The sequence below is a fragment of the Macaca thibetana genome, chromosome 9, assembly GCF_024542745.1.
Source record: "Macaca thibetana thibetana isolate TM-01 chromosome 9, ASM2454274v1, whole genome shotgun sequence".
NCBI lineage: Eukaryota > Metazoa > Chordata > Mammalia > Primates > Cercopithecidae > Macaca > Macaca thibetana.
This window is the reverse complement of record NC_065586.1, coordinates 58099935-58172023: the sequence shown is the minus strand read 5'-3', so window position 1 is coordinate 58172023 and position 72089 is coordinate 58099935. Positions and strand designations below refer to the sequence as shown.

General features: G+C 43.9%; 1 long non-coding RNA gene and 1 pseudogene across 2 annotated transcripts; one reads left to right on the top strand and one right to left on the bottom strand.

Annotated features, from left to right (window-relative positions):
• The first annotated feature begins 12851 nt into the window (after positions 1–12851).
• On the top strand, positions 12852–71261 carry LOC126962495 (uncharacterized). Its single transcript, XR_007728707.1, has 3 exons — positions 12852–14245; positions 68260–68803; positions 70188–71261. It is a non-coding gene; the product is annotated as an uncharacterized LOC126962495 (long non-coding RNA).
• LOC126962479 (60S ribosomal protein L35a-like) lies at positions 39167–39549 on the bottom strand (annotated as a pseudogene). The gene has a single exon (XR_007728695.1). The product of XR_007728695.1 is annotated as a 60S ribosomal protein L35a-like (transcript).
• Positions 71262–72089: the final 828 nt, after the last annotated feature.

Here is a 72089-nt window from a genome sequence, read left to right as displayed (position 1 = left end):
TGCTGCACCAGCCCTGGACGGCCCTGCCCCTGGGTTTCTTGTTATGTGGAAAAAGTAACCTACACCATGTAAGCTGCTGTAGCTAGGCATTCTGTGATGTGCAGCTGGAGGCTGCCTCTGAGTCCCACCCTGATGGAGCAGCCAAGGCTTCCATTTTGGGGGATTCCTGCTTCCATCCTTGAAGGAGGAATTGAATCGCATAAAGACGTAAGGGTCTCTCAAGATCTCAAGACCATGAATCCCAGCTTGGCCTCTTCCCTAACAGGATGACCTTGGGTCAATTAGTTGTGTTGGGTCTTGGTGTCCTCGTCTGCACAATGGATGCAGTAACAGTACTTGCCTCATAGGGTTGTGGGAAGGAAGTGAGCTAATCAATGGAAATCACTGGATATAAAGTAGGTGTTCAATAAAATCAGCTCCCTTCCCTCTCTGGGAGTTACACAGAACTGCCCCTCCAACCTGTCAGGTTGCCTATATGTTCAATGTGCATGTCACCCTTCTTGCCAGGAGAAGATTTGCATTATGGAACCTTGAGTTTTAAATTAAGTGTCAAATATAATTTGGCAATTCTAAGAATTAATTATGTGACTGCCCTCAGAAAAGCCAGGAAGCTCAACTCCAAGTGTGAAATTGGTGTCTGCCCCTAGGGAGGAAAGCTCTCCCACTCACCAGGGAATTGGATGGAAGAGGACAAGGATGGTGCTTTGCACATTAGTGCGTTTCCCACTCGGGACCTTCAGAAGCAGGGCTCCTTGAGTGATGAAGAGGGCAGGTGTGAGGGATAGAGAAGAAAATGTTACCAGGAGGTGTCCCCCTATCATGGGCGGCTCCGTCCTGCCTGGCCCCGCCCTCCAAGGCGTGAGCACGTTTGTCAGCAGCAGACACACGTGTGGCTGGTGTCAGTCCTCCTCCTAGGAGAGAAGAGAAGCATTTCCTGCAAGGGTGGTGGGGGAAGAGAGAGACATGCAGGCTAGAAGGGAGGCCACATTTGTTTCGATGACAAACCAAGGACAAAAGCTCAGCCTGGAGCATTCCAGGAGAGGCCCGCCTCTTCCTGAGGGTGGAGAGAACCGCTTCTCCTGTGTGTTTCGAGGGGGGAGACAGCGTGCAGGGAGGGAGCAGGTGGACGTGGGCATCAGGAACGCAACCCAAGCCAACCGCCCCCACTCCTACCCCAGCCTCCTGCCGCCCTCTCCAAGGAGTCTGGGTTTAATTTTCTGGTCAGTGTGAAAAGGAGGAGGAAGAGGATGAGGAGGAGAAGAAAGGAGGGAGTTAAAGTTCTAATGCAGTCGGCTGGGATCTGTCACTCAGCGTACACCTCGCTGACGACTCAGGGCAGCTTCAGCTGTAAGCAGCCCGTGATTTATGGACACCGAGTGAACTCCTGCGGCAGAAACCAGCCTTGAGATCAGAGCAGCAATAGGGCCCTTTTTTGGCAGGAGACAGGGCCTGCATTTTTCTCATTCATGCCAAACTGCTTTGCACGGCAATTAGCTCTGTCCTCATTTAGTCTCCAGTCCCAAAGGGTAATGAAAGTCATATATCATCTTCAGGACTGCTAATTATTGAGCTCGCTTACAGGTAGGCTTTGTAACTGTGAGAAGGGCCTTTCGACCCAATATTTATTACTCTCCCAATAAGTAAGCAAAGAAGGAGGGGGTGGGTAAGGGAGTAGAGAAGGGAAGGAGAAAAAGGGAGGGAAGGAAAGAAGCTGGGGGGCGGTGCGGGGGAGGAAAAACAACTTTCTTGAAAGACCGCCCAACCCCAGCCCTGGGATCTCTGACATACCTTCTGCAAATATGCTCATCAGAGGGGAAACATCTTTATTCCACGGAGCCATTTTTCATGCCATAACAAACCAGCCTCCGAGTGCAGACAGTGGGGAGGCGAGGCCCAGCAGAGGGAGCAGCGGGTGGGGATAGGGGAGTGGGGATGAGGGTTGCTCTGGAGGGTGGGGAAGGGGACTGGGTTGGGAGAAGGGGACTGCATGGGGGAGCGATGGGGAAGAGCGGACAGGAAGGGAGCAGAGCAGAAATAAAAGAAAAAAATTCTCTCAACCCCTACCCAGGTCCAGAACATTCCATCATCATTTCTGGACCTGATGCGGGGAACGGTGGGGTGGGTCAGGGCTTGGGCTGGGATTAGCTATGTCTGTTGCTTCCGGGTGTGGAGTGTGTAAGGCTAATACCAGAAACGGTTTCGTCTGGGCCCTTTGCCTTCAAGTTGATGGTCTCACCACCGAGTGGACGTAGTGGTTGGATTATAGTCTGCACCAGCGATTTCCATGAGTGTGGTTAACCAAGGGGAAGGTCAGTATTTGTTTATACTCAAATGGACTCTAAAAATACAATTACTATTAGCTGGGGTTTCTGATAGTTATTTAAAACAGAGAATGCAATTAAAGCAAGAGCTAAAGAAATACAAGTATTTAAGCACCATTAGATGCCATACTCCTAATACTCAACATGGAACCAATATTTGAGTGCCTACCTAACAGATAAGTCAGGCACTGTTCTAGGTATTGAGTTACTACACTGACCAAGATGGACGAGGTTCTTGCCCTCATGGAGATTCTAGTCCAATGATCCATTACTACTTATTGATCATGGTTTGTTTTCCACCTCCACTCAAATGATAATAACAGCCAAAAACCCTGACTTGAGTTATCAGCATAACTAACATCTGTGTTTATTATTTGTTATTATTAGTGCTTATTATGTGCCAGGCACTGTGCTGCAAGCTTTGTGTTCACATTTCTCATTGAATTCTCACAACCACTACAGAGTTGGTGCTGGTACCATCTCCGTTTTACAGACAGGTTAAGTTACATGTCCAAAGTCTCACAGGTAGTTAGAAATTGAACCCATACCATCTGGCTCTAGAGTCTATGCTCTAAACCCTGACACCAGATTTTCCTGAATTCATAATGAATCATTTAAATTTCTAGTTAATGACATTAACTAGAATGTTAATGTCATTGGTCTGCTTGGCAGCAGATGCCCTCCTGGACAGATTTTTTCTCTTCTGCTCTCAGCATCCCTCCCACTCTGGGCCTCCATGGATTGTGAACTCATTGACTTCAAACTAAATTGGAGAGAGACTGTTAGGTTGACTTGCAAGCCCTTGCAGTGAACACCTGCTAATCTGGAATCCTCCCTCAACTGTGGGAGAAACAGTGACATGGATGAGTCTTCCCGATTCCATTCAGGGACATCATGTTGGAAGCCAGACACTGACATGATAGGAATATTTACACTATGAAAAATGGCAAATGCTACAAGTCAGGTCTTTGTGTTTGTTTATTTTCCTGAAGAGCTGGTCATTAAGCATTGACCAGCACACCGCTGGAGAGGACCCAAGAGGTCCTTGGGAAGGGGAATACATTAGGCTGTAGCTGATGGCAACCTCCTGACAGTCTGTGTCCATTGAGGAGAGAGCAGGGAGCACCAGAGAAGGAGACAAGAGAATGGTGTTCTAGACCTGGCTTTGCGGCTGAGGGAGCGGGTCTTAAGCTGTTTGTCCTCATTTGCATCGGGTGGCCTCAGTCATAGGAATAGGTAAAAAACTATTTTCAGAAATAGCCTGTATGGCCGGGCACGTTGGCTCACACCTGTAATTCCACACTTTGGGAGGCCGAGGCAGGTGGATCACTTGAGGTCAGGAGTTCAAGACCAGCCCGGCCAACATGGTGGAACCCCGTCTCTACTAAAAATGCAAAAATTAGCTGGGCATGGTGGCGTGCGCCTGTAGTCCCAACTACTCGGGAGGCTGAGGCAGGAGAATTGCGTGAACCCGGGAGGTGGAGGTTGCAGTCAGCAGAGATTGTGCGCCACTGCACTCCAGCCTGGGAGACAGAGTGAGACTCCGTCTCGGGAAAAAAAAAAAAAAAAAAAAGAAAGAGCCTGGAGCTAAGAAATAAAGCTTACTTGAATTTAATTATGTTTTTACTCAAATATAAGGCAGTTCCACTACATGATTAAATACTGGGCTAGGGCTATGGGTCTGTGTGTGGAGCCCATGTTTCTCTATGAGCCCCACTGTCTTGGGTCATGTTCCTTTGGCTTCCTCCTGCTTTCTTCTCCACCCTTGGAGCAAGGTAGAACGGAGCCAGAAAACTGCCCCTTCTCTTCTCTGTGATCTTAGACAAGTTGCTTAGCTTCTCTGTGTCTCCGTTTTCTCTTCTGTGAGATGAGGATAATGGATTGTGCCTGCTTGTAGGGGTGCTGTGAAGCCTGACAGAGATGCACATCAGATGCTGGGAAGAGACTTGGTGTATGAGAAGTTCCCGATATATGGTCAGTGTTGCTGCCATTTCTTCCCTGTACTGTCTCTTCTCTTGGGGGAAAGGTGTCCCACACCAACCTCCTGGCTTCCAGGGCTGTACAGGGGGCCAGGGCTGAGACAGAGGGGCTGCATCGCCTTTCCAGAAGGAGCTGGCCTCTTCCACTGAAGCTGCACATCCTCATAGTTGTGTGTGAACTGTATCTTTCTAATTTACTTATGACACGCCTAGCAGCTATTGCAAACCTTTTTGTGTTCCTTAAGCTTCCACCACTGGGAGTGAGGTGTGATCCTGGTGTCTCATATACCCTGATGTGGAGGTTCCAGCTAAAGGGGCATGACCCTGGAATCTGCAGGTGGGTCAGCTGGGAAGGATGCCAGACAGGTATGCGGGACTCTGCAGCCTCCACTTGCTTTGAGCCAGTCTGTCTCTGCCCCCTTGGGGTCAGAAGTGCCCTCTGCATGGTCAGCTTCTGATCCTAGCAGGAGGGGGTCCTGGTCCTCTCCTTGTGCTTTTGGTGGTGACCATCTGTTGGGTGTCTGCCACAAGTCTGCCACCTCCCATGCTGCAGCTCCCTGGCCCCAGCTCAGGGAGATTGCAGTGCTCTTCTGTCACGTCTCTCCTCACCCCAGGCATCTCCCCTACAATCTCTGAACACAAGCACACTATATTCTTCTCTCCCATCTTCCAGTTGCCGCTGTCCCCTGGTCCTAGGGGACATATCCATCTACCAGCCTGGATGCATGCCTGCTCCCCATCCTTTCCTGACCCACTTTCTGGCTTTCTCTCCAGCCTACCCTGGAGCCCACCCTCTACTCTCTCCTTCTGGGATTTCTTTCCATTTCATTCCTCAGTCTCCCATTCCTGTTACCTACCCTCCCATACCCACTTACCAGGGTCTGGCCTTTGTGATACTTTCTGGACCCGTGACTTAAGGCTTCCTGAGAGTAGATTGAACAGAGTGAGCCTTGAGCAGGGCAGGAGTGAGTGAACCAGGGCCTCCGACAAGATCAGGGTCCAGCATTCTGCTGCTTCGTGTTGATTTCATTCCCTCCGCCCAGCTTTTCCTCACATCAGGGCATGGCTGCCAAAGCTATGACCTCATATCCATGCCCCTGGAGGATGAAGGATACTATCCCTGAGTCTAGTTACAAATTCCTGAGGAAGGACTCCAGTTGTCCAAGTTGGGGATATGTGCTTAACCCTGGACCATTCACTGTCCAGGATAGGGTACTGGGGTCGGTCTGCCGGGGCCCCCTGCCCACTCTTGTGCATGGTTAGATATGGTGTTGTCCAGAGGAAAGGAGATGCAAGGCTGAGCAAGGAAAACATCACTGCCCTGCAGGTGGAGATGGACGACCCTTGAGATGGATGACCTTGACATTCCAGCACTAGCCACACCTGTGAGCCAAGCCACATGGGGCACTGAGTTCAAACACAGATGATCCTGCTCTGTCGGGATTTGTCTCAAGACAGCCAGTTACATTGGCAGCAAGATCATAATCTTTTTATTTATGTAACGAACCAGAAGTATTAATTGCAGAAATCTGGGCAAAGTTCTGATGGGGTGGCCCCAGCCGAGGTTTGACTGAGGTGCACTGCCTAGTTCTGGGCAGATGAGACAAGAGTAGAGGGAGTGTGCCTGGGCCTGGGGCCTCAGAGCTGCGAGATGATGTCAGGAGCTGGGCAGCAGGTGAAGTCTGTGCAGTTGGGCTGCATGTTCAAGGCCTTTACCACGCTGTTCTCTATCACCATGGAGAACTCTTGAGCCATCAGTTCCCAAATAGTGGCAGCAACAAGTCATCTAGTAACAAATCAGACTGCTTCCCAAAGGCTCCAGTGGGGTCAGCTGGGAGCTGAACCTTGCCTTTTGTGTTGGGGCTCCCTGCCACTCACCAGTCACAGATACAGTGGACACTCAGATATGCCACCACCTGGACTCACTTGGCCTGCAGAGCCCCAGCTTGCTCCACAAATCCCAGCAGGTGGGCTGTGGAACAACTCAGGGTAAGGGGGCGACTCAGAACCTGTGATGATGCAGGGCACTTGCCCACAGGAAACTGGGCTCAGGACAAAGAAGGAAATTCACTGACACTTTGAATTCATGGGTGGGGGTCTCAATGGCAGTCATAGAACAAAAAGTATTTTTCCCTAAACTTTGCTGCGTGTGTAATTTCCCCTTTATCCAGGCATCCATGTTTTTTCTGTGATCTGCCTGCACCAGGTACAGTAGGGACCAGGCGCTTGGTTGAGGGGGGCTAATCTGGCTTTGTCTGCAGTGGCCCACTTCCATGGACCTCTCTGAACTGGCCCAGCTCTCTTGTGAGTTACTATGGGGAAGGCTGGAGGTGTAGACACACTGCCCCAGGGCTATGGAAAGAGGGTCTGGGTGTAGAGCCCTGGAGGGTGAATCTTTCCATGAGTACAACTCCTGCACTCGTAATACTTCTTGCTACTTAGGGGGCCAGAGCAGATTTCCGAGGTGAGAAGGAGTGGGAGCAAAGACTGTTTATGTTAGGGGCAAGGCCTAGTTGTGAATCGTAATAAAATCTGGTGGGACAGAGGGCCATGCTGGGGGAAAGGAAGGGCCAGGGCACAATAGAGGGTGATAAACTGAGTCATGGACTAGTCCCGGCCCTAGACTTGCCTCCTGCCCACAGGCCTCTCAGCATGTCCTGACCATCTTGCCCCTATTGTTCGGTTACTAATGCTACGTAATAAACCACTTGAAATGATTTTATTATGTCAGTTTCTGTGGTCAGGAATTTGGATACAGCACACTGAGAATGGTTTGTCTCTGAGACTTCATCAGGGCCAACTCGAAGACTGGGGGCTGGAATCTTTTGGAAACGTCTTCATTCATGTCTTCAATTGTTTTTATTGTGGTAAAGTACACATAACATTTACTATCCATGGTAACAATTTTTTTTTTTTTAGATGGCGTCTCACTCTGTCGCCCAGGCTGGAGTGCAGCGGTGTGATCTCAGCTCACTGCAACCTCCGCCTCCTGAGTTCAAGCAATTCTCCTGCCTCAGCCTCCTGAGTAGCTGCGACTGCAGCTAACTGTTGGATTTTTAGTAGAGACGGGGTTCCGCCATGTTGGCCAGGCTATGCTCAAACTCCCAACCTCAGGTGATCCGCCCGCCTTGGCCTCCCAAAGTGCTGGGAATACAGGTGTAAGCCACTGCACCCGGCCTGTAACCATTTTTAAGTGTACAGTTCAGTGTTATTAAACACATTCATAGTGCTATGCAGTCATCACCACCATCTATCTTGAGACCTCTTCATCTTGTAAAACAGAAACTCTGTACCCACTAAACAATAATTCCCCATTCTCTCTTCCCTCTGCCCCCAACAGCCACCATTCTACTTTTTGTCTCTATGAATTTGACTACTTCAGTAGTCCACTTCCACCTGGAAGTGGAACCATGCAGTATTTGTGGTTTTGTGACTGGCTTATTTCATTTAGCAGAGTATTCTCAAGGTTCACTCATGATGTATCATGTTGCAGAATCCCCTTCCTTTCAAAGGCTGAATAATATGCCATTGTGTGCATATACCCCATTTTGTTTATCCATTCATCTATCGATGGACAAGTGGGTTGTTTCCATATTTTAGCTATCAAGAATAATACTGTTATGAATAAGTCTTCTTTCTCTTTTGGTGAATGATGTTGGCTGTCAGCTGGGACCTTGGCTGGGCTGTGGATCAGATACCTCTGTTGGCCTCTCTGTGTGAACTCTCTGTATAAGCTAGTTGGGCTTCCTCACACCATGGCAGCTGGATTCTAGGAACCAGCATTGCTGGAGAGCTACCAGAAGCTGTATGGCCCCTCTATGGTAGCCATGGAAATCATTTAGTGTCACTTCTGCCACATTTTATTGGTGGAAACAGTCCCAAGCAGGCTCAGGTGGAACAGGATGGGAATTAACCTCCTTCTCTTCATGGAGAGAGGCAAGGTTATGTTGTAAGAGGAGCATGTGGAATGAGGTATTGCTGCAACCATTTTTGAAAACACAACCAACTACATCTTTGGAAAATCCATCTACCACATCTGTAAACTCAGGAAGATGAGAGGCGTTGCCTCACATGCATTTCACAGAGTGAGAAACTGAGGCTGCCAAAGTCATTGAACTGAAAAAGGGCCCTGAAAGCCCAATATCCATTCAATTTAGAGATTCCTTCTGTAGCATTTCTGGGAGCTAGGCATCCAGCCTCTGCTTGAATATCTGTAGTGATGGGGAGATCATTACCTTACAAAGGGACCATTTCAATTGTTGCATGGTTGAGATTGTCAAAAAGTTCTTAGATTGTGATAAAAACTGCTTCTTTGTAAGGCCCTTTCATTGTCTCTGATTTTGCCTCTGATGAATGAGGACCAGATAAGCTAGAAGGAAACCCCCACTCTTTAGTGCTAACCATGTGCCAGCCTGTGCCTGGGGGTTTCACAGTCATTTCATGGAGAACAAGCATGTGAGACCTCTCAGTGTTGATGGAGATGTCACTTTGCCATCCTGAAGTCTTTCTCCTTTTCCTCAAAGACTGAATTTCCTAACTGCTCATCACCTTTGCCTGTGTTACAGTTTCTCAGAATTCCTAAAACATCATTTGGACATGATGCTCTAGTGTAACCTAGCTCATCTTTTTAATTTTATTTTTTTAAAGAAGCCATATCATGGCTGGGTGTGGTGGCTCAAGCCTGTAATTCCAGCAGTTTGGGAGGCTAAGGCAGGAGCATCTCTTGAGGCCAGGAGTTCGAGACCAGCCTGGCCAACATGGTGAAAACCCATCTCTACTAAAAATAGAAAAATTAGCCAGGCATGGTGATTTATGCCTGTAGTCCCAGCTACTTGGGAGACTGAGTGGGGAGGATTGCTTGAGCCCGGGGATTCGAGGCTGCAGTGAGCTGTGACTGCACCACCACATTCCAGCGTGGGCAACAGAGGGAGACCCTGTCTCAAAAAATCCCCACAAAACCTTATCATACAAGGCTGGCTCATCTTAAACTTGCAGTCAGCTGAAACCCTCCAGTCATTTTTCACTGTAACTGCTGCTGCCCTGGTGTCTCCCATTGGTCCAGGAATCTTGTCATCACACCAGGACTAGGATAAGGATGAACATCCAGAGGTCAATTTTTGGCCCCAGAGGACTTCTGAGATTAAAATGTGTCTCAAGATTGGGACCTGTGGTCATGTCCAAGGTAGAGGAGGGGTCAGTGGCAGCTCTGGCTTTCTGCTGGATGGCAGTGGGGGCAGGACACACAGCTTCATTCAGAGGCGTGAGGACCACCAGACACTTGCAGTACCCAGTACCTGTTCCTGTCTTGCTTGTGGATGGGCACAAATCATAGGGACAGGGAAGTACCATTACTGACAGGCTCAGAAGCTCAAGTGGTTTGGCCCTCACCTGGAAACAGTTAGATCCATGCAGACTATTCAGACTGACTACCTGGCATGAGGGGTGAGGTCACAGAGGGGACCATGGGGGAGGAGAGGATCAGAAAAGGCCACCACAGCCCTCCTTGTTCTCTGCCTCAGTGGGTTCTTATTCATGTACATAAACATAAAAAGAGAGTAGAATCATGTATTTATTTTAGGTGAATCCTCCTAAATTGACATGTTCCCTGAACACAAGTCTGAGGGCTCTCTTTCATTGCAAGAGACAGAAAACAAACTAAACTTAGAGTAAGCAAGAAAGAGAATGCACTGACTCACTTGTTGGGAAGGCCAAGCATGGAATGGGCTTCAGGCTTAACTAGATCTATGGACTGGAAAAAGGCATTGGGATTTGTCGTCATTTACTCCTATGATACATTGGCTTCTTCCAGATAGCAGCAGCCATGCTGCTAGAAGCTCTGGGGTCCTAGCCTTACTATACGCAATCCAAAAGGATTGAAGAGCATATCTCCTTTGGAATCAATATACAAAATCCCAGAGAAGGACTCTGATTGGTCTGACATGCTTCACATGCCTATTCCTGGGCCAATCATTATTAGAAGGAAGATGGGATAGAATGATTGGCCAGGCTTGGGTCATATGTTTTTCCCAGTGGCCAGTGATTCCACAGGCACCTAAGGGCAAGAAACAGGATACCCAGACCTCGGGGGACAGGCAAGTCAGAAACAGAAGCTAAGCTGTCTTTTGGGGTCTCCCTGGGATCTCATGTCTGCTTCTTTTTGCCTACCTCCTCGTTCTTCTGTTTCCCTGTGAACATTGGCTTTGGTATTTTTTTCTTCCTCAGCATGTATGTACATGGCTCAAAATGGCTGCCCCAGCCCCGAGCCCTATGTGACTTTCGAGAGCTCCACACCACCTGTGACTGAGTTCAGATTTTCAAGGAGAGAGGATCCGATGGGTTTCAGGGATAGGTGTTAAATACTGTACCCATCAGTTGTGGCAAGGGTTAGGGATTTGTAGTATAAACACAGCTTCCGAGGTGGTCTTCCCCTTCAGCTGGCCTGTAGGGGCAGTTCGTTGGAGAAGGGGGGCTGTGTGTGGGGCAGGCATTTCAGAACAAGATATCTTGCTGGTCCCAGGTGACCCAGAGAACAGCAAAGCATGGCACCATCTTGCTCTCAAGTAGTTTCAAGTCTAGCTGAGCAGGTGAGAGGCTCATCTGGTCCAGAAGAGGTCATAGGACATCAGAGGAGGGCAAGGTCATTGTGGGCCAGAACACATGGAACAAGTTGCCTGGAGGCAGTGGGAGTGCAGCTGGCCTTTCCAGGTAGGCAGGAAGGAAGGGACATGACCCTGTGCCATGTGGAGGAGACATTGCCTCAGCAGATGCTCTTTTCTTCACACCTGAACTGGCCCTGCTGAACAAATATGCAAATAGATTTGAAGTGTCCTGTCCATTGGGGAGCTTTTCCTCAGAGTATAAGCACTGGTCTTCCTGAGGCTTCTGTCTGACTTCTCATAACACCCTCTGTCCTTGGATTACCACAGAGTGCCCCTCTGTCCACTCACCATCTGTGTGTGCATGTGTGTGTGTGCGCGCGCGTGTGTGTGTAGGTTATGGGGAGTTTTTCATGATGTTTTGGAAAGTCAAGGAGTTTCTTCTCTCCTTAAAGCCAAGAAAGGAAAAAAAAAATCTCCAAGAATAAAAGGAAGGAAAAATAACCCTTTGCATTTGGAGAATGTAAAGAGATCTGTAAGCACCCTAAGGTGGAGACTTCTGTTGTCATGTTGTGGTCCACGGAAGTTCTGGACTTGCCCAAATTCTCACAGCTGGGACTAGAACCCTGGCTTTTACTGCCAGCCCAGCTTCCCTGAGCCCTCAGGGGCAGTGGGGAGTGGGCCTGGCAGGGGTGGTCTGTATGTAACAGGAGTGGGGGAATGCCCCACCTTCGCAAGGATGCAGTAGAGGCTCAATCCTAAAAAGCTCAGCCCAAACCAAGTCCAGAGAGGATTTGGAGGCTCGGGGAAGGTCACCAGCGTCTCCTTTGGGAAGGGGGTGAGAGTCCATCCCACATACCTTATCTGGGCAGATCTCATTTCCTGGTGGAGGAAAAGGAAGAGATCTTTGTGTTTCTCCTCTGTTTTTTCCCTTTCAGACAGACCAGACATCAGATCTCAGTCAGATAAATCCATCTGAAACGAAAGGGGCCGAGGCCGAGGCTGGCACAAAGAAAAGGATTCCTTGCCAAAGTCACACAGGAAGACACTCCGAAAGACCTCCCCCAAAGAAGAGGGCGGACGGGGTTCCTCTGGAGCTCCCTTTCCCTAAGGGCTTGGCGTTCAACTTTTGATCCTAGTTCCACATGAAGTTTCATATAAGTGATTGTATTATTATTATTTTTTGCATGGGTGAAAAGCCACAAATTATTAACGCTGAATTTCAAAGACTGCACTCTTCTCACTCAGGGGTGGCATCTCTTCACTGTTCAGGCACGGGCAGCCTCACAGAACGGACGTGGCCCAGACCTCACTTGACCTCTGAGAGGCCCTGAAGGCAGTTGCCCAAGGGCAGGGGCAGGGGACCGGGCAGAGGGGGAGGACACGGAGCGGAGCGGGGAAGGAAGAGAGAGGAGGGGCGGGGAAGGAGAGGAGGGGCGGCGGGGAGCCCGGAGAGAAATAAAGAGGGGAGACCCGGGAGAGGAAGAGGGGGAGGCCCGGGAGAGCGCGCGGAGGGGGTGTCAGCGAGGGGCCGCCTGTCAGGGTTCTATCTGCGCGATGATTGATGCGGGCCCGGGTTTTTCTGTCAGCCTGTCACGGCGCAGGAATGTTTAATGTTCTCATTATTGGTTACGCTGTTGTGTATATTTCTCTGTCAGCACCGCGGACCCAGCTGAACTGGCAGAGCACTTCAAAGGCCTACGGGTCATTCATCATCCCCATGACGCTCCGGCAAATGCTCAGCTTCAGCCCCGCGCCAGGGATTTGTTATGACTTGCGAGCCGCCTGACAGACAGGGCCGCGGAGGCCGGGAGGGGACGCGCGGGAGGCGGGCTCCGGGCCCTTCCTGTCACGCCGGGCCCCTGACTCCGACTCGAGGGGCAGGCGGCACAGCGCGGGGTGGGCCCACGGGGGCGACCCCCGGGAGGGGTGGCGGGAGGGGGCAGGGGCACGCCCCCTCGTGGGCTCCAGGGCGCCCCCACGCCTCTCCCTGCAGTCCCGCCCTCCACCTCCCGGCCGGCGGCGGCCTCTCCCAAAGTTGTGCTGCAGACCCAGAGGTTGATGGGGGAAAAGCGAAACTTGCAACCGTCCAGGGCCAGGGAGGGGCGGGAGCTGGGAGCGAGAGCAGGAGAGTATCGGAGCTTTGTTTCCTTTCCCAGGCCGTGACATGATTAATCGTTTTCTTCTGATCTAATTTTGGAACATGAAAAACAGCACATTTGTCTTGAAGAAAAATGATGTGCCGAACTGTGCAGATGGAAATTTCGAGCAATGAGAAAGATTAAAGTGAAACCCCACTCCTTAGACCTAATCATGAGTTGTAGATTATTCTGTCGGCCCAGCCAGATGGTAGCACTGATTCCACAGCCCCTTCTTATATTAATGAATACTCGACTGTTATATTTGACTTAGGTAAGTGAAATGTCTATCAGAGCTAATGGACTGCCAGCCAGCATAACACATGTTGTACCGCTAAGGGTCCTTCTGCATTTTTCATGTTTTATACTAATGTAGAACATTTTGTTTCCTACTGTTTTTCATCATTGTCACTGTTTGCTAAATATTTTCACATGGAAGGGGGGAGAGAGAGAGACAAAGTCAAGAGGAAAAAGAACCCCCCTCCAAACTTGTGTCCAAAGCTAATTTCCTCCCGTTGGGCTTGGCTATAACTCTACAAGTAAAACAGTCACCCCGAGCAATGCGTACAGGAACTCAATAGTAACGTGATTAAGTTCCTAGTCAACAAGACTACACTAGACTGTATGTTAACAAACCTAATTATAGCCCCGTGGTGATAAATTGGGCCAGGGCCCTGGTTGCACATCTCTGAGGTCATATCTAGAAGAGCAGTTTGACCCTCTTGTCTCAGGGAAGAGAATTGTCCTGGAGAGGGGTCCCTGGCTCAGCGTGGTAGAGGGGCTGTTTTCTCCTTGACCTGGTTGTCCAGCTCCTGGGAGGATGGGTGGATGCCAGGAAGCATTTCAGAGTGGAAGGTCATCGGCATGAGAACTGGGCATTAGGATTTGCTGGAGGAGGCCGGAAGGGCAGTGGCTTCTGAGCCATTGGCCCCTTTCACATTGTGAGTGGCATCAGGATGCCTGAGAGGAGAGCATGGTGTTTCTGCTTCATTGGATCCATGCAGGTCTTGGAGGGTGGTGGCTCACTCTTTCTGGGCCAGGTAGAGGGTGGCTCAGATACTCCCCTTCCTCCAGGCTTCTCATCTGTAACTGGTGAAGCCCGGAAGAGCTTGTTGTTCAAGAGGAAATCTTGTGTTACTTCTTTATGAAGGACTCCAGCCTGGTGGAGATGAATGAGTCCTGAAGATGGAATCAAAGCTGTTTGGGCACAAGTAAGATGGAAAGGGTTGAGGGACATTTTCAAGGAGTGATGTCTTGAGAGAAAAATGGAAAGAAATCCACACGCAGAAAAGAGATATCCAGATATGAAAACATGGGGCGGGGGAGGGAGAGAGAGAAGAGAATGTAGAGAAAGAGAGAGACATTGAGGAGAGGACGTGTCCATACTAACAGAGGAGATGGCCCATGAACTCAGAGGAGAAACTCTCCTTGCCTCAGCCAAAGTGAGCTTCCTAAAAAGCCAATTTGATCCCCGGTGAAAATTCTCTTCTGGCTGTGATTCCTACGGGAGTCTGTTGAAATGTCTTGGCTGGGAATAGGTGAGCCTCTCCATCTATCCCCAGCTTCTCTCTCCAGCCTTATCTCTTGCTTGTCCTCAACTGTGACCCTGCCCTTCTGCCACATGAGCCTTTTTAGGGTCCCCAAGAATGCCAGCCTCTTTCAGAACAGTGTGATTCTATCTGTGTTTATTTCTGTCTATCCTACTCTCCTGTATTCTTTCCCTGGCAAACTCCTACTCATTCTTCAAGACCCAGCTCTCAGGTCTCCTCCTCTGTGACATTTTCCTGACATTCCCAGGAGGCATTATTCATCCTCTGACCCCCACCCCTGACACTGGCCAGGCTGCATTGAAAAATGTCTGTATGTGCAGCACACCAACATGGCACAAGTATACATATGTAACAAACCTGCACGTTATGCACATGTACCCTACAACTTAAAGTATAATAATAATAAATAAATTAAAAAAAAAAAAAGAAAAATGTCTGTGTTTGCAAGTCTCTTGCTCTACACCTTCCTTTCTCTACAGCTATTCCTCTGCTCATTCGTTTACTCATTCAAGAAATATACATAAGAACCTGACAGATACTGTTCTAGACACTGGGGATTTAGCAATGTACAAAATCCCCTGCCCTTCTGGAGGTGTATTTGTGGATTTCATTAATTTCAGTAGCTGTATTTGTGGATGTATTAATGAGGCTTTTTAATAGTAAGAAACAGAAACTTGCTCAGGCTAGCTCTAGAAATGGGTATTACTGTAAAATGGTGGCAATAAGGAAGGCAGAAAATCTCATAGAGACCCAAGAGCAGCTGCACAGCTGAGCCTCTCAGCTTCTATAACTCGTTAATTGGCTCATTCATGGCCCCTCCCAGGCCCATGTCATTTAAGAAACTTTTTGTTGTGATATGAAATATATACACAAAAGTGCATGTATCCCAAAAGTACAGCTCAATGAATTTTCACGAACTATAGCCCATAAAGAGGTGAAGAAACATAACATTCATTACCCTAGTACCTCCTATCCTCCTTTATTTCATTTTTAAGATAAATTCTCATCCCAGCTTCTCCCCAGCTATTTACTATGTGATGTTTTGATTTCTGTTTTCACTGGATTCATTTTTTAAACAGCTTTATTTAGGTGAAACCTACATATCATAAAATCATCCATTATAAATGAACAATCCAATGATTTTTAGTAAGTTTATAAAGAGCAGCAATGAGCACAATCCAGTTTTAGAACATTTCCATCATCCCAAAGAATCCTCTTGAGTCAATTTTCAGTTAGTACTCAGTTCCAGCCCCAACCCCAGCCCCAGACAACCAGGTTTTACATTTAGGTCTGTGATCCGTTTTTTAAAAATAATTTTACTGAGATATAATTCACATACCATAAAGCCTACACCTAAGAAAGGTAAAAGTATGTGTTTCTAGTATATTTACAAAGTTCTACAAATATCACCCCTATTTAATTCCAGAACATTTTAATCACCAAAAAGAAACCCTATATCTATTCATAGTCGCTCCCCACTTTTCCCTCCCTTTAGTCCTGGAAATCACTAATCTTCTTTCTGTCCGTATGGATTTGCCTATTCTAGACATTCCACATGAATACAATCATATAATATGTGGCCTTTAATGCCTGGCTTCTTTCACTCAGTAGAATGTTTTCAGGATTCATCCATGTTGTAGTATGTATGAGAACTTCATTCCTTTTTATGGCCAAATAATATTCCATTGTATGGATTCACAATATTTTGTTCATCCATTCCTATACTGATAGACATTTGGATTGTTTCTACTTTTTGGCTCTTATGATGAATAATGCTATTACGAACATTTATGTACAAGTTTTTGTGTGGCCATGTTTTCAGTTCTCTTGGGCATATATCTAGGAGTGGGATTGCTAGGTCATGTGCTAAGTATATTTAACTTAAATTTTTTTTACATAAATTAAAAAAATGTTTTATTTTTTATTAAATAGAGAGAGATAGGGTTTCACCTTGTTGCCCAGGCTGGTCTTGAACTCCTGAACTCGAGCAATCCACCTGCCTTGGCTTCCCAGAGTGCTGGGACTGCAGGCATGAGCTACCATGCTTGGTGTAAATTTAACTTTTTTTTCTTTTTTTTTTTTTTTTTGAGACAAGGTTTCACTTCTGTTGCCCAGGCTGGAGTGCAATGGTGTGATCTCAGCTCACGGCAACCTCCACCTCCCAGGTTCAAGTGATTCTCCTGTCTCAGGCTCCCAAGTAGCTAGGATTACAGGTGTGTGCCACCATGCCCAACTAATTTTGTGTTTTTAGTAGATATGAGGTTTCACCATGTTGGTCAGGCTGGTCTTGAACTCCTGACCTCAGTTGATCCACCTGCCTCGGCCTCCCAAAGTGCTGGGATTACAGTTGTGAGTCACCATGCTCAGCCTTGTTTAACTTTTTGCATGTGATCTATTTAAAGTTAATTTCTGTGTATGGTATGAGGTAAGAATCTAAGTTTATTTTTTTGCATATGGATATCCAGTTGTCCAAGTGATTTTTCAAATGTCCATAATGATTTTTCAAGTCATTAATTTGCACTGGATTTTGTCAGGTGTTTTTTTCCTGCATTTACTGAGTAAGCTATTGAAATCTCTGAGTATTACTGTCAAATTATCTATTTCTCCTTTCATTTTCATGAGTTTTTGCTTTATGTATTTAGGGGTTTTGTTGTTCGGTGCATATATATTTATAATTGGTATTTCCTAATATATTTACAATTTTATCATTATAAAACATCTTTTGTCTCTAATAACATTTCTTTCTTTCTTTCTTTCTTTTTTTTTTTTTTTGAGACAGAGTCTTACCCTATCACCCAGGCTGGAGTACAATGGTGCAGTCTCAGTTCACTGCAACCTCTGCCTCCCAGGTTTAAGCAATTCTCCCACCTCAGCCTCCTGAGTAGCTGGGACTACAGGTGCATGCCACTACACTCTGCTAATTTTTGTATTTTTAGTAGAGATGGTGTTTCACTATGTTGGCCAGGCTGGTCTCGAACTCCTGACCTCGTGATCCACCCTCCCTGGGCCTCCCAAAGTGCTGGGATTACAGGTGGGAGCCACCATACCTGGCCTCTCTAATAACATTTCTTATATTAAAATCTATTTTGTCTGATAGTAATATAGCCACTCCAGCTCTCTTATGGTTACTGTTTGCTTGGGATATCTCTTCCTATTTTTGTGTCTCTTGTTGACAGCATTCGGCTGGATCTTGCTTTTTCATCCAGTCTGACAATCTCTGACTTTTGAATGGATATTTTAGTCTGTTCCTGTTTAATGTGATTAATAATATGACTGGGTTAACACCTGCCATTTTTCTTTTCTTTTTTGAGACAGTCTTGCCCCGTTGCCCAAGATGGAGTGCAGTGGTGTGATCTTGGCTCACTGCAACCTCTGCCTCCTGGGTTGAAGCAATTCTCATGCTTCAGCCTCCTGAGTAGCTGGGACTACAGGCATGTGCCACCATGCCCAGCTAATTTTTTGTATTTGAGTAGAGATGGGGTTTCACCATGTTACCCAGGTTGGTCTCAGACTCCTGAGCTCAGGCAATCCACCCACCTTGGCCTCCCAAAGTGCTGGGATTACAGACATGAGCCATCATGCCTGACCATTTCTATTTGTTTTGTATTTGCTTAATGTCTTTTTTGTTTCTCTTTTACTGCCTTATTTTATGTTAAATAATCGTATTTTTAGTTTAAAAATAACAATTTCAATTATCGTCATTTTATTTTCTCAGTGGTTGCTCCAAGGATTACAACTGCATTTAATTTATCACCATCTATTTCAGAAAAATGCTACTCTAATTCTGGTGAAATATAGAAACTTTACTCCAATACATCTCCTTTTCTTCCCTTCTCTTCTGTACTATTGTCATATATATTACATCTAAATATGTTATAAACCCAATAATACAGTGTTATAATTATTTTTTATTGCAACCTTGCATTTTTAAAAGAAGCTAAGAGAAGAAGTGAGAAAAAATATACACAAAGAATCTTTTATATTTACTAACATATATATAATTTCTGGCACTCTTTGTTTCTTTTTGTAGAGTTATCATGTAGGGGCATTTCTGTTTAGCCTAAAGGACTTTACTTAGTATTTCTTGTCTGTTTAGCCTAAAGGACTTTACTTAGTATTTCTTGTAAGGCAGGAATGCTAGCAACATATAATCTCAGTCTTTGTTTATCTGTGAACATCTTTATTTCCCTTCCACATTGAAGGATTATTTTAGCTGTATATGGAATTTTTAGTTGAACATTCTTCTTTTCATGTAGCACTTTAAATGTGTCATTCCATTGTCTCTGGCCTCCATTGTTTCTGATGAGCAGTTAGCTGTCCATTGTTTTGTTGTTCTTCTGTACATGGTGACTTGTTTTTCTCTTTCTGTTTTCAAGAGTTTTTCTTTATCTTGGGCTTTCAACAGTTTTACTCTGTGGATCTAGGTGTGGATCTCTTTTTATATATCCTACTTAGGGTTTATTGAGCTTCTTAGATGTGTAAAGCTATATTTGGGAAGATTTTGGTCATTTTATCTTCAAATACTTTTTCTGCCCCTTCTCTCTACTCTTGTTCTAGAATGCTAATTACAGATATGTGGGTACCCTTAATATTTCTTTACATCTCCTCTGCACATGTGCACAGGCTCTGTTGGCCAGGGATGTGTAGGTACCTTTGGTCCTCTTTGGTGTCTAGTATACATACACACAGCCTCTGGCTAACCCAGGATATGTGAAGAATCCCCTGTGGCTTAAGTTTTACCTCTTAAAACTTACTGATAAATCCCCACTAGTCCATCAGTCCTTTGCTTAGCTGAAACGGAACTGCAGCCTCAGATTGATGGAGCCACTGGTCCTTCCTGTTTGCTTGCCATTGAGATCACTTCATCTGACAGTGCTCTAAATCAAGTGTGTCCTTTCCATTATCAGTGGCAAAGCTGTTCGTTGTCATGGTGCCGGAAGGAGCTGGAGTTAAGGACATGGGGTGTGGGCAGCTATAGACTCATATTGTTTTTACCTAAAGTTTAGTAGTTTTCATTAAAAATATTTCTCAGTTTTTGTATCCCTTTGGTAGAATTCTAGAGTGCTGAAGTGGTTTTTGACAATTTTGTTCAGCTTCATTATTGCTTTTTGGCGAGAGGTTCTGTAGACCTCCAAACTCCATTATGTGAGAAGTCAGAAGTCCCTTGGTATATTTTCAGAGCTTCTAGTTCTGTTACTTACTAAACACCTCTGTCCTCCATATTTTCAGTTCAAATTTCCAATAGAAAGAATCTGACTGGTCCAAACAGGCTTGGACCATGCCCCTCCTCCAAGCCATTTCATAGGTGGCTGCTTGGCTCTGCCTTGAAAGAAGTGGGAAGGCTAGGGGAGAACTTCAGTTGAGAGAAACAATTGCATGATTCCAGGGACAGGTGTATGTCACAATTTGTTTATTGTGGTTTCCGCCCCAGTCTAACTGATCCCACATATAGTTAGAAAGTGGTTCTGGGCAACTTTAGTGATGTAAATAAGGATTGCATGAGGGTCTGCTTCAGGGAGGATTGGGATAGTGGACAGCAAGGCTGTTGGGTCCACATTGCACCATGTAAAGCCAGTATAAGGCCGGCAGAGTGGGCCTGTCCAGGCTGAACTGCTCTTGCCTCACTCTTGCCCTACTCTTGCCCTGCTCTTGCCCTGTCCTGGCCCTTCTCCTGATTCTTTCTTAGTTCACACTTGTCTCTGTCTGGAGTGAGTGGACACTCTAATGTTGAGTATAGTTTCTACACTTTTCTGCAAGCATTCATTCACTCATTTATCCATGCATGCATTTAAGCAGTATTTGATCACTCACTTGTGTCAGATGTTGTGCTAGATGGTGAGAATGTTATGGTAAACAAGGCACAACTGGCCCTTACCCTCCCAAGGTTACAGCCTACTGAAGGCCAAGGATCCTTTCAGTGGCTGGATGACAGTGGCTAAATCTTTTTTTTTTTTTTTTTTGAGACAGGGTCTTGCTCTGTCACCCAGGCTGGAGTGCAGCGGCGTAATCTCAGTTCCCTGCAGCCTCTGCCTTCCGGATTTAACCAATTCTCCTGCCTCAGCCTCCTGAGTAGCTGGGATTACAGGCATGCACCACCACACATGGCTAATTTTTGTATTTTTAGTAGAGATAGGATTTCACCATGTTGGCCAGGCTAGTCTCGAACTCCTGGTCTCAAGTGATCTGCCTGCCTTGGCCTCCCAAAGTGCTGGGATTACAGGTGTGAGCCACTATGCCTGGCTAAAGCAACCTGACTAAATCTTTACAGACAGGTTGGGTTGTTCTTTTTGGTCTTTGTTTATCAGGTGAACAGCATAAACAAGATTGCAGAGAATATATTTAAACTATTTAAAATACCTTACTTTGTCTAAAGCCTCTAGCATTTTGTCTGTTTTCAAATTAATCTTGCTAGTTACTAATGTGTGTCATTATTCATTAAAGCAGGCCCAGTGAGACTCTCATTTAGTAAACTTGGTTATTAGTGAAAATATCATGATCTCCAAATGTATAGTAGAAGCTCTGTTAATTGACCTCCTTTTAAATATTTCTTCATTCTCTCTGTAAAACATATGGAGTGATGCCTTTAGTACAATAAACACTCGTGACTGGTTTACTACTCTCAATATGTCCACCAGTTGTGCTGGATGCTACTACAAATCAGTTGTGTATTTTCCTAAACCTGCTTATGTCAGCTGTACTTGTCATTTTAATAATTTGTTTAGATCATGTAAATAATAAAATATAACTATATCCAGAAATAAATATTTTCTTTTTCTATGTTAACTAGATAGAATGTTTTAGAAAGCCTCAATAAAGACAAGTAACAAAAATACTATTTTGAATTTAGAGTGCTATGAAAACTAGAAAAGATTGGAGAAAAAAATCACCAATTTTCAGAAGGAATTTCCATATGTAAAGCATTCTGCATGAAGATTATTTTTAAATCCTCACTATGCCTTAAAGAATACAAAACTAGAACTCACAGATGACTCATTGAAAGTTTAGTTTTTCTGTAAGAAAAGCTACGTAGAAATCCAAACAGTGGAACTGTGAGGGTTAGGTCTAGATGAAAAGATGGCTAGATAAATGCATAATTGTATACTTTAACTGAAAATGTGTAAGATTACGCTACTTTAACTTACTTTAGATATTTAAAAATATTATCATAAATATTATCCAGTTGCTATCACTATCAAAATATTGTTATAAATTTTATCACTCTGAGTAGGCATCTTCCTCATTCCTTTCCCTAAAGGTAGCTAATGATGTCAGTTTCTTATTTATTTTTCATAGACTATTCATATAAAACCAAAAAGGCTCCTTCCCTATTCTGTAACAAATTAACAGACTTTTTTGATAAATCAACCAAATTCAAATCCAGGTTGTATGGAATAAGAAGGCCTCTACTGTATAAAGCACCATTTCACAAAAAAATGTCTTTATACATGTTGTCAAATAAGAAGTGTAACATACTGATAGAGATCACACAATCACATTATGTTTTCTACTTTTATTTTAAAGTATATAATTAATTTCTAAATATTTGGGGATTAACTATCTTTTGTTAATACAAGTTTTTTTATTTTGGTAAAATATAAGTAACATTAAATTGACCATCTTAACCATTTTAAGTAGTATACAGTTAAGTAGTGTTAAGTATTCATATTGTTATGCAGCCATTACTTCCATCCATCTTCAAAATTCTTTTAACCTTACAAATCTGAAACTCTATAACCTTTAAACAGTAACTTTCCAGTCTCCCCAGCTGTTGACAACCACCTTTGTACTCTCTGTCTCTATGAGTCTGACTACTCTAGGTACTTCATAGAGGTGGGATCATACAGTATTTATCATTTTGTGACTTTTCGTGTCTATTCATGGTTTATTTCTGTTAGCATAGCATATTCAGAGTTCATCCATGTTGTAGCATGTGTCAGAATTGTTTTCCTTTTTAAGGCTGAATAATATTCCACTGTATAGATATACCACATGTTGTTTATTTATTTATTCATCAGTGGACAGTTAGATTGCTTCCATGTTTTAGCTGTTGTGAATAATGCTGCTATTACTATGGGTGTACAGATATCTCTTCAAGATCCTCCTTTTAATTCTTTGGTGCATATATGCAGAAGAATTGCTAGGTCATGTGGTAATTCTGTTTTTAATTTTTTGAGAAACTGCCTTAATGTTTTCCATAATGGCCCTGCTGTTTTACTTTTCACCAACAGTGCACAAGGGTTTCAATTTCTCCACATCCTTGCCAACAATTTTTTATTTTCTGCGTTTTAAAAAATAACAGCCATCCTATTGGGTGTGAGGTAGTATCTCATTGTGATTTTGATTTGCATTTCCCTAATGATTAGTGATGCTGAGTGTCATTTCATATGCTTATTGACTATTTATATATCTTTTTTTTGGAAAAATGTCTATTCAAGTCCTCTGTTCATTTTTGAATTGGTCTGTCTGATATTTTTGTTGTTGAGTTTAGTAATTCTCTACATATTCTGGATATAAATCTGTAATATGATATATGACTCATAAATATTTTCTCCCATTCTGTAGGCTACCTTTTTACTTTGTTGATGATGCCGTCTGATGCACAAAAGTTTTTAATTTTCATGATGCTTAATTTGTGTATGGGCATACCTCATTTTATTGCACTTTGTTTTACTGTGTTTTGAATGTATTGTGCTTTTTACAAATTGAAAATTTTTGGCAACCCTGCATCAAGCAAGCCTATCAGAACCAAGTTTCCAACGGCATGTGTTCATGTGCTCACTTCGTGTCTCTTTGTCACAATTTGGTAATTCTTACAGTGTTTCAAACTTTTTCATTCTTATTGTATCTGTTATGGTGATCTGTGATCAATGATCTTAGGTGTCATTATTGTAATTGTTTTAGGCACCATGAACCACGCCCTTGTAAGATGGTGAACTTAATCGATGAATGTTGTGTGTATTCTGACTGCCCCACCAACTGGCCATTCCCCTGTCTCTTTCCCTCTCCTTGGACTTCCCTATTCCCTGTGACACAACAATATTGAAATTAGGCCAATTTCAATATTAGACCTGAAATTTCACTGACTTTAAAGGGTCCAAATGAAAGAAAGAGCTGCACACTTCTCACTTTAAATCAAAAGCTAGAAATGATTTAGCTTAGTGAGGAAGCCACATCAAAAGCCAAGATAGGCTGAAAGCTAGACCTCTTGCACCAGATAGTTAGCCACATTGTAAATACAAAAGAAAAGTTCCTGAAGGAAATTAAAAGTGCTACTCCAGTGAACATATGAATGATAAGAAAGTGAAACAGCCTTATTGCTGATATGAAGAAAGTTTACTAGTCTGGGTAGAAGATCAAAGAAGCCATGACATTCCCTGAAGCCAAAGCCTAATCCAGAGCAAGGCTCTAACTCCATTCTATGAAGGTTGAGAGAGGTAAGGAAGCTGCAGAAGAAAAGTTGGAAGCCAGGAGAGGCTGGCTCATGAGGTTTAAGGAAAGAAGCCATCATCTCCAAAACATAAAAGTGCAAGGTGAAGCAGCAAGTACTGATCAAGAAATTGCAGCCAGTTATTCAGAAGATCAAGCTAAGACAATTGATGAAAGTGGCTACACTAAACAACAGATTTTCAGTTTAGATGGAACAGCCTTCTAATGGAAGAAGATGCCATTTAGGACTTTCATAGATAGAGAAGAGAAGTCAATGTCTGGCTTCAAAGCTTCAAAGGAAAGGCAGGCTGACTCTCTTGTTAGGGACTAATGCAGCTGGTGACTTTAAGTTGAAGCCAGTGTTCATTTACCTTTCTGAAAATCCTAGGGCCCTTAAGAATTATGCTAGGCCAGGCATGGTGGGATCATGCCTATAATCCCAGCACTTTGGGAGGCTGAGGTGGGAGGATCACTTGAGGTCAGGAGTTCCAGACCAGTCTGGGCAACATAGCAAGACTCCATTTCTACAAAAAAAAAAAAAAAAAAAAAAAAAAAAGTCAGATATGGTGGCACATGCCTGTAGTCCCAGCTACTTGGGAGGCTGAGGCAGGAGGATCACTTGAGCCTAGGAGTTAAGGGACTGCAGTGAACTATGATAATGCCACTTCACTCCAGTGTGGGCAACATAGCAAGATCCTGTCTTTAAACAAAGGAATTATGCTATGCTGAAGAGAGGCAATGAAAAAGATGATTTATGTTAAATCTAATCTGCCTGTGTGCTTTAAATGGGAAAACAAATCCTGGGTGACAACACATCTTTTTTTTTTGGCCTTTTCTTTCATTATATGGAAAAGTTGCAAGACAACACATCTGTTTACAGCATAGTTTACTGAATATTTTAAGCCCACTATTGAGACCTACTGCTCAGAAAAAAAGATTTCTTTTAAAATATCACTGCCCATTGACAATGCATCTAGTTACTCAAGAACTCTGATGGACATGTACAAAGAGATTGATATTTCCATACCTGCTAACACAACAACCATTCTTTAGTCAATGAATTAAGGAGCAATTTCAACTTTCAAGTCTTAATAGTCAAGAAATGCATTTTGAGAGGCTATAGTTGCCAGAGATAGTGATTTTTCTGATGGATCTGGGCAAAGTAAGTGAAAATCTTCTGTCAAGGATTCATCATTCTAGATGCCATTAAGAGCATTTGTGATTCATAGGAGGAGGTAAAAATATCAGCATTAACAGGAGTTTGGAAGAAGTTGATTTCAACCCTCACCTGATCTCATAAATGACTTTGAGGATGTCAAGACATTAGTGGAGGAAGTAACTGCAGATGTGGTAGAAATAGCAAGAGAACTAGAATTAGAAGTGGAGCCCAAACCTATGACTGAATTGCTGTAATCTCATCATAAAACTTAAACAGATAAGATGAGTAGTTGCTTCTCTCTCTTTTTTTTTTTTTTTTTGAGATGGGGGTCTCACTCTGTCACCCAGGCTAGAGTGCAGTGGTGTGATCTTGGTTTACTACAACCTCTGCCTCCTGGGCTCAAGTGATCCTCCCACCTCAGCCTCTTGAGTAGCTGGGACCACAGGTGCATGCCACCACACCTGGCTAATTTTTTGCATTTTTGGTAGAGATACTGTTTCACCATGTTGCCCAGGCTGGTCTCAAACTCCTGAGTTCAAGTGATCAGCCTGCCTCAGCCTCTCAGTGTTGGGATTACAGGCATGAGCCACCGTGCCTGGCTGAGTAGTTGCTTCTTATGGATGAGCAAAGAAAGTAGTTTCTTGAGATGGAAACTACTCTCAGTGAAGATGCAGTGAACATTGTTGAAATAACAACAAAGCATTCAGAATATTTCATAAACTTAGTTGATAAAGCAGCAGCAGGTTTAGACAGAATTGACTCTAACTCTGTAAGAAGTTTTACTGTGGGTGAAATGCTATCAAACAGCATTACGTGCTACAGATAAATCTTTCATGAATGGGAGAGTCAATTGATGCAGCAAACTTCATTATTATCTTATTTTAAGAAATTGCCACAGCCACTGCATCCTTCAACAACCACTACCTTGATCAGTCACCAGCCATCAACATTGAGGCAAGACCTTCCACCAACAAAAAGATGATGATTCACTGAAGGCTCAGAAGATCATTAACATTTTTTAGCAATGAAGTATTTTTAAGTTAAGGTATATACAGTGTTTTTAAGACAATGCTATTGCACACTTAATAGACTACAGTATAATGTGAACATTTATATGTCCGGGAAACAAAAAATTCATGTGACTTGCTTTATTGTAATATTCACTTTATCATGGTGGTCTGGGACTGAGCTCGCACTATCTCTGAGATGTGACTATATTTTTATTTTGTTGCCTGTGTCTTTGGTGTCATATCTAATAAATCATTTCCAAATACAATGTCATGAAGCTTTTGTTCTATCTTTTCCTTGAAGAGTTTTATAGTTTTAACTTTTGTTTAGGTCTTTAATTCATTTTGAGTTAACTTTTGTATATAGTGTTAGGTAAGGTACTAGTTATCTTTTTGTTATTGATTTTTAGCTTAATTTCATCAGGGTCAAAGGACACATTCCATATGATTTTTATACTTTAAAATTTCTTGGGAGTTGTCTTATAGTCCATCTTGAAAAGAAAATGAATTCTGAAATTTATGAATACAGTGCTCTAAAATATGTCCATTAGATCAAGAGCATTTTGTACTTTAGATCTATATTCTAGAACTTCCACTTAGAGGAATATGAAGTGGGCTTACTTTTCTCTAAGTATAGTTAAAAACCATGGTCATTATATGTAAACAAATATTAGAAAACTCTGAAGGGTGGATAAAAGAAGAAAGACACTCAGTGGACTCAAGGGACATTTGGGACCTGAGAAGTGACCTGGTGAACTCTCTATGTTTGTCTCATATATCCCAGGCTGGGAGCTAAAGAAGCTGGCAACTCAGAAATGCCAAAGAAGGTAGACTGAAAACAAAACAAAATAAATCCTCAACAAAAGCCTGCTCTTTCCAGTCAAAGGACCAGGAAAAGGGTAGCCTAGCAAGATAGGAAACTTTTAGACAATAATCATTCTACTGTAGCTAAACACCACAGAAAACACAGGGCTCCACTCCCACTAGCAAAGGCTAAGTGAGGAGCTTATATTTAACCCTTGGAAGTCTGTAATAAAGTACTCCAAAACCCTACCAGAATGATATCAGAAAATGCAAAGTAAGGAGCAAGGACTTTCGTTCTTATCAGCTGGTAATGCAGTACCTTCCTGTAGTCTGGTGGAGACCATGTGAGAAGCTGGAAGTCCCACCCCTGCATGGAAATAATGAGGAACTCTCATCTTCAGGTATCAATGGAGTCTGAGTGGAGAAACTGGACTGCTACCTGCACTTAGCAATAATGACATGGTGTTCCTCCCTCCCCCAACCACAGCAGTGTCAGAAAAAGTCAGTTAAAACAGAAGGCTTAAAAAAGTCCCATCATCTCTTAACATAATATGAAATGTTCAGGTTTTAATAAAAAACCAAAAAGTCTTCTCAAAAACTAGGAAGATGTCAAACTGAATTTAAAAAGACAGTTGTTTTAGTCAGAGTTCTCTAGAGGGACAAAACTAATAGGATAGATGTATATATAAAGGGGAGTTTATTAAGGAGTGTTGACTCACACAATTAGAAGGTGAGATCCCACAATAGGCCATCTGCAAGCCAAGAAGCAAGGAAGCCACTCCAAGTCCCAAAGCTGAAGAACCTGGAGTCTGATGTTTGAGGGCAGGAAGCATCCAGCATGGGAGAAAGATGTAGGCCAGAAGACTAAACCAGCCTAGTCTTTCCACGTTCTTCTGCCTGCTTTTCTGGCCATGCTGGCAGCTGATTAGATTGCGCCCACCTAGATTCGGGGTGGGTCTGCCTTTGCCAGTCCACTGACTCAAATGTTAATCTCCTTTGGCAACACCCTCACAGGCACAACCAGGAACAATACTTCGCATCCTTCAATCCAATCAAGTTGACACTCAATATTAACCATTGCAACAATTAATAAGTAGCCACACCAAGAGGCAGAGATGCTAAAATTATCTGACAGATTTGAAAGCAGCCATGATAAAAATGCTTCCATAAGCAATTATAAACATTCCTGAAACAGGCTGGGCACAGTGTAATCCCAGCTGTTTGGGAGGCTGAGGCAGGTGGATCACTTGAGGCCAAGAGTTTGAGAACAGCCTGGCCCATATGCTGAAACCCCATCTCTACTAAAAATCAAAAAAAAAAAAAAAAAAAAAAAGCTGGACGTGGTGGTTGGTGCACACCTCCCAGCTACTTGGGAGGCTGAGGCCTCCTTTACAAACCTCTTTCCTTTATAAATTACCCAGTCCCAGGTTTGTCTTTATGAGCAGTGTGAGAACAGATTAATATAGTTGGTTTCTCATCAGAAACCATGGAGGTAGAGGCCTCAGCCTCCCAAGTAGCTCGGACTACTGGCGTGCACCACCACGCCCAGCTAATTTTTTTAGTAGAGATGGGGTTTTACCATATTGGCCAGGCTGTTCTCAACTCCCTGGGCTCAAGTGGTCCGCCTGCCCCAGCCTCCCAAACAGCTGGGATTACACCATGCCTGGCCTTTTTCAAGAATGTTTATAATTGCTTATGGAAGTATTTTTATCATGGCTGCTTTCAAATCTGTCAGATAATTTTAGCATCTCTGCCTCCCAGCTACCCAGGAGGTGGAGGTTGCAGTGAGCTGAGATCACGCCACTATACTCTAGCCTGGGTGACAGAGTGAGAACCTGTCTCAAACAAAACAAAACAAAACATTCTGAAACAAATGACAAACTAGAAAGCCTCAGTCAAAAAATAGGATATAAAAGGAAAAACAAAAATATTGTAACTAAAAATACAATAACTAAAATAAAAAGTCAAGTGGATGGGATCGGAGGAAAGTGGAATGGAAGAAAGAGAAAAGAATCAGGAAACTAGAATATGGAAATATGGAGATTACCCAATCTGAACAACACAAATAAAATAGACTAAAATATCAAAAATGAGCAGAGCTTCAGAGACATGTAGATATATAACAAAATACCTAACATTCAGGATACCAGAATCTGGGAAGGAAAGGAGAAAGAGAGTGGGGCTAAAACAGTTTGAAAAGAAATAATGGTGGAAACCTTTACGTCACTATTTGTCAAAAGACATCAACCTACAATTCAAGAAGCTGGGTGAGCTCCAAATAGGGTAAACCCAAATAAATCCATGCTAAGATATATGATAATTAAACTACTGAAAACTAAAGATAATGTAAAAAATCTTGAAAGCAGACAGATAAAAAAAACAAAACATCACCTTAACTATATGAGAAAACAATTAGAATAGTAGTTGGTGATATGGTTTGACTCTGTGTCCCAACTCAAATCTCACCTTGAATTGTAATAATACCCATGTGTCAAGGGTGTGGCCAGGTAGAGATAATTCAATCAGTTTCCCCATACTGTTCTTGTGATAGTGAATAAGTCTCACGAAATCTGCTGGTTTTATAAATGGGAGTTCCCCTGCACATATGCTCTTGCCTGCCACCATGTAAGATGTGACTTTACTCCTCCTTTGCCCTCTGCCATGATTTTGAGGCCTCCCTAACCATGTGGAACTGTGAATCCATTAAACCTCTTTCCTTTATGAATTACCCAGCCTCAGATATGTCTTTATTAGCAGCATGAGAACAGACTAATACAGTTGGTTTCTCTTTAGAAACCATGGAGGTAGAGTGATGTCAGCAAGATGGTAGAATAGGGGCTTTTTGCATTTGTCTCCTGTCCACAATGAGAATACCTTTGTGGGAGTTCAGTAATCCAATGGACAAGTTCCAGCACACCACTGAGCAACAAATCCAAGAATAGACTTGTTCAGGAGGGTAAGAAGAACAGTTGTATTAGACTCATGTCACCACTCCCGCAAGGTGGCACAGCTCAGTCCCAAGAGAGACCCCCATAGACCTGTGATCTTGTCAGTATGGAAAAGCCACCACTCCTGGCTAATTTTTGTATTTTTTATAGAGACAGGGTTTCGCCATGCTGGCCAGGCTGGTCTCGAACTCATGATCTCAAGTGATCCATCCACCTTGGCCTCCCACAGTGCTGGGATTACAGGTGTGAGCCACCACACCTGGTCCAACATCCCAACATCGTCACCTTTAAGGACACTACAAGAAATTCACTTCATCTTTAAGGACACTGAGTGAGCATTTGGTTCCCACAGCCATGTGGGATGCTGCTCACTTATTTTTTGCACAACCCAGGATACTGAGGTGATTAGCAAAGCTAAGTGGGTGGCAGAGGCTAGGAGTAGGAAAGAGGGTCTGGGGACTCTACTAAACACTGTGGACCTCGTCAAGAAGCTTCTCCATGAACCCACTTGGGATACCTTGCCTGTGGTCCCCACTGGGCTTGTGGGCACCCCAAATGCTCTGCAACTCTTCCACCAACCTGGATTCCTGGGCATGCCCCTGCAGACAGCAGGTGCAAATATCTCATGTAAACAGCCAACTCAAATCTGTGGGATTGGGAGAAGGGACATGAACTTGAACATTTCAGGGCACTGACCTAAGGAAAACAAAGGAGAGACCCTCAGAATCTTGGATGGCTTTGCAAAATATAGAGAAAGCATACAATCTTAAGAATCTCACCCCCCTTAACAAGGAATAAGAGATGTGGAGGAAACACATGAGTGAAGTCATTTATCTCCCAAAGCCAGCTGGTAAAGAGTGGAGGCTTCTTCAAATGTGAAGATGCCACAACAATGCAAGAATTCAGGGAACATGAAAAATCAAGGAAACAACACTGCCAAAGGAACACAATAATATTCCAGTAACCGACCTCAAAGAAATGGAGATCTGTGAATTGCTAGACAAATAATTTAAAATAATTGTTTTAAGAAAGCTCAGTGAGATGCATGAGCAAAGAAATGACCTAAAACTAAAGCATATTTAAAAGAGAAGCAGAGAGTAAAAGTTTGGAAAATTTGAAGCTTGGTCATCTGGCAGAAAAGAAAAGCCTATTTTCAGGGAGGAATTTAAGGAGGCTACAGAAATTTGTATAACTAATAACAAGTATTTTTCTTATTGTTCTTCTAGTATCTTAATATACATTCTCTTAGAACTGTTTTAATAGTTGCCTGGAGCACTCAATATACATCTTTGATTTATTAAAGTCCAATACGAAATAGTACTTTTACCACTTCTCATTCTAGGCAAGCACCTTGGAATACTTTTGGAATACTTTAGCTTTATTTACTGCTACCAATTTTTTTTTTTTTTTTTTTTTTTTTTTTGAGACAGAGTCTTGCTCTGTCACCAGGCTGGAGTGCAGTGGCTTAATCTTGGCTCACTGCAAACTCCACCTCCTGGGTTCAAGTGATTCCCCTGCTTCAGCCTCCTGAGTAGCTGGGACTACAGGTGCGTACCACCGCGACCGGCTAATTTTTTGTATTTTAGTAGAGATGGAGTTTCACCATGTTGACCAGGATGTTCTCTATCTCCTGACCTCGTGATCTGCCCTGCCTCGGCCTCCCAAAGTGCTGGGATTACAGGCATGAGCCACCATGCCCGGCCCACTGCCGATTTTTTATGCTATTGTTTTCATTTATATTAGTTCTACATATATTTTAAACCACACATGATATAATTTTTCTATGGAAACAATGTTTATTTTTTGGCCAGGCACTGTCACTCATGCTTATAATACCAGCACTTCGGGAGGCTGAGGTGGTAGGATCACTTGAGGCCAGGAGTTGGAGACCAGCCTGCACAACATGGTGAGACCCCATCTCTACAAAAAAAGAAATTAAAAATAAAAAAATTAGCTGAGCATGGTGGTGCATACCTGTAGTCTCATCTACTCTGGAGGCTGAGGCAGGAGGATTGCTTGAGCCCAGGCATCTGAGGCAGAAGTGAGCTGTGATCAAGCCACTGCACTCTAACCTGGGCAAAAGAGTGAGACCCTGTCTCAAAACTAACTAACCAACCAACCAATATCTATCTTTTTTGTTATAATTTGTATTTCATTTTGAGTTTTCCCCACATCCTGGTTGATTTTTTTAAATTTATGTACAATAAATTTTATTCTTTGTTGTGTACTCTTCTACAGGTTTGTGAAATTCACAGTTGTGCCTCCACCACTAGTCTTGATTTAGAACAATCTATTACTCCAAAATTCCCTTGTTCCGTGTTTTCCCCTTGCAGTCAACCTCTCTCCAATTCTAACCCCTGGATGTATCTGTTTTCCTGCGTAGCCTTCTGGCTCTGACTTCTCTCACATAGCAAAATGCATTTAAGATTCATCATACATGTTGTGTGAACCAATAGTTTGTTCCTTTTATTGCTGAACAGTGTTTAATTGTATGGTTGCACTATATAATGTTTATCCATTTGCCAGCTGAAAGACCTCTGGGTTACTCCCAGTTTTTGGTATTTATAAATAAAGCTCTTAAAAAATTATTGGCCGGGCGCGGTGGCTCAAAACTGTAATCCCAGCACTTTGGGAGGCCGAGACGGGCGGATCACGAGGTCAGGAGATCGAGACCATCCTGGCTAACACAGTGAAACCCCGTCTCTACTAAAAATACAAAAACTTAGCCGGGCGAGGTGGCAGGCGCCTGTAGTCCCAGCTACTCGGGAGGCTGAGGCAGGAGAATGGCGTGAACCCGGGAGGCGGAGCTTGCAGTGAGCTGAGACCCGGCCAATGCACTCTAGCCTGGGTGACAGAGCGAGACTCCGTCTCAAAAAAAAAAAAAAAAAAAAAAAATTATTTATTTTTATAAACATAGGTTTTCATTTATCTTGGCCAAGTACCTAGGAGTGGGATTGTTAGTTCGTATTGCATGTGTATGTTTGATTTTTAAGAAACTGCCAAATTGTTTTCCAAAGTGGCTGTACCATTTTGCATTTCCACCAGCAATATTTGAGGTTTCCAATTGCTCCACACTTTGGTGGAGTACTTGGACATTGTCTTGATATTGTCAGGTTTTTGTTTTGTTTTGTGTTTTTTTTTTTTTAGTATCTCATGGTGGTTTTAATTTTCATGTCCCTAATGACTAATTGTGTTCAGCATCTTTTCATGTGCTTATTAGCCCTCCATGTATTTTCTTTGGTGAAGTGTGTGTTCAGAACTTTTGCCATTTAAAAAATTGGGTTGCGGACAGGCACAGTGGCTCACGCCTGTAATCCCAGCACTTTGGAAGGTCAAGGTGGGCAGATCACCTGAGGTCAGGAGTTCAAGACCAGCCTGGCCAACATGGTGAAACCCTGTCTCTACTAAAAATACAAAAAGTTAGCTGGGCATGGTGGCATGCACCTGTAATCCCAGCTACTTGGGAGGCTGAGGCAGGAGAATTGCTTGAACCCGGGAGGCGGAGGTTGCAGTGAGCCAAGATTGCGCCATTGCACTCTAGCCTGGGCAAAAAAGAGCGAAACTCCTTCTCAAAAAGAAAAAATAAAATTGGGTTGCTTGTTTTCTTATTGTTGAATTTTGAGCATTATTTATACATTTTATATGCAAGTCTTTGTCAGAAACATGATTTGCAAATGTTTTCTTGCAATCTATGGTTTGCTTTTGCATTCTCTTGACAATGTCATTTGCAAAGCAAAAGTTTTTAATTGTAGTAAAGTTAAAATTGTCATTTTTTCTTTTATGGATAATGCTTTTTTGGATCATGTTTAGGGTCATTATTATTTTCTCCTGTATTTCTAATAGAAGTACTACAGTTTTACATCGTACAATTAGGTGTATGATCTTATTTTTTTGTTTGTTTGTTTGTTTTTTTTTGAGACTGGGTCTTGCTCTATCACCCAGGCAACCAGGCTGGAATGCAAAAGTGTGGTCATCGCTCACTTCAGCCTCAAGTTCCTGGGCTCAAAGGATCCTCCCATCTCAACCTCCCAAGGTAGCTGGACTACAGACACACACCACCACACCTGGCTAATTGTTAATTTTTTTAGAGACAGGGTTTGGCTTTGTTGCCCAGGCTGGTCTCAAACTCCTGGCTTCAAGTGATCCTCCTACCTCAGTCTTCTAAATTTTTGGGATTATAGGCATGGGCCACTGTATCCAGCCTATGATCCACCTAGAATTAATTATATATGTATATATATTTGTTTTATTGAGATATAATTCACATACCATAAAATTCACCCCTTTAAATTACATAATTCAGTGGTCTTTAGTACATTTGCAAAGTTATGCAACTATCACCACTATCTAATTCTAGGGCATTTTATTCCCATGTTTATTTGCTGGGATTCCTAGTTTCTCCTCCCCTCAGCCCTAAGTAACTATTAATTTACTTTTTGTCTCTGTACATTCTTTCACTTAGCATAATATTTTCAAGGTTCATCCATTATGTGGCATGTGTCAGTACTTCATGACTTTTTATGGCTGAATAATATTTCATTTTATGGATATACCCATTTTACTTATCCATTTATCGTTTGATGGACATTTGGGTTGTTTTCACTTTTTGGCTATTATGAATAATACTTCTATGAATATTCACGTACATGTTTTTGAGCACAAATATGCTTTTAATTATCTTGGGTATATATCTAGGAGTATTGAGTTAATTTTTGTATAAGGCGTGAGGTATGGATTGAGGTTCATTATTCTAGAAACTTTTGTTGAAATGACTATCTTTTCTTCATTGAATTGCCTTTGCACATTTGTCAAAAATCAGCTGACTCTATTTGTCTGGGTTTATTTCTAGACTCTGTTCTGTTTCATTGATCTACATGTCTATCTTTTTGCCAATACCATACTTTTTTTTTTTTCTTTTTTGAGACAAGGTCTTGCTTTGTTGCCCATGCCGGAGTGTAGTGGCACAATCAGCTCACTCATTGCAGCCTTGAACTCTCAAGCTCAAGTGATCCTCTTGCTTTAGGCTTTTAAGTAGCTGGGATTACAGGTGCAAGGCACAGAACCCAGCTCCACACTATCTTGATTACTGTAGCTTTAGAGTAAGTCTTGAAATTGGGTGGTTTGAGTTCTTTAACATTATTTCTACTTTTTGAAATTGTTTTGGCTATTCTAGATCTTTTGCCTTTCTCATATACATTTTAGAATCAATCTGTTGGTAGTGATAATAAAAAGTATATGGAGATTTTGATTGGGGTTGCAATGAATCTATAGATCAATTTGGGGGGAATTGTCAACTTAATAATTTGATTCTTTTAATCCATAAACATGGCATATCTTTCCATTTATTTAGTTCTTTGATTTCTTTTGTCAGTATTTTGTAGTTTTCAACACACAGATCCTGCACATATTTTGTTAGATTTGTAACTAAATCGTTCATTTTGGGGGTGCTGTTGTAAATGGTATTGCTTTTTTTTTTCTTTTTTTTTTTTTTTTTTTTTTTTTTTGAGATAGGGGCTCACTCTGTCACCTGGGCTACAGTGTAGTAGTGTGATCATAGCTCATTACAGTCTCCAACTCCTGGATTCAAGTGATCCTCCAGCCTTGGCCTCCCTAAGTGCTGGGATTAAAGGCATGAGCCACCATGCCTGACTGCAGTATTGCTTTTAATAGATTGGTGCAAAAGCGATTGTGGTTTTTGCCATTGAAAGTAATGGCAAAAACATCAATTACTTTTGCATCAACCTAATAAAAATTGGAATTCCAGCGTTCATTGCTAGTATGTAGAAATAGAATAGATTTTTTTGTATATTTGCCCTGTATCTTATGACCTTGCTAAAGTCACTTGTTAGTTCTAAGAGTTTTTTGGGTAAATTCTTTGGCATTTTCTATATAAACAACATATGCATTTTGGTTTTATAGACATCTTTACCATTTCTTTAGGTCTTCATTCTTTTCTGAATATCCATGATCTTAATCTGGTTATTTCCTTTCTGCCTGTAGATCTTTCTTTCTTTCTTTTTTTTCTTGATATAAGTGTGCTGGTTATAAATGCTTCAATTTTTGCTTGGCTGGAGATGTCTTTATTTTCCATTTATTTTTGAAAGATATTTTTGCAAAATATATAATGATGAGTTGGCAATTATTTTTAACTTAGGACTTTCAAGGTATCTTTCATTGTTCCGGTCTTCATTGTTTTTATAGAGAAGTAAGTTATTGCTGCTACTTTGAAGGCAATCTTTCTTTTTTTTGTCTGACTTTTAAAATGTTTATTGTTTTATTATTATTTTTCTTGACACATAATTAATTGTACATACTTATGGGGTACAGTGTGATTTTTTTTTTTTCAGACGAAGTCTCACTCTGTGCCATCTCGGCTCACTGCAACCTCTGCCCCCTGGGTTCAAGCGATTCTTGTGCCTCAGCCTCCTAAGTAGCTGGGATTACAGGCTTATGCCACCACGCCTGGCTAATTTTTATTTATTTTAATTTTTTTAGTGGAGACAGGATTTCACCATGTTGGCCAGGCTGGTCTCCAACTCCTGACCTCAGGTGATCTGCCTACCGTGGCCTCCCAAAGTGCTGGGATTACAGGCATGAGCCACCACACTCAGCCCAGCATGTTATTTTTGATACATGTATACAGTGTGTGATGATCAAATCATGGTAATTAGCATTCCATCACTTCGAACATTTATTATTTCTTTGTGTTAGGTACATTCAAAATCTGCTTTTCTAGCTATTTGAAAATAGACAACAAATTGTTGTTAATTATAGTTATGCTGTAGTGTTTTAGAATGCTAGAACTTATTCCTCCTGTCTAGCTCTACTTTGATATCTATTAACCAACCTTTGGCTATTCCCACCCACGCTGCCCCTGGCCCCTACCCTTCCCTACCTTTAGGAATCGCTATTCTACTATTCTGCTCTCTACCTCTGTGAAATCAACCCTTTTAGATTTTACATATGAGTGAAAACATTTAGTATTTGTCTTTCTGTGTCTGGCTTATTTCACTTAACATAATGTCCTCCAGGCACATCCATGTTGCCACGAATGACAGGGTTTTGTTCTTTTTATGGCTCAATAGTATTCCATTATGTAGATGTAACATATTTTCTTTATCAATTCATCTGTTGGTGGATGCTTATATAGATTCTATATCTTGGCCATTGTGAATGGTGCTGCAGTAAACATGGGAGTGCAGATAATCTCTTTGACATACTGATTTCGTTTTCTTTGGATATACCCAGTAGTGGAATTGCTGGATTATATGGTAGTTCTATTTATAGTTTTTTGAGGAAGCTACATACTGTTTTCCATAATGGCTGTCCTAATTTACATTTCCACTAACCGTGTGTAATAATTCCTTTTCTCCACATCTTCACCAGCATTTTTTAAAAAACCTTTTTGATAATGGCCATTCTAACTGGGGTGATATGATATTTTATTGTGATTTTAATTTGTATTTCTCTGGTAATCAGTGATGCTGAGCATTTAAAAAATGTACCTGTTGACCATTTGTATGCTGTCTTTTGAGAGATGTCTATTCAGCTCATTTGCCCATTTTAAAATCAAATAATAATAATAATTATTATTTTGCTGTTCAGTTGTTTGAGTTCCTTATGTATTCTAGATATCTTGTCAGATAATGGTTTGAAAATGTTTTCTACAATTCTTCAAGTTGTCTCTTCACTCTGTTAATTGTTTCCTTTGCTGTACAGGGGCTTTTTAGTTTGATGTAATATCATTTGTCTATTTTTGCTTGTTGCTTGTGCTTTTGAGGTTTTCTCTGTAAAATCTTTGCCCAGACCAATGTCTGGAAGCATTTCCTTTATGTTTGCTTCTAGTAGTTTCATCATTTTAGGTCCTACATGTAAGTCTTTATTTTAATTTTTTATATGGTGAGAGATAAGTGTCTAGTTTCATTTATTCTGCATGTGGATATCTAGTTTTCCTAGCACCATTTATTGAAGAAACTCTCCCTTCCCCAGTGAGTGTTCTTGGCACCTTTGATGAAAATCAGTCGGCTGTAAACACACAGATGTATTTCTGGGTTCTTGTTCTGTTCCATTGACCTATATGTTTGTTTTCTGTTTTTATGCCAGTACCATGCTGTTTTAGTTGCTATGGCTTTGTAGGATATTTTGAATTCTGGTATTATGATGCCTCCAGCTATGTTCTTTTTGTTCATGATTGTTTTGGCTATTTGGGGTCTTCTGCAGTTCCATACAAATTTTAGGATTTTTTTTTCTATTTCCGTGGAGAATGTTATTGATATTTTAAGAGGGATTGCATTAAATCTGTAGATTGCTTTTGGTAGTATGGTCATTATCACAATATTAATTCTCCCAATCCATGAATATGAAATGTCTTTTCATTTTTTTTTTTTTTTTTTTTTTTGAGACGAAGTCTTGCTCTTGTCCCCTAGGCTGGAGTGCGATGGTGCGATCTTGGCTTACTGCAACCTCTGCCTTCTGGGTTCAAGCGATTCTCCTGCCTCAGCCTCCTGAGTACCTGGGATTACAGGCACATGTCACCACACCCAGCTAATTTTTGTATTTTTAGTAGAGACAGGGTTTCACCATGTTGGCCAAGCTGGTCTAGAACTCCTGACCTCAGGTGATCCACACGCCTCGGCCTCCCAAAGGGCTGGGATTATAGGCATGAGCCACCGCACTCGGCCTGTCTTTCCATTTTTTAGTATCCTCTTAAATTTTTTTCATCAGTGTTTTATAGTAAAAGATCATACAGATCTTTTACCTTCTTGGTTAAATTTATTCCTAGGTGTTTGATTTTTTGTGTAGCTATTATGAATGGGACTGCTTTCTTAATTTCTTTCTTAGCTAGTTTATTATTGGTGTATAGAAACACTACTGATTTTTGTATGTTGATTTTGTATCCTGCAACTTTGCTGAATTCATTTATCTGTTCTAAGAGTTTTTTTGGTGGCACATTCAGGGTTTTCTTTTCTGTCTTTTTTCTCTTTTTTATTGAGACTATCATAAAACAACATCTTTCCTTTTCTTTTTTTTTTTTTGTTACAGAGACAGAGTTTAGCTCTGTTGCCCAGGCTGGAGTGCAGTGGCGTGATCATAGCTGTCTAACAGCCTTGATCTCCTGTGCTCAAGTGATCATCCTGCGTCAGCTTCCCAAGTAGCTGGGACTACAGGCATGCACCACCACACCCAGCTAATTTAAACCATTTTTTTTTTTTTTTTTTTTTTTTTTTTTTACAAGAGCACAAATCCACGTTTATTTATTGATTTTTCGTTAGTTTAAATCCTTGAGGGGTACAGCATCACTCGGATTCTGTGTCCAATGGCCTTAGCAGGAAGATTGCTTCGGAATTTGGCACGAACCATGCCACTGTTTCCATGGGCCTGAGTTACCTTTCCCCAGATGACTCTGGTTTTATTTGGTTTGCCGCCTGGAGTCACTGTGTTGTTCTTTGCTTTGTATACATAAGCGCATCTCTTGCCCAAATAGAATTCTGTTTCATCTCGGGCATAAACACCTTCAATTTTAAGAAGAGCTGTGTGCTCCCTTTGGTTCCGGAGACCCCGCTTATAGCCGGCAAAAATGGCCTTGGACTACAGCCTTCCAGACATAGTTCCTTTTAGAAGTCCCGTTCCCAGCAGGCCTCCACAGGAGCCAAGATGCATTTTTTTTTTTTTTTTTTTAAATAGAGATGGAGTCTTTTTTTGTTGCCCAGGCTGGTCTCAAACTCCTTGCCTCATATAATCCTCCTGCTTCTGCCTCCCAAAGTGCTGGGATTACAGGTATGACCCACCATGCCTGGCCAAGCTTTTCTATATATAAGATGATGTCCGCAAACGGGGACAGTTTGACTTCCTCCATTCCGATTTGGATATCCTTTTTTTTTTTTTTAATCTTGCTTAATTGCCCTGTTTAGGACTTCCAGTACTATACTGAATAGAAGTGGTGCGGTGGGCATTCTTGTCTTGTTCCAGCTCTTACAGGATCTTTTCCCGTTGAGTATGATGTTGGCTGTGCGTTTGTCATTTATGGTTTTTATTCGTTAAGATGTGTTCCTTCTATACCTAACTTATTGAGAGCTTTAATTATGAATGAATATTGAGTTTTATCAACTGCTTTTTCTGCATCTATTGAGATGATCATACGGTTTTTGTCCTTCATTCTGTTGATGTGATGTACCATATTTATTGACCTGCTTATATCAAATCATCCTTGCATCCCTAGAATGAATCCAGGGGTTCCATGGTCACTTGATCATGGTGAACGATCTTTTTTTTGGGCTGCTGGATTTGGCTTGCTAATGTTTTATTGAGCATTTTGCATCTATATTCATCAGGGAGATTGGCTGAGAGCTTTGGTTGTTGTGTCTTTGTCTCGTTTTGGTATCAGGGTAACCTTGGCCTCATAGAATGAGTTTGGAAGAATTCTTTCTTCTTCAATTTTCTGGAAAAGTTTGAGAAGAATTTGTATTAGTTCTTTACATGTTTAGTAGAATTCTGCTGTTAAGCCATTGGGTCCTGGGGCTTTCTTTGATGGGAGAATTTTATTACAGATTGAATCTTGTTACTTGTAATTGGTCTGTTCAGGCTTTTATTTCTTCTTGAGTCAATCTTGATAGGTTGTGTGTGTCCAGGAATGTATCCACTTCCACTGGGTTTTCTAATTTGTTGGCATATAGTTGTTTATAATAGTCTCTAATGATCCTTTGTGTTTCTGTGGTATCAGTTGTAATACCTTTTTCAGTTTTGATTTTATTTATTTGAATCTTTTCCTTTTTTTTCTTGGTTTGTTTAGCTAATGGTTTGTCCATTCAATTTATGTTTTTAAAAAACAAATTTTCATTTTGTTAATATATTGTATTTTTTGGCCTTAATTTCATTTATTTCTTCTCTGACCTTTATTATTTCTTTGCTTCCACTAATTTTAGGGTTGGTTTATGCTTGCTTTTCTAGTTCCTTGAGATGCATTGTTAGGTTTTTTATTTGAACTTTTTCTACTTTTTTGATGTTGGAATTTATTGCTATAAAATTCCCTCTTAACACTGCTTTTGCCGTATCCTGTAGGTTTTGATATGTTGTGTTCTTAAAACTTTCTTCTTAATTTCTTCATTGACCTATGTTGTTTAATTTTCAGGTATTTGTACAGTTTCAAATGTTCCTCTTGTTATTGATTTTTAGTTTTGTTTCATTGTGGTCAGAAAAGATACTTGATATGATTTCGATTGTTTTACATTTGTTGAGACTTGCTTTGTGGCCAAACATGCGGTCTGTCCTGGAGAATGTTCCATGTGCTGATGAAAAGAATATGCATTCTGCAGCTGTTGGGTGAAATGTTCTGTAAATGTCTGCTAGGTCCATTTGGCCTAAAGTGCAGTGAAAATCCAGTGTTTCTTTGTGGGTTTTCTGTCTAGATGATTTGTCCAATGCTAAGAGTGGAATGTTGAAGTCCCCAACAATTTTATATTGGAGCCTATCTCTCCCTTTAATTTAATTTATTTTATTTTTTCAGAGACAGGATCTTACTTTGTCACCAGGTGAGAATGCAGTACCATGATCATGGCTCACTGCAGCCTTGAATTCCTGGGCTCAAGTGATTCTCTTGTCTCTCTTGTAGCTGGGACTACAGATGTGTGCCACCATGCATAACTCAAAAAAATTTGTTTTTAGAGATGGGTTCTCATTTGCTTCTTGGCCTTTTGGCTATGATCAAATGTAGAGATGAAGTCTTGCTATATTGCCTAGGATGGTCTTGAACACCTGGCCTTAAGTGATCCTCCTGCCTCAGACTCCCAAGTAGCTGAGATTATAGGCACAAGCCTTGGTGCCTGGCTACTGTATCTCCCTTTATATCTAGTAATATTTGCTTGATATAGCAGGTGCTCCAGTGTTGGGTGCATGTATATTAACAATTGTTATACCCTATTGTTGAATTGATCCCTTTATCCTTATATAATGACACTTTTGTCTCTTTTTACTGTTTTCGACTTAAAGTTTCTTTTATCTAAGTATAACTACTTCTGCTTGCTTCTGGTTTCTGTTTTTTGTTTTTTGTTTTTTTTTTGGAATATCTTTTTCTAGTCCTTCACCTTCAGTCTATGTTTCTGTTTTTAAAGGTTTTTCTTTGTCTTTGAGCAGTTTTACTCTGATGTGCCAAAAGTGTGGGTGTAGTATTCTTGTATTTATTCTACTTGGATGTCTTAGCATTTTTTGAATATGTGGCTCGATGTTTTTTGTTTGGGGAAAATTCATAGTCAATAATCTCTTTAAATATTATTTTTGCTCTATTTTCTCTCTCCTCACCTTCTGAGACTTCAATTACACATATGTGATGCCTTTTCACCATGTTCCAAATCTTTAATTTTGTCTTCCTTTTTTCTCCTTTTGTTTCAGCTTGTATGTTTGCTACTGATTTTTTTAGCTAATTCTCTCTTCAGCTGTGTCTACTCTGCTGTTAAGCCTATCTATCCATTTCTTAATGTCAGTTATTGTGTTTTTCAGTTTAAGTTTTTCTATTTGATTATTTTTAAAAACATATGTAAGTTCTCTTTGAAATTCTCCACTTGGAATTAATTTTCTTTAACATATTAATGACATTTTAAAAAACTCTATCTGAGAACTCCCATATATAAGTCACCTATAAGTCCATTTTTATTATTTAGTCTTTCTCCGGTTTTTGGTCACTTGGTCTTATCTCCTGGTAAGTCTTATAATTTCTTATTAAATGCTGGACATTATGCATAAGAAATTATAGTGCAGATTTGAGGCTCTAGGTAACACTTTCTTCCTCCAGAGAGGATTTTCTTTTGTCTCATGTCAGGGTCAAATCATCTTAATCTCATCTTGGATCAGGCTGGTTTAAATTTGTGCTTCAGCTTTTGCAATGGCTGATTTATTTATATATTCTAGAAATAAGGTTAGGCCTTATTTTAAAACTATATCCCATCAGGAGTCCCAGTGGAAAGCTGGAGATGCTTTCTAGGTTCCTATGCTTATGCCAGCCTAGAAGTCTTTTTTTTTTCTTTAACCCTGAGTCCCAGGAGACTGCTGAAATCTCTGCTCAGCTTCTGGATCCTTCAACTATTTGTGTGCAAATCTGCAAATTACTTCTGGAGAAAAATGCAGTCAGATGTCTGCTTCACATGAATGATCTCATTTTCTTCATGATCTTTGTCTTCATTTCCCTGTTAACTTTTCTTCATTTTCAAATCAGATTTCCTAGTTGTTTTTGGCAAGAAGGCTGGTCTGATATGAGTCAATCCACCATATCCAGAAACAAAATTAAGAGTATGGACTTTGAAATCAAACTTCAAGGATTCAAATCTCAATATTCCATCATTTACTTGCATTGTGATCATGAGCAAGGTATTAACTTTTCTGAGCCTTAGTTTTCCTATCTCTAAAATGTGGATAATACAGTAGCTACCTTATAGGGTTGTTGTGATAATTTAGAATGTATGTGTGTGTGTAAACTTAGAAAAGTGCCCAGAACACTGAGATGCAAAAAATGCTATATTGGTGTTTGCTATCATTATTTTTACTTGACTAAATTTTCTTTCCAATTATTTTCCATTGTATAATTTCAGTGACACATCCTTAATGGCCTCCACTGGCTACGGGATAAGGTCCAAACTCTATATCTGCTGTTCTCAGCCCTGGTAGAATAGCAGGGTAATCTGTGGTGCTTTTAAAACTCTTGAGAACCCAGCCAAACCAGGCCAATTACATTAGAGTTTTTGAGATAGGATCTAGATATCAGTATTTCTAAGAGATCCCCAGGTGATTTCAATGTTCAGCCAAGATTGCAAACCTCTGGCTCTCAGGATCACTAACAGTCTAGTCCCAACCTATCTTTCTAACCATAGTTCTCCTTTATCCCAACATGGGCATTTCCTTGTAGTGAGCCTATTTATTCAAGGTCCAGACTTCCACCTATATGATCTCCTGGTGGCTCATGCAAGGCTCAGAAGCTGATGGTTTATCTCTTCTCCCCTGCTTCCATGGTGGTGTGGATGGGAACGCAGGCATGAACCTCTGTCTTTGTCCCTCCCTCCTGGCCTTCATTTCTGATTCATCATAACTTGAATCTGTTTCACAGCAATGTTTGCCATGTGTTCTTTTGTTTTCTGTTCTTCTTCCACTCCTCCTTCCAGACCTTTTGCTGAAGACTTTTCACTTTTCTTTGTCCAAGACTAAGACATCCCCCATTCCTCACTAGAAACACACTTTTCATCTGTTTCCCTGACATTATCAACTGGCAGCATGGCATGGTAACTAGCTTCCAAACATAAGGCTGGAGAAACCTGGCATACCCTCAGGAACTGACTTTGGCCAACATCATTCTCATTTCTACTTCTGTTTCTTTGGGCTACCTCATCAGCCTAGAATATCTATTCCTTACCGTCTCTCTGCTAATTTGCAGTCTATTCCACCTCAGAGTTTTGCTTCTTCTATTATGCCTACTAAGCATCTCCAGTGCACATTGTTCTTCCACTTTTCTCATGCTTCTACTCACCCTGTCTATTCACAATTTTAGGTTCAAATTATATGTTCCAATGGAGGACCTGGAAACACAGTAGAAACTCAATATTTAATTCTTCCTTGTTAGACCTACACAGAATTGTCAAAAAAAAAAAAAAAAAAAAAAAAAAAGCCTAAGCTGAAAATTCCCAAAACTGATTTTCAAATCATCATCGTTATTATTATTATTTGCCTTAGAAGTGAGGCACGTGTTGCTAAATGTTAGGGAGCTCTGGGGAGGAGCATGGGTTGGTAGGAATAGGATAGGGAATTGTACTCACTTTCTTCTGCTGCATAACAGATGACCAGAACCACAGCAGCTGAAAACAACACCGGTTTATTGTGTCTCAGCTCTGTGGGTCAGAAGTCCAGGTGGCTTGTCTGGTTTCTCTGTTTTGGATCTCATAAGGCCAAAATCAAGATGTTGGCCAGGCTGGGACCTTCTTGGAGGCTCTGGAGAAGAATCCATTTCCAACCTCATTCAGGTTGTTGGCAGATTCAGTTCCTGGTAACTATGGGACTGAGGTCCCCATCTTCTTGCTGGCTAGGGGGTCACTCTCAGTCTATTGAGGACAATCTGAGATCCTTCCATGTGGCCCCCTTAATCTCAGCAACAGAGAATTCCCATGCATTGAATTCTCCTGACTTATTTTTCTGCTACCAGCTGGAGAAAACTCTCTGCTTTTAAAAGGCTTGCCTTACTGGGTTAAGCCCACCCAGCTAATCTCTATCTTAAGGTCAACTGACTTGAGTCTTTAATTATATCTGAAAAATTCTGGCTGGGTGCAGTGGCTCACAGCTGTAATCCCAGCACTTTAGGAGGCCAAGGCGAGTGAATTGCTTGATCCCAGGAGTTTGAGACCAGCCTGGGCAACATGATGAAACCCCATCTCTACAAAAAATATAACAATTAGTTGGGCGTAGTGGTGCGTGCCTGTGGTCCCAGCTAATTGGAAGGCTGACTTAAGGTAGGAGGATGGCTTGAGCCCAGGAGGCTGAGGTTACAATGAGCTGAGATCGTGCTACTGTCCTCCAGCATGGACAACAAAGTGAGACCCTCTCTTAAAAAAAAAAAAAAAAATATCGGCGGGGCACGGTGGCTCACACTTGTAATCCTAGCACTTTGGGAAGCTGAGGTGGGCCGATCACAAGGTCAGGAGTTTGAGACCAGACTGGCCAACACAGTGAAACCCCATCTCTACTAAAAATACAAAAATTAGCTAGGCGTGGTGGCAGGCATCTGTAATCCTAGCTACTCAGGAGGCTGAGGCAGGAGAATCGCTTAAAACCATGAGGTGGAGGTTGCAGTGAGCCAAGATCATGCCACTGCCCTCCAGCCTGGGAGGCTGGAAGTCTGCCCTCCAGCTAGACTTCATCTCAAAAAAAAAAAAGAAAAGAAAAGAAAAAAAAAATTCTCCACAGCAGTACCTAGATTAGTGTTTGGTTGAATAACCAGGGTATGGGAGTCTTGGGGAACCATCTTTAGAATTTTGCCAACCACAGGACTGATGAAGCAGAAAGCCAGAGAACCAGTAAGGAAAGGACCACTTAGGTTCAGTGGACCAGTGGCTTGCAGAGCAAAAAGCACCCTTCAGGATCACCTAATCCAGGGCTTTTATTCTTTGGATTGGAACACCAATACCTAGAGAGGGGAAAGGAATTTATAATTAATCTTCTACACATCCATCCTGGGCCAGATGTTGTACTAAATGCTTACAGAAAATATAGAGATAAATAAGACCCAGCATCTGTCCTTAGGATTTTATTACCCATGCATCCAAGGTCCATGGAAGTTTATCTTAAGAAAACAGATTACTTAATCCTTGGAAATTATAGAATTGTGTGCTAGAAATGGACCTCAGAGATCAAATGTTCCAGTGTTTCTTAAGAATAGAAACAGTGACTTTAGATGACGTGTAGACCAACATTTTAAATTGTGATCATAATGTCTTTATGTTAATGTTACCTTCTACTTATGGCAACTGATGCTATTTCCCCTGTATTACAATGACATAAAGTTTCCTTCTGCCCTCTTTCCCTCACTCTCTCTCTTTTCCTTTTTTCACCTTTTTTCAACTCATAAACCTCCTGAGTTTATGGAACACTTACTGTAGAAGACAACAGAAGATGGTACTTAAGGCTTTGGCTCTGGAAAAAGAGATACCTGGATTCTGATCCTGATGCCTCTCACTTAAACTCTACAAGTCTCACTTTCTCAACAGGTAAGTTAGGAGAAATCTATTATTTCAATGACATCATGTGAGAAAAGTGCTTAACAGAGGGCCCGAAACATTGTAAGGATCTAATAGATGTTAGCAATTATAAAATTAACCCTTTTCTGGTCCAAGGGGAGAGGGGATTTCTGCTAAGGGGAGCTGGGCCTTGTTTCCCTGACCTCTCTGGGGAGTGGCAGAAGTGCTCAGGGCCCTCATCCCTCTTCTCCCCTCTCCTGGGACTTTCGAGAGTTTGGGAAGGTGCCTGAGATCTGGAACTTTCTGGAGAGAGAGCAAATGGATACAGAAAGTAAAGGAAGTAATGGAAGATGTCGCCATAGGGACACGCCTGTGGGAATTATCCATTCTTTAGGGAAGCAGCAAACACAGATTGGGCACCAGCAGTGTGCCCTGCTTCGAGAATCTTGCCAGGAGTGAGGCAGCTGCAATGGTTCCCATTCTGTCTCTACCCTAAGCCTCCTCCCAAGTCACTCTCACTCTTTGCCTCCCTCTCTTTATTGAAAGAGTTGTTGAAATATCTCCTCCCTGTAAAATATCTTCTTGCTCTGTTTGGAGAAGGAAGGTGTTTCTCTCGTTTTAAAAAAAGGACTTCAGGTGGCCGTCAGAAGAGGGAAAAGAGGGCTAGAGTCAGGCATTCAGATGGCCAAAGGCACCAGGGTCACTTGGCAGTAGGTGAGAGGGGAGCTTTGGAAAGAAGATGGGAGAGCCTCCAAAACACTTATTAGCTCATAAAATGTCACCTGAGACAACTTCTGAATGTTTAGAAAACTGCTTAGTATATGCCGCCAGTGGCAGTCGTTCAAGGTGCTGTGACACGCTGGTGGGGGAGATATTTTGTCAAGAGCTAAAGAGAGAGCCCAGTGATAGGTGCCTATTCTGCCAACACACAGGGCGGGTGTCTGCCAGCGAGGAGCCAAGCCACCTGTGCCTTGGTGATGCCCTCAAGGAGGCAGAGTCCCTGGGGGGAAAGGAGATTGTGGGGCAAAGGTGAATGGTATGGTAGAAAATGGCTTTATACATCCTGATGCTATTTAAGTTATGGAGACATAGCCTATAGGTCTTCTGCCAGCCAACCATTGATTCGTCATGGGAAATGGGTTGTGAGACTCTCTGGTTCAGAATGTTTTTCTGGGCCATCTCTCTGCTTAGACTAGGGAGTGGAAACAAGTGACATAGATTTAAAATAATAATAATCAACTGGGCACAGTAGCTCATGCCTATAATCTTTGGGAGGTAACGCGGGTGAATTACTTGAGCCCAGGAGTTTGAGACCAGCCTGGGCAACATGGCAAAACCCTATCTCTACAAAAAATACAAAAATTAGCTGGGCATGGTGGTGTGCGCCTGTTGTTGCAGCTACTCAGGACACTGAGGTGGGAGGATCGCCTGAACCGGGGGTGGGGGTCGAGGCTGCAGTGAGCCGTGATTACACCACTGCACTCCAGCCTGGGCAACAGAGTGAGACCCTGTCTCAAAATAACAACAATAATAATAATAGTCACACATAGTGCAGTGAAACAAGACTTTCAACTCCACTGAGGGAGTGTAAATTTGTCTGGTCTTTCTTGAGGCATTTGGGCAGTATCAAAAGTCTTAAAAATGTTCATACACTTTATCCCAGCAATTCCACTTCTAGGAATGTGTTCTAAGAAAATAGTTGGACAAGTGCACGAAGATCAGCATATAATGATATCCTTGAGAGTTTTGTTCACAGTCGTGAACAACTGAAAACAACCAAAATATCCAGCAATTAGAGATTGAGTAATAAATGAAGGTAACTTCATAGAATACCATGCATCTATTGAAAAGGACACTGCTGCTGTCTCTTTTTTTTTTTTTTTTTTTTTTTGAGACAGAGTTTCACTCTTGTTGCCCAGGCTGGAGTGCAATGGCATGATTTCAGCTCACCGCAACCTCCACTTCCCAGGTTCAAGTGATTCTCCTGCCTCAGCCTCCGAAGTAGCAGGAATTACAGGCATGCGCCACCAAGCCGGGCTAATTTTTCTTTTTTGTATTTTTAGTAGAGATGTGGTTTCACCATGTTGGTCAGGCTGGTCTCGGACCCCTGACCTCATGTGATCCACCCACCTCGGCCTCCCAAAGTGCTGAGATTACAGGCGTGAGCCACCGCACCCCACCTCATATTAATTGATAGGGAAAGATGGTTGTAATATTTTACGTGAGAAGAGCAGACCTCAGGACAATATATTCATTCTGATCCTATTTTTATAGATAAAAGTAGATAAATTCCTCTGTTTTAGTCATTATTTTGTTAAAGGTGACGTTTTTGCTGAGACTGCACCGTGTGGACACCCAGTTTTACAGAGGTTACTGCTCCAGATTAGTTTATAGTGCCATGTTGTGAAGGTTACAGTTAGACTGTGTACATTACTTTGCATAGTGTCTGATACATAGTAGTGCTTAGAGGTAGAAAAAGTATTACTTTCAAAAACTCTCTCAAAGTTGTAAAGAGACTGCCCCTCTAGAACAGTTTGGTATTTTAATAGAATAGAAACTATAATATAAAAATTGGCAAAGTTTGGTATCCTGAATACATGTAGTTGATATGATCTCAGCCTTGAAAAAATAGTACATGCACCCGTAGGAAAAGTCTGTGAAAATATAAATAAAAATGTTAACAGCATTTGAGTAATGTTGGATCATGAGTGACTTTTGTCTCTTTTTTTTGCTGTAACACACCAGTCTCATGTGAATAGAACAGACAAGTCTTCATTTACGTCTTCCTCTTCACTCAAAGTTTTTTTAAAAAGACTTTAATTACTGATATAAAGTAAAACAATTACTTGTGGGTTGGCTGAGAATTGCTAGAAATTAATAAATAGTTTGGAAATATTTAGCAAATTCTAATTACTTAGCAAAAGTAATTAAAATATTTATAAGCGAACACCCATAAAACACCACCAAGCAAATACATTACTCAATAAATGGTTTAATTAGTATTTCATTACTAGAAATTAATCTCAGTAACGAAACATTACTACAAATTACATGTAGGATAGACAACTTATTTTACTGCTATTAATGATTTCAATTACTAAGTTTGTGCAAGCCTAATTTCTTCCCGCTTCCCCCACTCCCTCCTCCCGCTCCCATGCAGGCAAGTTCCCACACACTGGGTCTGAGTTAGGATGTTTGGGGCTGGTCTGGAACTGCATTGTTGGGAATCCCTGGCACACAGATTAACAATTTCCCTTGGCTTATTTCTTGGTTGTCTTGCTGAAATACAGGCCCTGGATGCCTCTTAATCAGCTAGAATCAGACTGCAGGGGCTGGTGGGCTTCTTACCACAGATATACTCTCCTCTGGAATCTTCTAAATCACTTGGCTGCAAGGATCTATTCCCTCCCCTCTCCTGTGCCAAGGCCATTCTGGCACTGGCTTGTATCCCTGGTCCACCTTCTAGGCTGGGTGGGGTGGGGTGGGCCGGGCTACTATCAAGTCATCAGAGGACATTGTCATGCAGATTAGAAAAAGGGGTCCCATAGTATTCCATGGTGTATATGTGCCACATTTTTTTAATCCAGTCTGCCACTGATGGACATTTGGGTTGATTCCACGTTTTTGCTATTGTGAATAGTGCCGCAATAAACATACATGTGCATGTGTCTTTATAGCAGCATGATTTATAATTCTTTGGGTATATACCCAGTAATGGGATGGCTGGGTCATATGGTACATCTAGTTCTAGATCCTTGAGGAATCGCCATACTGTTTTCCATAATGGTTGAACTAGTTTACAATCCCACCAACAGTGTAAAAGTGTTCCTATTTCTCCACATCCTCTCCAGCACCTGTTGTTTCCTGACTTTTGAATGATTGCCATTCTAACTGGTGTGAGATGGTATCTCATTGTGGTTTTGATTTGCATTTCTCTGATGGCCAGTGATGATGAGCATTTTTTCATGTGTCTGTTGGCTGTACTCATAGGTGGGAACTGAACAATGAGATAACTTGGACTTGGGAAGGGGAACATCACACACCAGGGCCTATCATGGGGAGGGGGGGGGGGGGAAGGGGGAAGGGGGAAGGGGGAAGGGGGGGGGGGGAAGGGGGAGGGGGGGGGGGGGGGGGGGGGGGGGGGGGGGGGGGGGGGGGGGAGGGGGGGGGGGGGAGGGGGAGGGGGGGGGGGAGGGGGGGGAGGGGGGGGGGGGAGGGGGGAGGGATTGCATTGGAAGTTATACCTGATGTAAATGACGAGTTGATGGGTGCAGCACACCAACATGGCACAAGTATACATATGTAACAAACCTGCACGTTATGCACATGTACCCTAGAACTTAAAGTATAATAATAATAAGAAAAAAAAAGAAAAAAAAAAAGAAAAAGGGGTCCCTTCCTCCAGACAGATGTGGTCACACACCATGGTGGATTTCAGCTCTCACTTGTTTTTTTTGGTCAGGTTCCCCACGAAACAGACTCGGGATTTGCATGCAGGAGTCTTACTGGGGAACGCTTTCAGGAACTACCACCCCTGTATGGGAGCGAGGGAAGCAGGACTGTGCAGAAGAAGTTGAACAACTCCATGGAAAGCTCTGAAGCTGGGAATCATCCTTCCAGAATGTCTTGAATTGAGACAATGGGTGGGGATTGTTATTTCAAATTGTTAACCACACAACGATGGCTTGGCAGGTGACCAATGACCACAGCCAATGAGGATTTAATAGGGGATTTCATTACTAGTAACAAGTAAAGCTGACACTGGGGATAGTTCTCAAAGCAGTGCCTCCTGGTGGCGGGGTGGGGGGTGGGGCAGGGGGCGGAGAGTGGAGAGAGGGTTGTGGGTGTGGTTTGCTGCTGGCTTTGATAGCTTTGGTGCACGAGTTGTTGTTCTGCTGGCACTGGGGGAAGTGTTGCTTTTGGTGTTAGAGTGAACCCTTGCTGGGACTTCTGCCTAGACCATAAGCTCCAGAAAGGCAGGCTCGTGTCTCATGGTATCCCCAGACCTTAGCCCAGTTCACAGCTCCATTAATATTTGCTGATTGAATGTATAAGACTAAAGACAAACGGTCACTTAAATGCATTCATGTGAACTTGATACACTTGACAAAGGGAAACAGAGAATCTGATCTAATCTGAGCAGTCAGGGGAGGCTTTTCCAAAGAAGTGACACTTGAGCTGAGACCCAAGGACTGGGTAAGAGTGAACCAGGTAAAATGGGGGGCAGGGGGTGCTTCCCAAGCCTGCCCTGGATAGGCGTTCAGCGTTGCCACCTCCTGTGTGTGTCTCCCGGGAGGAAACAGAACTGAAAAGGCATGCTCACTTAATTTCTCCTGTTATCTGTTGCTGAAATGTATCCTTTGTCTGTATCACAGCCTTATCTTGTACAGGATTCATGTGTTCGCGAGCTCATTTCCACCAGAACTCAGCCCAGGCTGCTGTGGGGTGGAATCACCTGCACCTGGATGTGCTTTCTGGACTGGTACATACAGGCAAGGCATCATGGCTGGAGGTAGAGGGGGCCTAACCCGGGGTTGCCCAGGGAGGGGTTTGCACACAGATGCTGCGTGTTGTGGAGGAACTGAGGGTGGAAACAGCTGGGCCACCCCACACCTAAGCCCGTGTTTCCCATCTGTCCTTATCTACTCTGCACCCACCCTTACTGCTCCGGGCCTGTCTCGACTCCCCACTGCCCCAGGACTGTGGCCTGTTCATTTCATTTCTTCTCCACACCTGTTCAGGGGGCCTCCCCTCTCTGCAGTGACCCTCTTGATGCACAAAATCCACCCAAATCCCCTCATTGGAGCCCTACCCAGCAACTCTAGGTCCTGCTGTGCTCAGCCCTCCCTGGATTTCTACGGCCCTCAGCTGCAGATTCTTTAGGGCAGAGACTTGGTTTGTTTGAGAAATCCCATGCCTGGTGCCAGGCCTGCTCCAGAGCACAGAGATTGGGAAAAGGCTGCAGGAGAAGCTGAGCCCTGAAAGGAAACCCAGTATGCCCACCCCTGTTACACGATGCCCTGGTGGGTGCCAGGCCTTGTGAATTGTGCCGGAGGTGACATCTGCTGGGCCTCCCCATGCAGGCAGACTGTGAGGGGGCCACAGGCTTGGCTTCAGCTGGTGGTGGCAGGACTAGGGGTGGAGGGGAAAGGAAGAAGGAAAGTTCACATTTATCATGTCTGGGACTTTGCCTGCCTTGTCCTTAATCAGTCTATAGCTAATTAGCTGCCTCCCCAGCTTGGCAGAGCACCATTAATCACCAAAGGAGAAAGCCAGCAGCAGTGCCGTGGGGCTCAGGGGAAATCAGGCTCCTTGGGTGGGCCCTTCTTGTCTGTAGCACTGAGACGGCCACAGAGGCTCCTCTCTGAGGGTCCCTGGGGTGGCTGGGAAGGGGCCTTGGGGCCCTGTGGCAGCTGAGATGACTCTCAGAGGAAAGGTATGGCATCTCCTCTTCCTCCTTGCTTCAACATTCCACTTCCGTTCATGGTGAAAATGTGCCTAGCCCCAGACAAGAAATTCCAGACTCCCTTGCAGCTAAGGAAGACTAGATGGCACAGCTCAGACCAATGAGGCATAAGCTGAAACCTTCAGCCTGGCTCTAGGAAGTCTTTTCCTTTCCTCATGGAAGACATTGGATGCTGCTGGTCCTGCCCCTTCTTGCCCTTTCTGCTTGCTGCCTTGAATGAAGACTTGAAGGCTGGAGTTCCTGCAGCCATCAGCCTCTATGAAGGAAAGACCAAGAGAACTGTAGTGACACTAGCCCTGACATTGTTGCTGATAAACCAATGCCAGTAACCATTCTACCTCTAGATTTTGTTATGTGAAAAGAATAAATCTCTATTTGTTTAGGCCACTATTGGCTGGGTATTCTGTTACCTGTAGCCAAAGACATTTCTTTCTTTCTTTCTTTTTTTTTTTTTTTTTGAGACAGTCTCGCTTTGTTGCCCAGGCTGGAGTACAGTGGCACGATCTCGGCTCACTGCAAGCTCCGCCTCCCGGGTTCAAGCGATTCTCCTGCCTCAGCCTCCCGAGTAGCTGGGACTACAGGCACCCGCCACTGTGCCCGGCTAATTTTTTTTTTGTATTTTTAGTAGAGACGGGGTTTCACCGTGTTAGCCAGGATAGTCTCGATCTCCTGACCTCGTGATCCGCCCGCCTCAGCCTCCCAAAGTGCTGGGATTACAGGCGTGAGCCACCGTGCCCAGCAACATTTCTAATATAGAGGGAATTCTGGTTGGTGCCAGCCTCATTGCAGAATGTCCAAGGTCCATAGAGTACTTCAGACATCCCCAAGCTTCGCCAGCCATGGGGCATGAGAGAGGCTATAGTGGTAACAGTAACCCAGTGTCACCAGCTCTGCCCCTCCAGTCATGTAGCCTCTGCACTTCTTTGTTCTTTAAAGTCTCATTATCTAACCCCTTTAAGCCACCCATGTCATGAAGAAAGTTTCAGAAAGTATCTGGTGTGACATTGATATATCAGTGATGTTAAACTCTATGCAATGGAGCACCTGGTAAGGCAAAAGTAGATTTTCTGGCAGATAAACAATGTTTCCTCTCTTAGTTGTGTGACTTTGAGGTAAGTAGACAAATGCATTGCTCTGGGAAAGGGGTGTGACAAGGAATGCTGTGATGCTGAGCAGGTTTGGGTGTGCAGAGCTGGTCACAGAGGTTGGGATATTTCATAGGGGCCAGGCAGTCTCCTGGCAGGACTGAGATCAAGACCCTGACTGATCTTTCCCTGCTGGGGTATAACGTTACTAGAGCCTTTCTGATGAACTGAGTCAGTCTCTCTAAGACCCTTTGGCATGAAAAGGTAGAAAGGACCCCGCAGTGGCTCACACCTGTAATCCCAGCACTTTGGGAGGCTGAGGTGGGTGGATCATGAGGTCAGGAGTTCGAGACCAGACTGGCCAACATGGTGAAACCCCGTCTCTACTAAAAATACAAAAATTAGCCAGGCGTGGTGGCGGGTGCTTGTAATCCCAGCTACTCAGGAGGCTGAGGCAGGAGAATGGCGTGAACCCGGGAGGTGAAGATTGCAGTGAGCCAAGATCGTGCCACTGAACTCCAGCCTGGGCGACAGAGTGAGACTCTTTCTTAAAAAAAAAAAAAAAAAAAAAAAAAAAAAAAAAGGACCCCAGAGGGGAGCTCACCGTCAGGAAATGGGGAGTGGGAATAGGTGAGCCAAGTTGATATCGGGCTTAGATGTTTGTTATGGGGGCTGGCGCCAGCCCAGCATGTGGCAGGGTAGAGATGCTCCTGGACCCAGGCGTTCCATGCTGTGGGAACAATGGCTGCACATAGGAGTGTGAAATAAAGGAATTGTAGACTGGAGCGCACAGTGGGGCTCCACTATGCTGTGTGCATCCAGGCATCTGGAGCACAAGAGCGTCACTTGCTGGTGGATATGGAGGGGGGTCAAACTGTGAGGGATCAGTGTTCAACAGTAACCTCTTGTGGCAGCCGACTGATAAGACTGTTCAGTTCTGTCTGCACCTGGCTTTTAGAAACAGCAGATCCTGATGAAAAGAGTAAGCGTCTCTTGTTCTTGGACAATTTGGAGGAAGTGAGGTGAGGGGAGGAAGATCCTGAGAGGTAGAGGTAATATAGCCCAGTGGTTAGGAGAATGGGCTCTGGAGCCAGATGGCTTCAGTTTGTGTTCCTGCTCTGCTACTTACTGGTTTACCTTGTGTACAGGTCTGGCTTCACAGATGTGAAGGGCCCTGCCCTTAAATAGATCCCTATGCTTGGCTTGAAGTTTAGTGTCTCAAAAGTCTTAGTAATTTTTGAAAAAGGGCTCCCTATTTCCTCCCCTCCCCTTCCCGTCCCTTCTCTTTTTTCCTTTCCTTTTCTCCTCTCCTTTCCTTTCCTTTCCTTTCCTTTCTTTCTATTCTCTTTCTTCTTTTCTTTTTTTTTCTTTTTTCAGGGTCTTGCTCTGTCACCCAGGCCAGAGTGCAGAGCTGCAATCTTGGCTCACTGCAGCCTCAACTTCCTGGGTACAAGCAATCCTCCTGCGTCAGCTCCCCCAAGTAGCTGAGACTGTGGGCACATGTCACAACGCCCAGCTAATTTTTTGTATTTTTTTTTGTAGAGATGGGGTTTTGACCTGTTGCCCAGACTGGTCTCAAACTCCTGAGCTCAAGTGATCTGCCCGGCTCGACCTCCCAAAGTGCCGGGATTACAGATGTGAGCCACCATACCCAGTAACCTCAGCCTCTTTGAGTAGCTGAGCCTACAGGCGTGCACCACCACACTCAGCTAATTAAAAAGATTTTTTTTTTTTTTTTTGTAGAGACAGGGTCTCCCTATATTGCCCAGGCTGGTCTCAAACTCCTGGACTCAAGCAATCCTCCCGCCTCAGCCTCCCAAAGCGTTGGGATTACAGGCATGAGCTGCCGCGCCTGGCCAGGCCCCCCATTTTCATTTTGCATTGAGTCCTGCAAATTACATAGCCAGTCATGTCTGGGCAAACTATTTACTTCTCTTATGCCTCTGTTTTCCTATCTCTAAAACGTATTTTAAAAATATTATCTGCCTTGGAGAGTTGTTGTGAATATTAAATGAGTTATAGACACATAAAATACTTAGAGCAGGGTATGGCATGTAGTAAGCTCCGTGTAAGTGTTAGCAATTGCTATCATGCCTATTAATTGAGGCAAGTGAGGACTCTGGCAATTAATTTGCAAAATACAGGGATGTGACTACGTTCATGTCTCCAGCTAGTGAAGCAGATCAGATCAAGTACATAGGGAAACAATGAAGGAGAGGAAAATGTGACCCCTCGACTTACTTCTCACACCAGAAGACATGCCTCATTAATCCCACATCCATCTGGGCCCACGGGGCTGACAAGAGAGGAGAACGCAGAAGCCCGAGAAGTGTGGAGTCAAGGCCAACCTCCTGCCGGAGGGGCTGGCAGCAGAAGTCAGGCATGGCTCAGGGGGGTGGGATAGAGCACCTCCTGGAAGCAGCCTGCGTCCTCCCCAAGGGGCCAGGCTAGGGGACAGGCTGTCCTTAACTCAGGCCTCATTGCCCTTCCCTGAGATGGCACCGCAGTCAAAATGGGGGGCCCAGCCCCAGCCTTCTCTCCCCTCGAGCCTGTCTCACATTTCCAGATTGAGATCAGAGGACAGGATATTGTGAAGGATGGTTTATTATGATGATTATTCTAAAGCTTTTTGTTGACACCTAACATACACACACAAAAGAGGAGAAATAATAGGTTCCCACCTCAAAAATCCTCCCAAATACTGAGGTCAAGAAATAGGACATCCTGGAAGTCCCCAGTGAGCTCCCTGCCCAGTTACTCCCTTCTTCGCAAATTCACCACTACCTTTCCTGTTGTTATTATTATTTTTGAGATGGAGTCTTCCTCTGTCCCATCTCGAGTACAGTGGAGTGCAGTGGCACGATCTTGGCTCACTGCAACCTCTACCTCCCCGGTTCAAGTGATTCTTTTGCCTCAGCCTCTGAATAGCTGGGATTACAGGCACCCCCCACCACACCCAGCTAATTTTTGTTTTCTTTCTTTCTTTTTTTTTTTGAGACAGTCTCGCTCTGTCATCCAGGCTGGAGTGCGGTGGCACGATCTCGGCTCACTGCAACCTCTACCACCCAAGTTCAAGCGATTCTCCTGCTTCAGCCTCCCCAGTAGCTGGGATTACAGTCATGTGCCACAACGCCTGGCTAATTTTTGTATTTTTAGTAGAGAGGGGGTTTCACCATATTGGCCACGCTGGTCTTGAATACCTGGCCTCAAGTGATCCACCTGCCTCAGCCTCCCAAAGTGCAGGGATTACAGACATGGGCCACCGTGCCCGGCCTAATTTTTGAATTTTTAGGAGAGACAAGGCTTCACCATGTTGGCCAGGCTGGTCTTGAACTCCTGACCTCAAGTGATCTGCCCAACTCAGTCTCCCAAAGTGTTAGGATTACAGGCATCAGCCACCGTACCTGGCCCCTATTACTTTTTAAAACCATTAGATTTCACTTTTCCTAATTTTTTAATTTTTAAAATTTCAAATCTATACAATAAATTGGAAGACTAGACTAGGAACACCTATATATTCACATAATATACCAGTTGTTAACATATTGCTATATACTCTCTCTCTCTCCCCCTTTCTGTTTCTCTTTTTTCTCTCCCACCACTACACATTTTTTGAATCATTTGAGAGTTATTTGTAGACATTATGACACCTTATTTCTAAATATTTCAGCACACATCTCCAAAGAACAAGGGCATTTGCAGAGTGCAATTACCACACTCAAGAAATTTAACATGGCTACAATGTAATATAAGTTTATATTCACATCTCCCCAGTTATCCCAATAATGTTCTTTATGGATATATATATATATTTAAAATCAATAATCCAATCTTGGGACACACTTTGCATTTAGTTGGATGTCTCTTCAGTCTTTTTTTTTTTTTTTTTTAGATGGAGTCTTGCTCTGTCGCCCCGGGCTGGAGTGCAGTGGCTCAATCTTGGCTCACTGCAAGCTCCGCCTCCCAGGTTCACACCATTCTCCTGCCTCAGCCTCCAGAGTAGCTGGGACTACAGGCGCCCACCACCACACCTGGCTAATTCTTTGTAGTTTTAGTAGAGATGGGGTTTCATCATGTTAGCTAGGATGGTCTCGATCTCCTGACCTTATGATCCACCCGCCTCAGCCTCCCAAAGTGCTGGGATTATAGGCATGAGCCACCACACCTGGCCAGTCTTTTTAAATGTAGAACAGTTCTACATTTACAAAAAATCTTTCATGACATTGACATTTTTGAAGCGTATAGGCCAGTTTTGGGGAATGTCTTTGAGTTTGGATTTGTCTGTTTCTTCATGATTGAACTCAGTTTAAACATTTTTGGCAAGAATGCCGCATGAGTTTTAATGTTAACCTTATTTTTGTACTTATAATTAATTTATTATTAATAATAATGACTGCAATTTATTGAGTGTCCATCATGTGATGTGGGGATTATTGTGTCCATTTTACAGATGAGGTAACTGAGGCAGAGAGTGGCTAAGTACTTTTCCCAAGGTCACATAGAAAGAGGATGGGCCGGGATGAGGTCTGTCTGACTCCAGTGCCCATGCCCATAACCACTGCAGCCAACTACTGTAGTGGCAATCACTACTGCCAGTGATGGCTGGTGCCATTGGAAGGAGACCTGAGGCTGTGCCTGGAGGCAGGGCTTCCACTCTGTTCTCTGCAGAATGCCAAGCTTAGCCAGGGCCAACCCCAGAACCCGGGTCCAAATTGTTTATTGAACAAACAAATGAATGTTTGTTCTGTGGACAAAAGTTAGCATGGAGTCCATGGACCAGTGTCACCAGAGTCACCCAGAAAGCCTGTCAGAAATATGTATCTGTGGGCCCTGCTGTCAACCCACTGAATCTGCAATTCAGTTGGTGGGCCCTGAGGATCTAGTGAATTAGGTTCGCCTGATGATCCTGATATAGACAACATTAAGTGAAAAGAGCAAATTTTAGAACAGTGTATACTGTGTAATCACATATGTCTCTTTTTCCGTTTGAAGCTTATGTGGTTACATGTGGATTTACAGTTTCAGGAAGGACACTAGAAAACTGTTACCAATATTCACCTCTGAGGAATGGGGCTGGGAGCCTGGAGGGCTGGAGGAGGACTTTACCTTCTACCTTATGCATTATTAGATGTGACACAAGTGATAAATTAATACATTCCTAGTTGTAAAAAATTAAACATTGCAGATAAGCAGGGTCTATATAATTTATCACAGAAACCGAATGCTTTGGGGAGTGCAAGGCAGTGCTGTTGTTAGTTACACCAGCAACAGAGAAAACAGAAGCCATCCTGGGCAAACTGGGACAGGTGGTTACCCTGCGAAACCTGAAGTCCCCTTCAATCCTCCCATCTGGTTACAACCACCCCCAATCGGAGGTAACCACTGTTATCAGCTTGATGTGTATTTTGTAGACCTTTTAAGTACAATATGTAGCCATTGAAAGCGCTTTGGCCTTTCTGTTCTTGTTTTTTTGAGACAGGTACTCTGTCGCAGGTTGGAGTGTGGTGGTATGATCATAGCTCACTGTAATCTGGAGCTCCTGGGCTCAAGCGATCCTCCTGCCTCAGCCTCCTAAATAGCTGGGACTATAAGCACACACCACCAGGCTTGGCTGTTTTTTTATTTATTTATTTATTTTCTAGAGACAGGGTCTCACTATGTTGCCCAGGCTAGTCTTGAACTCCTGGCCTCAAGTGATCCTCTCGCCTCAGCCTCCCAAAGTGCTAGGTTTACAGGCATGAGCCACTGCGTCCAACCTGGCACCTTTTCTTTTTACATAAATAATATCACATGAAATATATCAACATGCAAGCTGTCTTTTCTCACTCAGCAGTATGTCTTGGAGATTTAGCCATGTCCTGCCACATGGAGCTACTTCATTTTTTTGAGCAATGCATGCTGTATAGCATTCTACATGTTCCACATCTGAATCATCTACATGCTCTTGTGGCGGGTATTCAGGTTGCTTCCAGATCTTTGGAATGATTAACAGTGCTAATGATCATGATTATGGGGATCTTGTCTCAACAGTGGAACAACCTGGTATCCATCAGAAGTCAGCCTAAGTTAAAATATTATCAGGAGGTGGCATTTTTTTTTTTTTTTCTTTTTTGAGATGGAGTCTCATCCTGTCACCAAGAGTGGAGTGCAGTGGCGTGATCTTAGCTCCTGCACCCTCTGTCTCCCAGGTTCAAGCGATTCTTGTGCCTCAGCCTCCTGAGTAGCTGGGATTATAGGCGTGCACCACCATACCCGGCTGATTTTTGTATTTTTAGTAGCGATGGGGTTTCACCATGTTGGCCAGGCTGGTCTCAAACTCCTGACCTTCAGTGATCTGCCCATCTCGGCCTCCCAAAGTGCTGGGATTACTGTTGCGAGTCACCATGCCTAGCCAGGAGGTGGCATTTTTGAGGCACAACTGAATTTATGCACATGGTCCCTCACTAGGCCTGAGGACTCTCCACTTTTCATATCCAGGGAAGATACAGATGGGGTTCAGAAGTGGGGCTCTCCCCAGCTTCACCATCAGAAGATCCTCAGAAGGTCTTTGGCCTCTCCAAATCTTTCCTGTAATTGAGGTTTAGCAGAGGCTCCCAGGAGAATCGACTCCTCCATTCTCACTCCTTATTCCTCATCTTCCCTTCCCTCTACTATTCATGAGGCTCTTTTACTTACCCAAGGTGGCATTTGGATATGGTGGAAAGAGCCTGGACTTTATAACGGGACAGACTGTTTGATTCCCAGTTCCACCATCAACTGGTTGTGTGACTTTCAGTGAATTGCTTTACCTCTCTGGGCCTCCAGTTCTTCCCCATTTTACAAATGGGGACATATTATCCACCTCCTGGGATTATGAGTTTATATGCTGGATAACAGAACAGGTCATGTATATGCCCCTTGCCGCCACAACGTGAGCGCTCCCAAAGTGTTCACTCTAGTCCCCTTCCCTCTGTTGCCATTGTTCTGTGTGGATTAGTGCCACTCCAATATTGGAATGTCTGTGGGTGCTCCAGAGAGCAAGGATTGTCCTTCTCCCCATTTGCCACTAACTCCAGTCTTCCCAAGCCCTGGCACAAGTTTGGGGCACATTTGGAGCCCCCAAAAGGAGGTAAAGATGCAAAGGGGCTGCTGTAGGGGCCAGGCTTTGTCTTTATGCAGGGTCCTGGGAGGGCTACCCAGCAAAGGACAGAGAGGCAAGGCCCTGCCGTCGGATAGATCTCTGCCTTATGGGATTTTCAATCTGATAGGAGCAATAGTTCCTAACCCTGGGGTCTAGAGACCTGGTCTTTTTCCCCAGGAGATCTCCTAGCCTGTTGGGAGGGGCCTAGTCAATATCCTCTGAAGCACCTCGCCTGATGAGGGAGACTTGATTTGATATCAATTCTCAGGAAGTTTCCAGGCTGATGGAGGAAACACACTGTCATCTGGAAAGCCTTCCCAAGGTTCGGTGAGGACTTCCACTTGACATGAACCTCTCTTCAGGCACCACTTCCCTATGTATGAATGCATGCTGGTCTCAGCTGGACTGAGTTGCCTGAATGCAGGCATATTATCTTACTTTTGGGACCTCTGGTCCCAGCTTGTTGCTGGCCATCTTGAAGAATGCTTGGAGATTGGGCACATTCTCAGGGGCTCCCTATCTAAAAAAGAGTCAGGGTCCTTAAATAACTCAAGGGCACAGACAAAGCAATTCAGAGCATGAGAGTGAGTGAGTCATCAAGGACAGCTGAGAGTACGGCATGGACCGGGAGGGGCTGCCTGGGCCTAGGGCAGAAGGACCACATGGGAGCCAGGCCTCCGCCTCCCTCAACCACGCCTGTCTGCACTGCCTTCTGGAAACTGCTACAGGTCTGTAGGTGGTGTTTTAGAGGAGCACCTACACAACCTCTCCCCATGGAAGCTGTGTGCCGAGGGGGGCACCTCTGTACTCGTAGGAGGGGAGAAAACACGTCAGACCCTGAGTTGACGGGCAAGTCAAAACTGCTGGTTAAATGACTTTAAAGTAGTGGCCATTTATAAGTTAATGAAAGAGAAAATAGGCACATTATACATACAGATTTGTCCTTAATGAGGGGAAAAGGCATTGTTTACTGATGTTCAGTTCTAATTATCCATGCACAGGGCTAGCTTTTTTCCAGCAGTGCCTCCATTCTCCCGTCTTCCACCACGTTCTTTTAACCCCTTCAGTGCCCGCCCGGGCTCTCACTCATCCCCCAGAGCATCAGGTTCCAGTGCTGACTGAACGGCCAGTTCCTGGCTGACTCTGTGGAGACCCTTGACCCTGGCAGACAGCACAGCAGCTGCTTGTGTCCTCTACTCTCCTCAGCTGAGTGGCCAGATGGAGGACAGCACAGCCAGGACCATCAGGGCAGCCACCCTTGGAAGGAGGCAGAGCTCAGGGGGGTGCCAGGGAAAACCCAACTGAGGAAGCAGGTAGAGTCTGAAGACTGCAAGCCAGGGACTCTCCAAAAAGCCAGGGCTCGGTAGAACCACCCATCAGTCCCATCCTTTGCAGTTCTTCTGAAACTATCAAGAAGGGAGGGGGCTCCCCTGGAAAAGGCAAACAGCAGGGTACCTCTCAAACGGACAGCTCACTGAACCATTGCTAAGGTGACACCCGTCCATCCTCACTTCAGCATAAGCAAATGGGAGATCACTCTGGGATGAATAGATAACCCCTTGCTGCCCCATAAGCTCTCCTCTCACCCCCAGATCGATCCCAGCTTGCTAGACGCTGCTTGTCCTCAGTGGGGGATAAACAAGCAATAGACATGAGAGTGGAACATGCATGACCACTCCTGCCAAAGTGAGCTCAGCGTTGGCTCAGCTTGGGAAATCGGCAAGGAGGAAAGGAGCTACTCGCTGAAAGTGGGGTGGGGAAGATGGCTTGCTGCCCCAAACCCTCATCATCCAGTGGCACATTTGAGCTGTCTTCGGGAGACTGTGCTGGGAAGGGATTTGGCTTTTCTTTGAACTTTCTGGGTGAACAGCAGTTCTAACTTACTGATACTCAGAATGCATTCTCCACTCTGCCTTGGAAAGCCCAGGAAAATGCGGCAGTGGCTACAAGTGGTGGTGGCAAAACCGCTACCTCCATGACGACGAGACAAGAGAACACGGGGTTACCCACGACACAATTTTGGAGGTTTGATCAAAGAGGGAAATTCCCGATTGATTAAAAAGGCAGTTGGGCAACATTATGCTAATAAAAGTGAAAATTTAGACAAAATGGACAAAGTTGTAGAAAAACACAGATTACCAAAACTGACAAAAGAATAGAAAGCCTGAATAATCCTATAACAATGAAAGAATTTGAATCCTGCTGGGCTTGGTAGCTCACGCCTATAATCCTAGCATTTTGGGAGGCTGAGGCAGGAGGATTGCTTGAGGCCAGGAGTTCAAGACCAGCCCACACAGTATAGTAAGACCCTGTCTCTACAAAATTAAAAAAATATATATTGGCTAGGAATGGGGGCGCATGCCTGTCCCAGGCTGAGATGGAAGGATCACTTGAGCCCAGGAGATCACTTGAGGCTGCAGTAAGCTATGATCATGCCACTGCACTCCAGCCTGGGAGACAGAGCAAGACCCTGTCTCTAAAAAAAAAAAAAAAAAAAGAACAAGACCCTGTCTCTAAAAAAAAAGAGAATGCCGGGTGCGGTGGCTCATGCTTGTAATCCCAGCACTTTGGGAGGCCGAGGCGGGCAGATCACGAGGTCAGAAAATCCAGACCATTCTGGCTAACATGGTGAAACCCTGTCTCTGCTAAAAATACAAAAAATCAGCCGGGCGTGGTGGCGGGTGCCTGTAGTCCCAGCTACTCGGGAGGCTGAGGCAGGAGAATGGCGTGAACCAGGGGGGCAGAGCTTGCAGTGAGCTGAGATCGCGCCACTGCACTCCAGCCTGGGTGACAGAGCGAGACTCCATCTCAGAAAAAAAAAAAAGAACTTGAATCTTGAATGAAAGATCGCCGCACAGAGAATGCCAGGCTCCGATAGCTGCCCTTCCTTTGTTGTTATTGGGCATCTGCTGCTATTCATTTTTTTTTTTCTTTTCTTTTTCTTTGAGATGGAGTCTCACTCTGTCGCCCAGGCTGGAGTGCAGAGGCATGATCTTGGCTCACTGCAACCTCTGCCTCCCAGGTTCAAGGGATTCCCCTGCCTCAGCCTCCCAAGCAGCTGGGACTACAGGCATGTGCCAACACGCCCAGCTAATTTTTCTTTTTCTTTTTTTTTGTATTTTTAGTAGAGACAGGGTTCCACCATGTTGGTCAGGTTGGTCTCAAACTCCTGACCTCAAATGATCTGCCCACCTTGGCCCCTCAAAGTGCTGGGATTACAGGTGTGAGCCACAGTACCCAGCCATCTGCTGCTATTCGTAAAGCCAAAGCTTCAATCCACATCCTCCTCCTTATGCCTATTTTCTACACATTAAAACCTTGAGACAAGGAGAGTTAGGTTTTTTTTTTTTTTTTTTTTTTTTTTTTTTTTTTTTTGTTTGAGACAGAGTCTCGCTCTGCCGCCCAGGCTGGAGTGCAGTGGCCGGATCTCAGCTCACTGCAAGCTCCGCCTCCCGGGTTCACGCCATTCTCCTGCCTCAGCCTCCCGAGTAGCTGGGACTATAGGCGCCCGCCACCTCGCCCGGCTAGTTTTTTGTATTTTTAAAGTAGAGACGGGGTTTCACCATGTCAGCCAGGATGGTCTCGATCTCCTGACCTCGTGATCCGCCCGTCTCGGCCTCCCAAAGTGCTGGGATTACAGGCTTGAGCCACCGCGCCCGGCCGAGAGTTAGGTTTTAATTTTCCTTCCCCTCCTTAAATCAGAGGAGACATCCTACAGCGCTTTTTTTTTTTTTTTTTAAAATAAAAACCTCCTATTTATTTGCAGATTGGAATGGGTAATCAAAAGACCTTTCATGATATTATTTATTCAGAGTCTTTGCATCAAGCTTGCCACTTATTTAATCTGCGTAAGTGTCCTGCAAGAGAGACACTATGATCCCTGTCTGAAGCCTGTTCTCTTCCCGTGATACCTCCCTGCTGCCCCAGAACAAGCCTACTCCTCCCTCAGGGATAGGAGGGTCATGACTGAGTCCTGCTCACCCTCCACTCCCATCTAGCCATCAACATCTATGTCAGAGTTCCAGGCCCCTCTCCCTTGATGACAGTGCTTGGGAATTTCTTCAGCTGGTCAATGACCTTCTTACACAGCTGTCCCCAGAACTGAAACTAACATTGAAAGGTACAGTTGGCTATCCTACTTATGTATTGCTAGGTTAGAAAATACCCCAAATTTAGTGGTGTAAAACAACCATTTATTATGATTATAGGTTCTATGGGTCTGGAATTCAGATGGGGTACAGCAGAGAAGCTTTGTCTCTGCCCCACAGTATATGGGCCTCAGCTGGAAGATTCGAAGGCTGAAGGTGACTCAACTTTTGTGGGCTGGCATCATTAGAAGGGTTGTTCACTCATGTGTCTGGTGGGTGGGGCTGGCTGTCAGCTGGGACCTTAGCTGGGACTCTGGGCCAGAATATCTTATGTGTGGCCTCTCTTGTTAGCTTGGGCTTCCTCACAGTATGGCAGCCAGGTTCCCAGGACAGAGTGACAAGTGAAAGTCACATTACTTCTTAGGATTTACTTTTGCCAGTTGTGCAGCATGACATCTGCTACATTTCATTTGCAAGTTCTGCCCAATTTCAAAGAGCGGGGATGTCAAGATTCTAGAAAAGGGGGTGTCACTGGAGATACTACAGTTAATCTGTTTTAAAATTTTTATTTATTTTTTGAGACAGAGTCTTGCTCTGTCACCCAGGTTGGAGTGCAGTGGCGCAATCTTGGCTCACTGCAAGCTTTGCCTCCTGGGTTCACACCATTCTCCTGCCTCAGCCTCCCAAGTAGCTGGGACTACAGGCGCCCGCCACCACACCTGGCTAATTTTTTGTATTTTTAGTAGAGACGGGGTTTCACTGTGTTAGCCAGGATGGTCTCCATTTCCTGACCTGGTGATCCACCCACCTCAGCCTCCCAAAGTGCTGGGATTACAGGCGTGAGCCACTGCGCTCGGCCTAGTGAATCTTTTAAGAAAGCATCACATAGCTCATCTGCCTAGCTCAGAGGAAGCTCTCCAGGTGGGAGGGGTTGGGAGGTGCTCAGGGTGTTAGAATGTCATTCATTCAGTCAGCACAAGTGATCAGAGTCTACCATGTGCCAGCTGCTATCTCCTCATGCCCCTGGTGGCCAATAGCTACACTGCCTTTCAGCCCCAGCCCCACCCAGGTTCTTCCGTTGAGGCCCGGACAGATTTGATCAAGACAAGAGAACTCTGGGCTTCTCTCCAGCCTCCTGGGAAACATTGCTGTGGGTCACTGTGGCTATAGCCCAGAGAATAACTCCTCCCGCTGGGTGCTGCTGTTGAATGGAAGGTTTTTACTCCCATTTCTCAAGGTGTAGGCATGTCAAACAGTTTCTATTTATTGAAGAAGAAAATAAGTTGTTTTTTATTTATATATAGCTCTTGTTTTTGTTCATCCCACAAGAAAAAACAGGGTTCCTCAATTGGAAGGAGGTTTCTGCCCTTCCGTAGGACTTAGAAATGGGAGAATCTGTGTATGAATTAGGTCACTGTGGTATAGAAAATGAAGTTGGGAGAGCTCCTCTAATCCTTTTTTTAGCACAGGAACATGGCTTGTATAGCTGGTTCACTGGCTATTATACTGGAAAGCATAATGAGTGGGTCAATACAAGTGGAGGTATAGCTAGCACAATAATCACAATAGGGCCGGGCACAGTAGCTCACACCTGTAATTCCAACACTTTGGGAGGCAGAGCTTCGAGGATTGCTTGAGCCCAGGAGTTCAAGATTAGTTTAGGAAACATAGTGAGGCTTCGTCTTTACAAAAAAAAAAAAAAAAAAAAAATTAGCTGGGCATGGTGGTGCATGCCTGTCGTCCCAGCTACTTGGGAGGTTGAGGTGGGAGAATTGCTTGAGCCCAGGAAGTTGGGGCTACAGTGAGCCAAGATGGCATCACTGCATTCCAGCCTGGGCAACAGAGCAAGACTGCCTCAAAAAGAAAGAAAGAAAATAATCACAATCATAACCAATATATATCATATTCTGGGCTCCGAGCATTTTATACGGCATTGTGAAAACGATATTAGTACTTTTCTGATAGCATTGTTAGCAGATTAAATGGGACAAATGAGAAAAGTAAAATCTCTAAGGCCCAGAGATGTTAAGTAATTTGCCCAAGAGCACACAGCTAAGATGTGGTAGAATTGGGATTTGAATCCAGGCCCATGGGCTTCAGAAACTGTCCTCTAACATTGGGCCATGATATGCAGCTAGCAGGCCTGGTAGCTTAAAGGGAGAGGCAGGAATTGGAATATAACGGGTGAGGCACGCAGGCGCTGGGTGTTGGATCTCTCTTGGTTAGACACCAAAGACTCATTCTGAGTCTCCCCATCTGGAAATGAGTTTTCCCATCTGGAAATGAGGATAATACCTACCCGAATGAGTTATGTAAGGCACTAGCACAGCACTCCAGACCCAGTGGGTGCTCAGTGCACTATTGGAGAGTCCCTTTCCTTTTTCCCTTCCTCTATATTTTGCCGTGGGCCACTCTATGGAGAGGACTTTCCTGCCCAGGGAACAGGGAGATGGCCAGGATGATTTTGCTATCTGTGGCAACTCTAAGGGAACCCTGGTTCCCTAAGCTTTTTCTGGATGTCAGAATTCTAATCCCTCTCCACTGTGCTTTTTTTTTTCATTGGCAGAACTTTAAATGATTTTATAAAACTGCAAATGTACAAGGTAATTGAGTCTTCTGTTTTATTACCCTGAGCTGCCTGGACCTTGCCCGGCCTCCTCCTCACTCACCGAGCCGCCGGAATAAAGTTGGAAGTGTTTGCACTGGTAATATATAGGACTTAATTAACCTGGCCTTTTATAGCATTTCCAATGGAGGGTTGGAACGAACTTCGAGGCAGCCTGAGAAAGGGAAAGGGGGGCCTAGGGTGAGAGCGTGTATGTACATACAACACTTGATGTTGGTTTTTTTCTTCTGTTCTTTTCTCCAGTACTTTAATCAGCATTTAATGACCCAGTCGAAAATTCATCGTTTGGACCCAAGCACTGGTGGGAAAGGCAGTAGGGGAGGCCTGCCTTCCTCTCTCCCTCCCGAGTCCTACAGCAGGCCATGGAGTGGTGAGCGAGTTTGTACCGTGCCAGCCACATTCCCAGAAACTTCCAGCCGAGGTTAATCCTGCTCCTCTTGGGTAGGAGACAATGAATGGATATTAATTAACAAATGGACTCCCTATGTTGGCTAATGCCACTCCCTACTCAACCTAGGATGACTCCAATGGTGCATGTCCCCATTCCCGGGCCCCAAGGCTGCGTTAATGTGCTATCCTGACTGCCCCCTTCATCCTCCACCCCTAATGTTCCCACTCCTTTCCCCTCCCAACACCAAGCCATGCCTGAACTGGACACCCTTCCATACCAACCCAGGAAAAAGTGATTCAGCTCCGGTCCACCCTGGGTGCAGCAGTCCTTCTGCCAAGATGCCTTCATGTCATACAGCTATTATTTTCGGGAGGATTCCAAGTGAGGGCAGTCAGGGTAAGTGCCTCTCACCAGCTTCCTGCTCAGACCATTGCTCCACATACCCTAGCTCATAAATCCTGCCCCAACCCTGCCGACTGGTTACATCATCCCCAAACCTCATGCAACAATTCGATTTGGAAATAAAAAGGCAGGTGTTAATTGACTCACTCCCTCTGCCCCTTTGCAGTGCCCCTGACCCTCGATAGCTTTTAACCTCGCAGTTAATAAAAGTTTTGGGCCCAGTCCTAGCACAGTTCCTCATTCATTCTTTCATAACGTCAGCAAATTCTTCCTGAGTGAGTGTAACGCACAAGTCATTGACCAGAGCCTTAGGGAAGAGGGTTAGGTGGCTGAAGATGAGCAAGAAGCATTTTAAGCATTTCATGCCTTAGGAAAGCCTGCAGAGGAGGCCTGCAAATAACGCAGATTTGGACAGCAGTCCTGTGGGCCTCCAGAGAAGCCAGAGTTTTAGAAGCATCTCCCACTCTTGAGTTGACCACTCTTGAGTTTGCCTGTTCAGCACCCATCCCTCCTGCAAGAGCACCCAGATTCTTCTTTGGAGAACCCACATCTTCACTAAATCTATGTGGTTCCAAATGTGGTTGAATGTCTGGGGTCCCCAGGAGTCAGCCCATGAGTAGAGCTAGCCATTCAGGGCAGGTTAGCCCCCAGCCACAGGGATCATTTCAGCCATGGGCATGAGGCTCGGGCTGGGCCAGTGAAAGCTATTGCTGTAGCTCCTGGTAAGGAGGAGCTCTCTTTTTCCACTGGGACTGGCCAGAAGTAAGCCTGGAGCTGCTAGTAACAATCTTGCCCTCACTTGGGAGAGGCTTCATGAACCTGAGAGTGAAGCCCATCACTTCATTTGCTCCCGAGGGACAGCCTCTGACTTCAGGTCCCTACTGTCTCCTGCCCCACAATGAGAAGCTCTTGGTTTTTAGGTGTATTTATTACCCAGGCCCAAGAGACTCTGTCTCCCTTCAACTAGTCTGTGCCTAAGCAGAATATCAAGGAAAGCGGAGTTGAGAAATGGAAAGAAAAAGATGGTTAAGGATGTTGGGTGGCTGCCAAAGGTTTCTTAACCTCTACTTTTACTCTCCAACTCAAGGGTGGGCCAAGGAGACATGGTCCCCGCCTCCCGCTACTTTCCCGTTTGTGATAGAGCCAGGGCAGTTCAGGGTCAGGGTCTGGCAGTGCATCATTTGGGGGGCCCTTGTTTTTAAGGTTTGCACTTGTGCGACTCTGAGAGTGAGTGCCTCCTTAAATTTTGTACCCTAGGTTCATCTCTCTTCTCCCTATTCCTGGCCCTGCTTAGGCTGCTGGAAGTCCACCCCTATCTGTCCCTGAACTCAGTCTGAAGAATTTAGAGTTGATCGCTATTATCTTTCTTCCCCCACAGGTGGGCTTGGTCCATTCTCTAGACTTTGGAAGATAATGTTCCATAGAGGCCTGTTCTGAAGCTTTACCAGGTCAAACCGGAGAAGAACCCAACAACGTAACTCATCCCAGCCTAACTATCCTTCAACGGCAATCAACCTACAGCATCCAAGCACAGAGAAATCAAATCCATAGAGAATCTTCAAATTAGGCTCAGAATCCGTTTGGGACACTGGATTTACTGTTATCAGATCTTAGTTGTGTTCATCCATGATCTGACATACCTTAGAGTGAGAAGATATTCTTCCTAGGCTCAGACTAGTTGAAGGTAGAGAGAGAGAGAGAGAGAGAGAGAGACCCTTGGGTGTGGGGAGACCTCCCCTGGGATAATACACACACAAAACCAAGAGCTGCTCACTGTGGTGCAGCAGACAGCAGGGGCCTGAAGCCAGAGGCTCTCTCTGTGTCCTTGAATACAACGCTTTACTCCTCTGACCCCTGTTACCGTGATTTGGAGAGGCAGACAATATAGTATGGGCTCTGCAGGCAGGGAGGTCCAGTTATAATCCCAGCTCTTACTAAGTTGGGTAAGACTCACTCTGAGACTTAGTTTCTTCTATCATCTCTCAATAGAATCATAAAGGTACTTTCTTGTTAGTGTTGTTTTAAAATTCAGTAAAATAACGAAGGCTTAGCACAGGGTCTGATGTAAATTTTCAATGAATTATTGTTGTCAGTTATTGTTCTAGAAAACAAGAGGGCATATTAGATCAAAAGTACTGCCAAGCATTGAAATGCCAATTCCAGATCCAGTTTCAGTCCTCTGAGAACTGATATCATTGTTTTCGAGCCATTCAGAAACCAGTGTGAATTGAACACCTAGTATGAGCTCTCTGGGGGAAGAGCCAAGTCCTACATTTTCGATCTTAAGGGGTCCTCAGTACCTGTAGCCCAAAGCAGTATCTCCATCAGGATTCCTCTCTGACAGTGTTCATTTCTTTTTTCTCAATGGATGCCTTAAAAAAAAAAATCCAGCAAGGAAACCTGTACTCCTCAAACACACCACTCAGGTGACCATTAAATCATTTACATTGTTAATTTCTTTCCATATGTGTGTCTTTTTCCCTAGTTACATCATTAGGACCTTGAAGGCAGGAACAGGTCTTAGGCTTCTTGATGCCCCCATAAATCTAGGTACAGAGTGGGTCCCTGGACATCAGTATAAGGCCCATGAGCCTGATAGCTGCCCAGGTGGGTGCTGTGTTCCCGGGGCTGGGAAGGACAAAAGAGAGGGCACTAAAGGAGTTCCTGGGAATGAAGAGGTCCTCTGACTTTAGAGGGGAGCCCATACACTTTTTGGACAACTGTAATAATCAGGAAGTTCTTCTTGGGGCAGCAGCAGCCAGAAAGACCTGGGGCATTGGGTTGACCAAAGCCCTTCCCAAGGCTGCAGTGGCCTGAGCTAGTTAGCCCAGCCTCCCTACCAGCCCCAGGGCTGCAACTGAACAGTGTTGGCTTCTTAATAAAAACAGCACCAACGCAAAGCCCTAACTTCACTGGAGAAATAGCCCTGCGCCCTTCCATCCATTAACATTTTGCACCTTAATGTGGCCATATTTTCGGAAAGCCAATTCGTATTGGCTGAGTAGCTTATTGGTATGCAGCTCTGGTTAGGGGTGGGGGATCCTGGGAGGGGGCACTCTGCAAAGGGGATGTAATTAAGCCTCAGAATGTTCGATATATACCCCAAAAGGGGGGCAGTACTTAGAGGACGTAGAGCAAGAGTGATGGGCTTGTCCAAAAGGTTTGTGTGTATGAAGGCTTGACCATTTCTGGGAAGTCCACTGTGACGGCCACCTTGCTCACCCCCAGTCCACACCAGAGGAGGGCCACCCACTCACCCTTTGGGTCTCTAACTTCGAAT